General features: G+C 51.7%; 1 protein-coding gene across 1 annotated transcript; it reads right to left on the reverse strand.

The window, feature by feature from the left end:
• Positions 1–13,787: 13,787 nt before the first annotated feature.
• Positions 13,788–46,567, reverse strand: RSPO4 (R-spondin 4). The gene is made up of 5 exons (XM_045810679.2): positions 46,489–46,567; positions 16,894–17,082; positions 16,107–16,247; positions 14,545–14,730; positions 13,788–13,888 (listed from the first exon to the last, which is right to left on the reverse strand). Exons 1-5 carry the CDS (start codon positions 46,565–46,567, stop codon positions 13,788–13,790), a joined length of 696 nt encoding a protein of 231 aa, XP_045666635.2.
• Between the last annotated feature and the right edge of the window lie 24,237 nt (positions 46,568–70,804).

Consider the following 70,804-nt stretch of genomic DNA (forward strand, 5'->3'; position numbering starts at 1 on the left):
GGGACACTGTCACAGTCACCTGCAGGAATCGGGGACCAGTGGGGAAGAGGTGTGGGTCCACAGAGGCAGTAAAGGGAGAGCTTTGGAGTGGGGGTTCTGGACACAATACCCCAGGGTTCGAATCCTGGTATGCCCCTTGCTGGCTGTGTGACTTTGGGCAAGTTACTCAACATCTCTGAGCCTTAGCTGCATTATCGGAAAACCCGAACCAATAGAAACATCTAGCTCAGATGGTGGTTGTGAAGTTTGGATGAGTTAGTGCATACTCTGTGTTTCGAGCAGCGCTGGGCACATTGGTTGTTGAACCTATTAGGGTCCCTATAGTATCGTCTTGAAACCTGGGGGGGGCATGAGAAGATCATCACAGTGATTGTTTATGGAGGGCAGACGGTGCCAAGCGATTTGCATGAACTGGCTTATTTAATCCTTCCCACTGGGAAACCTGAAGCCCAGAGAGGTAAAGGGACTTGACGGCCTGAAACTGGAAACCCACTGCCTGCTGCTCCTGGGAACTTGTTCAGGTCCCAGTGGGGTGGGTGGCTGGAATGAGGGTGGCCCGGCCTGCCTGGGAAATGGGATTTCCAGGGCTGGAGCTGGGCCATAGCACCAGTCCTGATGAGGAACAGATGCACACAGAGTCGGGGGCCCCGCCCACCCCTCCTCTGCAGCCCAGGATGAGGGGCGGCGATAGCTTCCAGATGGGCCTGGCTCTGAGCAACAACTCGAGTGATCCCATCTGGTTCCCCGTGGGGGGGCGCTGCGGGTCTCCCTCGTCCCTGGCTCTCAGCCCCTCCGGTCTTGGCAGATACCCGACAAGGTACCTTGCTTTGGGCCAGGTGACCTGGGGAACGTCCGCGTTGCTCAGAGCCTCAGTTTCCCCATCTGAGAAACCAGCATTCCCCATCAAGCTGGCCCGGCAGAGCAGTTGCATACTGGGAAAGCTGAGGAGGAGCAGGAAAGGATTTCCCAAACTATGGAGGGCTGTGCACATGGAACCGAATCTCCCAGGCCAGCCACCCCTGGAAAAAATGGGGCTTTTTAAGTTGCTTTTACTTTTTTGTTTGTATTTCTTTTCAGACTCTGCCATACATAGCCATAGTACAAAATCTCAAGGGGACAAAAAGGGGCATAATGAAAAGTGAGTCTCTCTCCCACCCCTGTCCGTCAGACTCTCCCCTTCCCTGAGGCAACCCTTGTCACTAATTCCTTGAGAATCTGTCCACAGACGTTTAATGTGCATGTTGGAAACACACATAGGAATTTTTTACCCAGTGATGGCAAACTTCACACCCTATTCTGTACTCTTTTTGTTATTTAATAATACACTTCAGAGATCTTTCTACTTCACTCCATAAAGAGTGCTGCGTTCTTTCTGACGCCCGACCGAGATGAGAGCCAAACATCAGACAACTGCTCAGCATGGACACTGGCCAGTCAGGATGGATGCGAGCGGCCCGTGCTGCTGCCCGGGGCAGGTGGCTCGTGCCAGCTCTATGCCTGCGCGGCGTTTGCATTGCACGGATGTGGCAACATGCACTTCACCAGGCTTCAAGGGATGGCATGGGGCTGTTTCCAATGTTTTCCTTTTTCAATCAGGGTTGCAAGGAATACCCATTTTGCACATTGTAGGAGGATAGAAGGTAGGATGATTTTCTAGAAGTGAAATGGTATTCTACATCCATATGTTAAAAAAATTATTTTAGCTCGTATGTCACACCATACATAAGAATTAACTCGAAATGCACCATAGAGCTAAATGTCAAACCGAAAACCATAAAACATCCAGACAAAACCCTTGGATCAGGCAAAGCTATTTTAGACAAGACACAAAAAGCCTGAACCATGGAAGACACAACAATGATTAAATTTGCCTTAATCGAAATGTAAAACTTCTTCTCTTCTCATGGCACTGTTAAGAAAATGACAAGACAAGCCACGGATCGGGAGAAAATATTTGCAGAAGTCATATCAGATAGAAGACTCGTGTCCAGAATATTTATAAAGAGCTTTCACTACTCGATAAGTAGACAAATGATCCAATAAGGTGAGGGAAAGATTTAAGAAGACACTTCACCAAAAAATAGATACGGCTAATGAGTTCAGGAAAAGATATTTAACGGTGTCAGAAATGCCAATGAAAGCCAAAGTGAGGTGCCGCGGCACACCTCTCAGGATGGCTAAAATGGAAAAACAGCTGATAATACCCAGCATTCGTGCAGGGTGCATGGCAACTGGAGCTTTGAAACAATTTGGCAAAGTCGTAGAAAGTTAAACATGCACTTCCCACATGACCCAGCCGACCCAGCCGTCCCACCCCTGCACAGTTACCCAGTCGAAACGAAAACTGTGTCCACACACAAAAAATCATATACAGATGCTTAGAGTGGCTTTTCTCATAATCACCAAGCACGGTAAACAGTTGTCCAGTAGGTGAATGGATACGTGACGGAATACTAGCTGGACAATAAAAAGGGAGGAACTATTATACACACAAAAATAGCGATGCATCTCAGAGGCGTGGTGTGCGAGGAAAGAAGCCAGACTCAAAAGGCGACACGCTGTAGGATTCCACGTATGGGACTTTCTGGAAAAGGCAAAACCATATGGACAGAGAGCAAACCGGTTGGTGTTTGCTGGGGGCACTGGGGGTGTGGGGGAGACCAAGTGCAAAAGGCTGTGATGGAACTTTTGGGGGTGACGGGAGTGCTCTACAGCGTGATTGTGGGGTCGGTACACAACGGTACAGTTGACCTTAAACAACACAGGCTCGAACTGCGCGGGGCCGCTCGTGCATGTGGGGTTTTTTGGTAAATACAGTACAACCCTATAAATGTATTTTCTCTCCCTTATGATTTGTTAATATTTTATTTTCTCCAGCTTTATTGTAAGAACACGGTATACTATACACAGTGTATATAGATACAAAGCAGGTGTTAACTGTTTACGTTATCCATAAGGCTCTGGTCAGCTGTAGGCTATGAGTAATTAAGGAGATTTTTTTTTACTGCATCAGCATCAGTGCCCTAAATCCCAAGTCGTTCAAGATCAGCTGTATATGTTTGTCAAAACACAATGAGCTTTACCTCTTAAAGGGATGGGTTTTATCTACTGCAGTCAATTATATTTCAGTAAACCTTATATTTAAGAAAACTGTATGTATGTCTGTAAAGATAACTGTTTCTAAAATGCCCCGCAGGGGTAGAGGCTGTATGGGTCCATTTGTCCATCCTCATAGTGTGAGAGTGAGGGTCAGGCTTTGAAGGACCAGTGGGGGACTAGGTGAGACAAGGGGCCTTCCTACTGTGGAAAGGAAAGTACAAGAAACAGCTAAAATGTGCAGGTTAAAACTCAAGCTCCCGCCCCCGAGCTGTGTGACCTCAAGCAAGGGATGGAATCTCTCTGTGCCTCAGTTTTCTCCTCTGTAAAATGGGCACACTGAAGATCCCTTCTCTACAAGGCTATCTTCAGAGTGGACGGCGCCAGGCACAGAGGAAACACTCAGGAAGTGAGAGATTCGGTACCCTCTCGAAGCCTTCCTTCCTTCCCTCTTTCATTCATTCCACGAATATTGATTGGCTGTCTACCACCCACTGGCTTCTCTTCTGAGTGTGTGGGGGATGGCTGTGCTCGAGGCGGGTGTGACCCCTGTGCAGGGTCTGGTTCAGAAGACAAACACAGGTGGGGGGGGCAGACATAAAGAGGTCAAGACTTAGACAAACAAGATCATTTTATTTTAGTCTATGTTTTTCTCTTTTAGGAAGGCAGACTGCCATGCACAGTCAGGAGTGTTGGGAGTCCTGGAAGCTTGACTAGCCTACCTTCTCCTGCAAATGGACCTTGAGAGCTTGTTTGGAGCTTCTGGTAGGGGAGTGCCCCTACTCATATGCCCTTGATGGAAGAATGGTCTTCCTCCATTGGGGAAGGTCGTCCTCTTAGACCCAGCGGTGCAATTTCAGGAGGGACCCATGGGTAGCAGTGAGGGAGGAAGGGGACAACCCTGGTGATCAAAGTGAAGGGGGAACAGAAGGCAAGCTGAGGACAAACAGAAACGGACACCCCGCACCCCCCCCCATGGGACGTATGTGACGTTCCTCAGGCACTCCTGGCTGCCCTAAAGGACAAAGAAATAGTTAACCTATAGATACCACAGTCCTGCAAGACTTAAGTCTCCCTCAGTTTACAAATGTCTTAGCAGTTGACAAGAAAGAAGCATTTCGGGGCACCTGGGTGGCACAGCGGTTAAGCGTCTGCCTTCGGCTCAGGGCGTGATCCTGGCATTATGGGATCGAGCCCCACATCAGGCTCCTCCACTATGAGCCTGCTTCTTCCTCTCCCACTCCCCCTGCTTGTGTTCCCTCGCTCGCTGGCTGTCACTGTCTCTGTTAAATAAATAAATAAAATCTTAAAAAAAAAAGAAAAGAAAGAAAGAAGCATTTCTATCAACCTAGCTTCGGGGAGGGAATGTAGATACAATTAAATGTCCTTATAATCTGCAGCCTCCAGGAAGTTCCCAGCCATCTTCATGTTAACGCCTTGCTAGAGGGAAAAACAACCTTCACTTGACAATGGCAAGGCCTCCGGTATCCTGTGAATCTTCTTTAACATATGAAAGTATTTTCTCAACCTCCTTTTTTCCTTACCTTCCCCCAACCCCATAGCATATAATCGGCCACCCCTCACAACCCGGGGCCGCAGCTCTTTCTGCTCACGGGTCCTGTCCCCGTGCTTTGATAAACCACCATTCTGCACCAAAGACGCCTCAAGAATTCTTTCTTGGTCGTCGGCTCCGGACTCCACCCCACTGAACCTCACCTATATTCCCCGACCTCATCAAAAGGGGTGACAGATGTTGCAGCTGGATGGCCTTCTTATCCAAACAAGATCATTTTAAATCACATTAAGGCTACAAAGAAACATTTAAACAGGCACTAAGCAGAGAATGCCTCGGGGCAGGCACGGGCTATTTAGATAAGATTGTTCAGGAAACCTCTCTGAAAAGGCGACATTTGAACTAAGAAGTAGAGAAGGAAGGGGGTGCCTGGGTAGCTCCATGAGTTAAGCATCTGCCTTCAGCTCAGGTTGGGGACCCTGCTTCTCCCTTTCCCTCTGCTGCTCCCCCCTTTCCCTCTGCTGCTCCCGCTGCTTGTGCTCTCTCTTTCTCCCTCTCTGTCAAACAAACAAATAAATAAAATCTTTTTTAAAAAGAAGAGAAGGAAGAAGCCACATGGAGATCTAGATCTAAAGAGTGAGCATTCTGGGCAGAGGATTCGGGAGAGTAACTACAAAGGCCCTGAGGCCAGAATGAGATTGGTGAGTTTCAGGACCAGATGAGGCCAGTGTAGCTGGAGGGGGCAGGGAGGACAGGTCAGAAGATAGGTCAGAGAAGGAGTAGGGGCTGATTTGATAGGATCTTGTGGCCGGGAGGAGTACGGATTTTATTCTAGGAGTGGAGAAATAACCTAGCTTGCACTAGTCCTGACATAGTGCAAGATGCCCCCAGATCCTTGTTCCTGCTGTGTCCTGGCCTCCTGCTTCCTCCTCTGTGTTCATCAATATTACTGGCACCTTGGCCATCCTGATTTCTCCAGATGCCCCTCTGCCTGCCCTGGCCCATCTAGCAATGAGGCCCACCCTTCCTGAACCCCCTTTACATGGAATCCCAGGTCCTCGCACTGTTCTCTTGCACGTTGTTGGGTTAACAAAGCCACTGCCCTTGACCACAGCTCCCGGAGATCTTGAAGGAACCAGCAAAGTCATCAACTGAGTGGAAAGTGAATGCATTACTGTTGTTGTTAGAGGGGAGGCCCAGGGGGGGTCTCCACCTCCTACCGTCTGGGCCCGATCCTCGGTGGTAGTGATGAGGTTGTGGGATATAGGTGAGGTTCAGTGGGGTGGAGTCCGGAGCCGACGACCAAGAAGGAATTCTTGAGATGTCTTTGGTGCAGAATGGTGGTTTATTAAAGCACGGGGACAGGACCCGTGGGCAGAAAGAGCGGCTGCCCCGGGTTGTGAGGGGTGGCTGATTATATGCTATAGGGCTGGGGGAGGTAAGGAAAAAGGGAGGTTGAGAAAGTACTTTCAGATATTAAGGAAGATTCACAGGATGCCCGAGGCCTTGCCATTGCCACGTTAAGGTTGTTTACCCCTCTAGGAAGGCATTAACATGAAGATAGTCGGGAACTTCCTGGAGGCTGCAGATTATAAGGACGTTTAATTGTATCTACATTTCCTTCCGGGAAGCTAGGTTATTGATAGAAATGCTTTGTTCTTGTAGACCCTAAGACATTTGTAAACTGAGGGAGACTCAAGACTTGCAGGATTGTGGTCTCTATAGGTTAACTATTTCTTTGTCCTTTAGGGCATCCAGGAGTGCCTGAGGAATGTCACATACATCCCATGGTGGGGGGGGGGGTTGCGGGGTGTCAGTTTCTGCTTTGTCCTCAGGAGGATACCAGTGGCTCAGCCACCCTCGCCCTGCATATGTAGCCCAGAGAAATTCTCCCGCAGGCCCAGAAAGGGGCCCTGAGAGGCAGTGATGACTGTGACATAGTTGGAGGGAGGGAGCCCCCTCTAATGCCGGGGTGAGTGAGCCCCAGCGGGCGACCCAGCAACACGACTAGATCTAAGAAACACCAGGGGGATGAGAGGGGGAAGGAGACAGGAGGGACTCTGTGTGGCCCCAAACCATTTCTGTAAATAAAAACGTGCAAACCCAGGGATTCACGCACACGAAAGGACACAGAACGAACTTGTGAGAGTGGGTACCCGGTGGGAAGGGAAAGGGGAGGCACAGGGGACATCAAGAGGGAAATTAAACAAAGCAAGAGAGGGGTTTGCCGGAATTGAGAATGATCAACTCAACTCTTTAGACAGCCACGGTTTAAAAAAAGAGGGGGGGAGAAAAAATGGGGATGGCAGAAGGCAGCCAGGGTAGCGCCTGCGTCCAGTGAGCTAAAGTAAGCAGAGCGCTCGGAGTGATATCTGGCACACAGTAGGGCGTCACAGCTACCAGCCCTGCTACAGTGTTGTCTAGCCTGGTCCCTCTGGCTTCCCGGGAAGTGCTGCCCTCTCCTGGCCAAAAGAGTTATAGCACCCAAGCCATTCCCCAGGGTATCGGACAAACAGTGTGGAAGGAGGGAGGACTGAGTCACACAAGGAAGAAAACTTCTACCAGGAAGAGACAGTGGATCAGGTAACGCTTCCTGGAGGAGGGGCATCTATGCTGTAGGACAGACATGATTTTTTAAAAAAGATTTTATTTATTTGAGAGAGCGAGCGAGCAAGCACACGAGCTCAGGTGGGGAGGAGGGGTACAGAGGCAGAGGGAGAAATAGGCTCTCCGTCCAGGTCTGGATTGAGGACTCTGGGACCATGACCTGAGCCGAAGGCAGACGCTTAACCCGCTGAGCCACCCAGGTGCCCCGGGACAGATATGATTTGGAGTCAAGGAGATTGATGAGCAAACGAAGAGATGAAAGGAGTTATAGTATCACAAGCTACCACTGTGAAGCCCTACTATGTGCCAGGGCTTTTCATACTTCCTACCATGTCATCTTCCACCAGCCCTGGGGATGGGTACTCTTGCGTTTGGCTGCACTTACAGTTGCAGAAACGGAGACTGGGGTGGGGGTGGGGTAAAGTGATGCCACCGCCCCTGTGTTCTATAGCCCCTATTTTGCCGTGGACCGAGGAACCCCGGTGAGCTTGGGCATGATTCACTCCTGCGCATTGGTGTCTGGACCATGTCTCAGCAGAACATCACGCTAGGTTTATGTGGGGAGTGGACATGGAACCTGTGTGAACAGGAAAAAGCTCACTGTGGGACCCTGCACGGGGTCCCTGCTCTTTAGCAGCTAGGAGACCCCACTTGGGGTTAAAAATGGGCCTCCTTCCTCGAGCTCAGGGCTGTGTCTCCAAGATCCTTTCTGAAAAATGGTTCATTTTGGAGTTTATGCAAAGCCATTTGAATCTTTCTTAAGGGTGTTTAAAGTCCCGTTTGCAAAACGTCTCCAAAGTATTTCATTTTTATGTTTTGGACTTGGTAGTATATTCCCACATCTTAATAGGCAAAAGGAGCAAAAGAGGAAAGCAAGTCTCCTTCCACCCGCTCCAGTCGCAGCGCCCACGCAGACTGCACACGGTTCTGCAACTTGCTTTTCTCGATTAATCTTGCATCTTGGCCATTGCTCCGCGTCTGTACTTCAGACACTCCTCAGGACCCTTCTCAGCTGCATGGCCTCCACGGAGCGCTATGCGATTATATCTTAAACGGGTCTCCGACAGAGGTCTAGGGTGTTTCCAGTTTTTTGTGATCACACACAGGCATCAGGGGACAGTTGTGTGCCACCACACTTGTTCTGCACGCGGGTAAGGCTAATAATCAGAGGACAAATCCCTGGAAGTGGCTGGCTGAGCCCGGGGAGGGGTGTATTTTCAATTCGATGCATGTCAACAAGAGAGGGCACCAACTCACCCACAGCCTGGCCTATGGTTTCAAACTCCTGCTCTCTGCCACTCAGGTAGGTCAAACATGGTAGCTCTGTGTGATTTTACTGTCATTTAATTTGAGTGAGGTCCACTGTCTTTCCTGTTGTGTGCATAAGAGCCATTTGGAGCTCCTTTTCCAGATGAAGTATTTTTTGCTGTCCAGGAGCAACCGAGTGGAGGACAGCAGTGGAGCTGCAGGTGTGTCTCTTGCATCATGCTCGTCTCCCTGGGCGGAGTGGGATGTGCCCCACGGGGGCCACGCAGGAAGCGGCCCCCTGGTGGAAGGGTGAGGTTTCAAGTTCCCACTCCTGCTTCCTTTCTCTTGGATTCCTCGTCTATTAAAAGTAGGAATAGTCATAAAATCTACTTCTGAGGGCGGGATGGAAGATGAATTTAAGTTTTTAATGTGAAATGCCCAAATCTGTTCCGGGCTTGGACTTAGTGCTTAAGAAATGGTTGTTGAATGAATAAATGAAATAGAGCTTACAATAAAAACCTTTATTGAGCACTTACTGTGTCTACAAACTCACGTGTGATTAAAACTGAATGAAACCTCACAGGGACACCATGAGAGATACTCTTCTTATCCCCTTTCACAGATGAGGAAACAGGCCCACAGAGCCGTACAGGATTTTGGCCAAGGGCTCAGAGCTGGTCGGTGGTGGAGATGACATTGGTGGCCTTGCTGTGTGGCTCTTCCCTGCCTCTTGCCTGCCCTCCACCCTAGGAGGGCGATGCCATGATCACCCCACATTCCAGTTGTCTCTCGCTGAGAAACTAACCTCCCCAACCTCGGGAACATAAAGCAACACCCATTTTATTATGTGTGTGGGTTCTGAGGACCAAGAGTTCGGACACGGCAGAGTGGGGCCTGAGCTTGGAAGGTTCTGGGCTGGGGCTGGAACAGCCAGGGCGGAGGGAGCCTCTTCCCAGCCTTGGTCTGGCTGGCTGATCTGTGCCACCTTGTGGGTGGTGGGTGGCGGGTGACCGGTTGAATGGATGACTATGGGTGAGGCTGGGAGTTGGAGGGCAAGGTGGGGGAGCAGCAGACCCCAGGGCTGAGTCCTCGGGTCTGGGCGCCTAGGAAGCTTGCAAATTCTGGGCTTGGCATCCCCATCAGCAGCTTCTGCTCCAGGCGTTTGTGCATGCTGTTTCCTGTAGCTGGGATCCCTCCCCACCCATGCCAGTCTTCAGTTTCCAGCCTACCTAGGGTCCTGGAGGAGGTGCTCCCTGAGCCCCCCTTCCCCAACGGACTGTAGATGGATTTGCTGTCCCTCCTCCCAGATCCTCCCCTCCACAGGCGGCCTTCTTGCACCCTTGTAATTGACTTGAGTACAGACCAGAAGCTCCAGAGACAAGGCCTAGGTGTTTATCACCGGCCCCCAGCGTAGTCCCAGGCACACGGCAGCCCCTTTATGCATATTTACTGACTGGGTGATGAGATGAGACTGGTGGATTTTGAATGGCTTTAACGTGAGCCTCAGTTGGTCTTCTGTAAGTGAGCTTACAGAGCTGCCGTGAAGCTGCGGAGGTGAAGGGTGTGACCAGTCCCCCACGCAGGAGGAAGTCAGAAAGATGATGTGGATGGAAGGGAAAAAAGCAAAGGAAATGAGCGACTGCCCCTAAAGCGTCTGGCCGTCTCAATACATTTAAGACATTCTTATTATTAATCATCACGATCATTACTGGTGTTTTGTTATTACAAGAATGCACATTTCCTGAGTCTGATGGACCACACAGCATGGTTTGAAATTTTCCTGTAAGTGAAAATGGGAGAAATAGAACTCCACGAGTCACTGGGGGCCGGGGGCCGGGATGTCTTGGCGGGAGGTCAGGAACTGCTGCAGTCATGGTGATCGGCTATGGGATGTGGGGCTCCTCTCCTCCTCTGAATCCATGTCCCCCTCTGTGCCAGGGAGGGCCTGAGTCCTGGATCCTCACTGCTGTGAATGCCGCTTGGCAGAAGCCACCATCACAACGGTTGTCCTTCAGCCTGAGGCAGGAGGCAGCTCCCCCTGTCATCCACCCCCACTGGCCCTGCAGGGAGAGAAAAGCCACCCGTCCCCCTATTTCTGAAAAGCGCCAGGTTACTAGCCAGGCTGCTGCACTGTTCCTGGTTGGGCAGCGCCCTCTAGGGACAAGAGGTGGGAAGGACATGAGGGACTATGGTGCTCGCTAGGCAGGAATGGAGAGGGAGTGAGCTCCGGGGTGGGGTGCCTGCCTGCGGAGAGGGCCCTGGCGTGGCCCCTGGAGCCGGGGTGGGAGGTGGGGGGAGGATGGAGCAGAAAGCTCTCAGCACACGCCAAGCTGTGTTTTCTCCCTCTAGAATAGCATCTGGCCAGCAACGAACCTCTCTCTGGGCCCTGTCCCTTTTTGGCTGGGTGACCCTGGCCAGTTTCCGAGCCACTCTCTGAGCTTCACCTATAAGAAGCAGTTAGATGGGAGGGTCTCCTTCCCAGTAAGGCCGCCCAATCCTCCAGAGAATGTGGGAGAGGCTGGGATGAGAAAGGATTAGGAGCTGGAAGGGAGGGAACGTCTGAGATCCAAAGTTTAGAGGACGGGTTTAGGCCTAAAATTTATCTCATTTGAAACCATTAAAAAAAAAAGCACAACCTTGTCCACAGCCCTCATTTGGAGACAGAGGACCAGGCCCCTGAGGGAAAGAACGTGGCCAGGGGATTGCAGGATGGGAAGCTTCCACTCCCATCTTGATTGTTTAGGAAGGTGCACTTTAGAACATCCAGCATCCTAGAATTCAAATCTCGCCAGAAAACAGACTAGAGAAGAGAGATACACTTGCAACTCTGTGGAATCAGATTGCTGGGGCTCGCGGTCGGAAGCGGAAAAGCAGCCACCTCAAACTCAGGCCTGAGCGCTGCAGCTGGAAGTCACTGGAGAGAGCCACCTCTCCCTCCACTGAGCTTATCCTGGAAAGAGTAGTTAGCTCTCCCTGTCTGCCCCCCAATTTCTTCACAATCAGGAGGCCTGGGGTAGGATGCTGAAATCTGAATTTTTTAAAAAGCGCCCCAGAGGATGCTGTCGGGCCACCCAGATTTGGGTAACGGATATAATCTAGTCATGTCTCCTTTTCATTCATCAGATTGGGGGGGACTGAGGCCCAGAAAGAAAAAGTGACTTGGCCTAGAGCCCGCGGACAGCTGGTGCCAGGCTAGGACTCGAACCTGGGCCCCCAATGTTGAGGCCACTCTCACCAGTACCCTGGGGTATTCGGATGGCTCCTTGGGACAGTCACACCTCCTGGGTGTCCCTGGCCCCTCAGACATGTCAATCAGAGCACAGATGGGTTCCTGGGGCCACTTCTGTGATTCATGGGGCGAGAGGCCTGGGGGTGGGGAGCACAGCGCTGCTGTCTTCTGCCTGTGGCTAAGCCCCTTTCTTCAGAGGATCCTGGGTGTGGGGGCTGAGGGTCCCTCCTCTTCTTTCAGCACCCCCTGTGTCCCCAACCCTCTCTCCGTCCTCTCAGCCCCGAGCCTTCCAGGGAAAACCACCCCACGTGGTTTAGAATCACTTACTCCAAACTCACCGGCGTCACGGGTTTATAACACCCACCCGATGCCCAAGAAGCACCTGCAAATTTCTTTTTTCTTTTCTCTTTATTAAAAAAAAAAGTCGGGGTCTTGAAACAACCACAATAGAGCATTTCAGAGGCACAAACTTTTGCAGAGGAGAAGCTGTGGTCTGGCCAGGGGAGGAAGGGCTGCAGCTGTCCTCAGAGAGGTGAAGGGGAAGCAGGAAGGTGGGTGGGTTTTGGGGGGGGGGGCATCAAGGGACTGTGCCAGAGAGAGGGAAGCCTGAGGGTGGGCACTTTCTTGGAGTGCGAGGGGTGCTGCTTCATCACCTTGAACCTTTCTTCCAGCCTGCAGAACCCCTCTTCCCCAGGCTACCCCGGGGCCTCTTGGGCCTTGGCCTCTCAATGCTCCTAGCTGTTGGACCGTCTGAGTTCAGGCCAGCCGGTCATGCCAAGGCAAACTGGGAGCACCCCTTCCTGGGGACTCAGGGAGGCCACGGAGGGGTGGCTAGGTACCATGATGGTGGAACGACGGCAGTGAGTGCACACCCACTTCTGAGCTAAGTTGTACTTGAGATTCCCCGATGTTCTTCCCGCCTGGCGCGTGCGGTTGTCACAGTGAAACGCGAGCGCTCAGCGTTCAGTGCTGGTGAGGGGAGGGGAGGAATCTTCCCTTGCTCCTTCTTCATCACCTCCCCAAAGGCTCCCAGAGTTTCCTGTGGATATGCTGCGCTGGGCGGCCAATAAGTAGAAAGCCTAGCACGTGGGTTTCCTGGGTGACCTTGGGCAAGTCCCTTCTTGGGCCTCAGTTTCCCCATGGGTACAAGGGGCAGGAGGCTCCAGGGTGGGGAACAGAGCAGCTTGGATAATCTCAAAATTCCTTTCGGCTTCGATGGCCTCCTCTGGGCTGGGCCCATGGTTCCCCCGGGAAGACAGTCCCGTGGGATGCAGTGCTTGAACCCCCAAAGGACATGGGAGTATGGTCAGCTTGGGAAGAGGGGGCAGGGAACCATGAGGGAGGGCAGTCACCGAGCACTGAGGGCAGACTCTGTGGCCACAGGCAGGCACAGGGCTGGCTGTCCAGCCAGAGGCCCCATCTGTGTCCAGACAGGGCATGGGGATCCCCCCAGATCCTCTTCCAGGGGGTTCCCACGGGAGCCCGAGACCGAGCTGTGGAGATGGCCTCCAGGGTTTGGCCTGAGCAGGGGGCCCTCGCAGCCCTGGGTTCCGGGGTCTCCTCTGAAGCAGAAGCAGGGCCGTCAGGACTCTTGCAGCCTGCCTGGACCATGGCCTGGGCTCCGTGCGTGGAAACCCCTTCTCTGTGAATGTGGGGTCAGGACAAGGTCAGGGAAAAGCCTAGGCAAAGACGTTTGCTTTCTTTAAGCAGTAGAGACAACAGCCGGGAGCCAGGCACAGAGGGTTGGTCTCTCAGAGTGTGTGTGATAGTGCGTGCCTGCGTGCGTGTGCGTGCGTGTGTGTGTGAGAGAGAGAGAGAGGGCAGGACACAGGGAAGAACAGGAAGGAAAGCAGGAGAAAAGGAAAAGAAAGGCAGACAGAAGAGAAAGAAGGGAAAGGACAGGAGGGAGGAGAGACAGAAGGAAGAGCAGGAATAAAGGAGAGAGCAGGAAAGGCAGAAGGACACAGGGAGGAAGAGAAGGGTGGGGAGAGAGGAGGATACAGTCCCAGCAGCGGCAGCAGGAGGGGCGGGGGGGGGGGGGGAGCTGCAGGCTTGGGGTGGGGGGGCTGCAGGCTGCAGGCCTGGGGGGGCTCCTCAGGCCGGCGGGCGGGGCCTCACGTCCAGCGTGTGGTCCGGCCTCCTGTCCTTGCGTGGGCGCCGGTCTCTCCGGCCCTTCTTCTGGCTGGGGTTCCTCTCTGCACCAAGAGCACAGGGCATGGTTTCTGAAGCCAGTGCGGCTGGGGAAAGCCCCTCCGTCCATGTGCTTTTGAACACTTGCCCGACACTGAGCACCCCCAGGCTGCCAGCGTGGGGCCCGCCAAGAGATCAGAGGGCTTACTTGGGCTTTATTGAGAGTTGGGGTCCCCTCTTGGAAAGTTGCCTCTCTGGCCCCCGACCTTAGCTCTCACGTTTGCCCTGACTCATCTAAGTGTCCCAACGTGTGTTGAGTCCAAGTGTGGCCACGTGGGGAAATTTCTTTTATTTCTTTTATATGACTGATTTTTTAAAAAAATGACCTGTGCAAGGGGATTACATTATCCATGAACTTTGGAGTCATAAAGAGGGTGCTCTGAAATCCTTGTTTTAAAAGGGAGGCGGTCATTCTGAAAGGGCAGAGAAGTCCTGATGAAGGCAGGCACATATCCCTCCCGCAGCTGGGACTGACCCTGGCAGGGAAGCCTGCCTTCAAAAGGACACCAGGGAGGGCAGGACTTAACCCACGGGAAGGTATGGCTCATCTTGGACTTTCGGGCTGCCCTACAGGGGCTATTTGGGCAGGTGATCTCCCTAGCCCCCCAGCCCCCCCCCCAGGCCCTGCCTGCTGCAGCCCTGAATGCCGGCTGGTGCTCACCTGCTGGGCAGGGCCTCTGGATGGGACACTTCCTTGACTCAGACAGCACCTGGCAGGTTGCTGCCTCCTCCGGCCCGGCCCGGCTGGCCTCCCGCACCCGGGTCTCCAGGCCCCAGGCCGAGCCACATGTCTTCCCGTTGTGCGTGCAGGGGCTCCAGCTGCCCCAGGGGCCCAGCTCACATTCTTCTGTAGGGTGGAGAGAGGGACAGACAGACAGACAGATCGGGTCAGCTGGCAGGGAGTGTCCTGCAGATCCCAGGGCAGGGTCGGGGGGGCCTGAAGACATCAGCTCTCACAAGGAGCAGAGCGGAGACACTTCACTATCTATTGATGATGATGGGGGCCTGGGAAGAGCGCCGGACTAAAGCATCCCGGGCCAGAGGCAGGAGTGACTGCTGGCTTTAGAGGGGAAGGCTTCCTGGAGGAGGTGACAGAGGAGCTAAAGGGAGAGGAGGCGATCCAGGAAGCAGGGTGCAGGCAGGTGTGCACAGCCCCGGGGGCCTGGGGACCTTGTCTGAGGGAGGGCAGCTAGAGTGGGGGCAGGGGGAAGGCTGCGAGGGGGAGGGCAGGCCAAGAGGCCAGAAGGTCTCCTGGGAGACCCTTAGGGCCAGGACATCCTTTGACCTTGATCATGTGCCTGGGATGGGCTGTGGAAAGCGGAAGCTATGCCTTGCTATTGTGAAGAAAAACGAGGTCATGGGACAAGAAAGTTCTCAGTAGGAAACAATTTTGAAATACATATAAATGTATATATGCTTTCCTGAGTCCCTGAGAGGTAGGCAAAGAACAGGGCAGCTATTAATTCCCCCATTTTGCAGATTAGGCCACTGAGACCTAGAGCAGGTAAGGGGCCTGCTAAGGGAACAGAGAAGGGGCTCCACATCAGAACATGGCAAGTGTTTAAGATCCACTTGGGCCCAGAAACCAGGTCTCCAGACCTGAGAACAGTGGTCCTCCTGCTAGATATGTTCCTTCGCCAAGCAAGGGCTGAGCACCTCTGGTGTGCCTTGTGCTGTGCCAGGCACTAAGCGGCGGTAGGCAGAGACAGACCCGGCTCTGGAGCCCGGAGAGCACCACCCCGAAACGTCAGGCTGGAAGTGCAGCGTGCTAGTGTGGTAGTGGGGGCAGCACAGGCAGCTGCCGGAGCCCAGAAGACGCATGGGTCCCAGGGGCCTGAGGGACCCAGAAGGCTTCCTGGAGGAGGAGACTCCTGACCTGACGCTTGAAGGAGGGGTGGGGAGATTAGCCAGGCTCAGGGAGGGGCAAAAGGGAGACATGAAAAGGATTTGAACCAGGTCTGTCTTATTCTCAAATCAGTGCTCTTCCTGTGAACTCTGGGGCCTCCCTGGGTAATAGCCACAGAGCTGATGTCACTAGTGACAGTGATCATAATAATGGTGCTCACGATGGCTCCAGTGCATTGAGGGTCCCTGTGTGTCCCTGATGTCACCTGTTGGGCCTCCCAGCACCACGTGACATTCTCCTATGGTTCTTCCAGGTCCCCTGACAGCCCTCACCAGCCCCGCAAGGGAAGGAGGCAGGGCGAGGAGGCCCGCACTCACCCTGGCACTCCCGTGTGCTGGGCTGGGCCACGGTGCCCAGCGGGCAGGTGGGCAGACACTTCCCCTTGTACAGGAAAAACCGCCTCTTGCACTGGATGCAGAAGTCCTGGCTGAAGCAGCTCTCACACGTGGCCCCGCATTCTGCAAGAGAGCCGGCATCACCCCTGGTGAGAGGAGCTGCCCAGAAGGGGGCCCTCTGTGCCTGCCTGAGGTGGAAAGGCCTTCGAGCAGCCTGAGCTCTGCAGCACCGGGGTCAGGATTCAGTCTCCTTTGAAGCCCACACCTGTGTGGGAACTGCATTCGAGAACTCCCTTCTTCATCTGCACTGGGGTCAAGATTCCCTTCCTCATTTGAGCCAGAGCTCAGAGAGGGCAAGTGACTTGTCTAAAGTCACACAGCAAATCTGGGCTGTAAGTGAGGACTTCCTGCTGCATTTCCATCAAAGCTCAAATGTGGTCATGACTTCTGTCAGGTCACAATGAAAATTAGAGTTAGGATACCTTTTCCTATTTGAGCTAGGCCCAGAGACGGTGAGTGACATGCCCAAGGCCACACAGTGAACTAGGCTAGATAGAGGTGAAGGGTTTTCTGCTCTATTGTGCTGAGACCAGCGGGGGCACTGACTTGCTTAGGGCTTCTGAGCCAGCCTGAAACCGAGCAAGTATCTGAGAGTCTGGGCTCAGGCACGCGCCACTTGCCCTGCGGCCGTGTTGGGGTGAGAGGTGGGATGTGAGCCAGAGGTCTCGGGAGCCCAGCGCTAGCACAGGACGAGGGAGGAGCCACGTACTTTTGCACCTGTTGACCTCTTGGCCGCGGACGCCGAAGTAGCCGGAGGGACAGTCATGCACGCACTTGCCGTACTGGCGGATGCCTTCCCGGCGGATGAACAGAAAGAGTCTCTGCTGGCAGGTGGAGCAGCCATTTTCCTCTGAGCAGATGACACAGCCGGTGCAGTTGCCCCCCGGACCAGTGCCCACTGCCAGCCAGACCAGGGTGGACGGTGGGGGACAGTGGGAGAGAAAAAGTCAAACCATATATGTGAGCAACTCAGACTGCATCATGGGGCATATTAGCTGAACACATGGCCACCCAGACAAAGCACTACATTTCCCAGACCCCAATCTGGCCAAGGGGGTATAAGCTAGAGCAGTGTGTGCAACTTCTAAGAAGCTGCCTTAAAGGGCAGGGACATGCCCTTCATCATCCCCTAATCCTTCCTGATGGGTGGAATGTGAGCACGATGGCTGGAACACATGCAGCCACTTTGGATCATGAAGTGGGAACCATGTGTTGAGGATGATAGAGAAATAAGAAAAAAGAGCCCGGGTCCCCGAGGAGGGTAGAACCGCTATACCAGCCCTGGTCTGTCCGTGTAGACTTACAGGAGAGAGAAATCACTGTTTCATTTAAATTATTGTTATTTGGAGTTTTCTATAACTCACAGGCAAACTTAACCTTTACGGAAATAGTGTGTGTTTTTCAGTGTGTGTGGGGGGTGGGCTTGCATGTGGGGGTGGGGGAGACCCTCGTCCTCCTGCTTTGTTTCTGAACAAGACTCCCTCCCTCCCGTCACCATTATCAAACGCTCCCAACGTCATCAATATAGCGGGCTGAGGGGAGGAAACTTTTGTTGCCCCAGTGTCAGCAACCAGAACCCAAAGCTGGGAAGAAGGAGGCAGAGAATACCCTAGAAAGAGAGCCTCTCCAAGGCATTGCTGCTATCCTGACCATCACCTGATTAAGCCGACCACTTAGAGAGAGGGGCTCATGGGAGTTCCGAGTTGTCAGCCTGGGGCGGGGGTGGGTGGCTATGGCTTTCCCTCGGTTCCTAATTCCCAAAACCAACCGAGAAGAGAGGCAGGGTGCCCCTTACAGAGACGGGGTGCCTGCAACAAGGCGTGGCCAGCTTCTCATGCCCCAGTTGGGCATTCATTTCTGTTGCAGCCCTGCAGCCCTGCCCCTTCCCGTGCCTCTCTGAGCAGAGAACAGAGGCCAGGAGAGAAAAGGGCAGAGCTGAGAGGAGAGGCAGCAACGGGACACACTGTTGTCGTTCACGGCAAGCACGAGGGGCTTCTCAGCAGCAAGGGACCCTTAGAAGTAGCCGGGTTTCAGGGCTGATGCTGCGGCCTCACCCAAGCAGGCTGGCTGCTGGCAAGTGTCCCAGCAAGAGGCAGCGGGGAAAACCACTGGAGGTAGGAGCTGGGGAGAGTCAGAAAGTGCCCGGGTGTCGTGAAGGACCGAGCAGCTTCTTAGAGGCAACTGGGGACACGTTAAACTGTTCCGCGTTTATACCCCATCAAGGTCAGACCGTTTAATAAACCAGTAACACACCTTGGCTCGCCTGAGCCCACAGCCACCCAGCATAGGACATTCTTGACTCTCCAGCTCTGCCCCCCCACTTTCTATTGGTGCCTTATCTGCCTTTTAGAGAAATTCCCCATTGTGTGAGGACCTGGAGAAGGGCAAATCCTGGTCCCCTTCCCCCCCCAGAACAGAAACCAAGGAAGTCCAGCCCTTCTTCAAGTTGGCGGTGATGGGCAGTGACCAATCAGATACTCATTCCTGTGACCCCAAGTCCTGGGAGTTGGACAAAAAGAGTGAGGGGCTATGTGAGGATGAGGGTCATGGTGAGGTGTGCCCAGACCAGTCTGGGCCTTTTCCGCTTCCCCACCCTCCCGCTCTGGGATGGGTCCCGCCATTTCTCCAAGTCTGATCTCCGGCTGCCTGGATCCTGTGAAGCCCCACATCCGGCTGATCACTCCCGTTGCTGCAGCTTTCACCCGAGAGCCCTGACTGGTCCAGCGGGCTCACGAATGCCCCTGGGAAGAGAAACAGCCACAGAAGAGCAGAGTAAAGGTTGTGTGTTTTCAAAGCTGTAGCCCCACAGGGACCTGAGGGCAAAGAGAGAGAGTGTGATGTCATAACAGGGGTCCCCAGGGCCAGAGAGAGAACATCAGCTGAGAAGAAAACAGAGCCCAGACCTCCCACCCAATGGGAAACAGGTTCAATGTTGATAAGACAGAATTATTATTATGGCAAGGATGAGAGGAAACTTTCCTTTCTGATGGGAGTGTAAATAAACCCTGGAGAAAAATCCAGCAACATCTAGTAAATTTGAGGATGTGCCTTTTCTGATCACAGCGATTTGGCCCGTGGTGTAAGCCCTAGAGCAGGGCTTCTCAAACTCTTGTATCAGCCTCTCCTACAGGTCCCGTTACAACACATAGCGCTGGGTTCCACCCTGAGTGTCCGCGTGTCTGCCTGAGTAGATCTGAGGCGGGGCCGTGCTCTCAGAACCACAGGCACAGAGAAACTCTTGTGTCTGCGCCCAAAGAAACATGAGCAGAGATGTTCGCTGCAGCATCATTTAATAGCAAACAACTATAAACACCTGTCTATCAAAAGAAGAGAGAAGCACTCCGGGGTGCAGTCCCATACCTCAGCCATATACCACATATAGGACCCACGATGCATGACTGAGGCGGAATTGCAGCTGTCCTCACAGATACCTCTCAGAGACAATGCTGACAGCGAAAATGCAAAGTGCACAATGAATCATAGAGGAAGAAGCCATTTGTATAGAGTTCAGAGCCCTGCCAAACGAGACTCTGGGACATATATGATACTAATATTTGTATTAAGAGTAGATGTAAGGGGGGCGCCTGGGTGGCGCAGTCGTTAAGCGTCTGCCTTCGGCTCAGGGCGTGATCCCGGCGTTCTGGGATCGAGCCCCACGTCAGGCTCCTCCGCTATGAGCCTGCTTCTTCCTCTCCCACTCCCCCTGCTTGTGTTCCCTCTCTCGCTGGCTGTCTCTCTCTCTGTCAAATAAATAAATAAAATCTTTAAAAAAAATAAAAAGAGTAGATGTAAGGGACTGATAAACACCGAATTCAGGATGTGGCTCCTCCCAGGCAAGAAGTGGGGAAAGATACGCAAATGTTCATTGTGGTTTTTATTCTTGACTGTAGGTTTGAAATACTTTACAATAAAAATATATTTACAAAAATGTTTAGCTTCTATTGTGTGGGGGGCTTGGGGAAAGGATGGGGGAGGGAAGAGGACTATCTTCTACTCCTATCCCTCCCAGCTTCCTTCCCCAAGCCCTGGCCCATCCTCAAGCTGACATTTGGGGGAAGAGAAGGTGACAGAAGTTCTGAGAGCCGTGGAGACCTGCAGCCATGAGCCCTATGTTAGTTATGCTCCCAGGTCCGTTCTCTCCTAAGTAAGGGAACCCTTAGGTTTAGCCAAAGGCATGGCTTCCAAGAATAAAGACTACATTTCCCAGGCTCCTTTGCAGAGGTATGAGGTGCGGTGCCTAAGTTCTGACCAATCGGCTTCAAGGGGGAGTGTCCCGTGCCACACTCTGGGAATGACCTTTAAAGAAGGGCGGCTCTGTTTTCCTCCCCTTCTTCCTCTGCCTGTGGGATTGCGGACTTCGAAGCCAGAGCCAGGGCAGATGCAGGGGGCAGAGGGACCTGGCAGAAAGGCCGTGGTGCGGCCATGCTAACCCAGGGCTGTCTACCTCAGATTCTTGTATAGGAGAGGGAGGAAAGTGTTGCCCCTCTTGTTTAGGCCAGTGGAACTTTCTGACAGATACTGAAGACTGCATGAGCATGGCTGATGCTGTGGGCTCTTCAGCCTCGCAGGTGGGCACAGGGTGACGTCAGTGGAGACCAGGGTAACTCTCCTCAGTGCCTTGGTGCTATGTAATCCTGCTGGACCTGAGATGCGGCCCCACAACAAAGGGCAAAGGGACCCTCACCTGGCTTGAGGTGATCTCTGCCACCCGGCGGAATAGGAGTTCAAAGTAGAAATTAGATTCAGTTAGAGAAAAACAGAATAACATACCCTGCAACTGAGTGTGTGGACAGAGACTCACAGCCGGCACGAGTGACCTTGCCCACTTGGCAGATGAGCAGACAAGCTCAGGGAGGTGAGAGGCACTCCCAGGGTCCGGCAGCATGCATGGAGGCGGGGACCCCGTCAGCCAGCCTCCACTGCCCACGTGGAGCATTCGTTCAGGGCTCCTGTGTGTCAAGCCGAGCCTGGGGCGGCGGGGATGAGCCGTGCATGGCCCCCGCCATCATGGGACCTCACAGCCGGTGGGAGGGCTGAAGCCCACAGGAGTGGCTGAATGGTAACGTAGACGGGACAAAGCAAACTCTTTCTAACGGGTCTCTGGCAAGAGCTTAGGAATCATTCAGCCCAACCCCTGCGGTTGCTCTGGGGATCCTGAGACCACAGGGGTGGAACCTTCCCCAAGGTCAGGTGGCCAAACGGCAATGAGAGCTGCAGCATTATTTGTAGAGTGACATTTCAACAATGCTGAAGACAGAAGAATCTGATAAGGAGCCTCCTCTGACCTTGGATGGGGTGTGTGTGTGTGTGTGTGTGTGTGTGTGTGTGTGTACACATTGTGCATGCAGGGGATGGATCTCAACTGACTTCTTTCAAACTTAGGTGTTTGAAGAGGTAGCTTTGCCTCCTTTCGCGTCCTTGTTCCTGGTGGTGGGCTAGGGTGCCCTCTAGTGCCTCTATATTGTAATGGCACCTCTAACTTTCAATTCTGATGGCTTCACTCTGGCTTTTCATCATCACATCTCTGTAACTTGTTGGAAAGAGCAATGCTATTTCTCTCCTCCCTAAGGTCATGGGTGTAGAGACTTGAGTGATAATTCTACGAATAATAAGTGATGACCACGAGAGTTTGTACAATGCTGCTTTAGAAAGATCCAAACGTAGGGGCGCCTGGGTGGCTCAATTGGTTAAGTGTCTGCCTTCTGGGGCGCCTGGGTGGCACAGAGGTTAAGCATCTGCCTTCGGCTCAGGGCGTGATCCCGGCGTTATGGGATCAAGCCCCACATCAGGCTCCTCCGCTATGAGCCTGCTTCTTCCTCTCCCACTCCCCCTGCTTGTGTTCCCTCTCTCGCTGGCTGTCTCTGTCTCTGTCTCTGTCAAATAAATAAATAAAATCTTAAAAAAAAAAAAAAAAGTGTCTGCCTTCTGCTCAAGTCATGATCCCAGGGTCTTGGGATCAAGTCCTGCAGCAGGGTCCCTGCTCAGTGGGGAGTCTGCTTCTCCCTCTGCTTCTCCCCCACCCCCTCCAGCTTGTGCTCTCTCTCATTTACTCTCTCTCTCAAATAAATAAAATCCTAAGAAAAATAGAAAGATTCAAACATGATAGTTCTTAAACTTGACTGTGCGTAAGAATCCCCAGGGAGTCTTGTAAGGTGTCTCGTTCGGGCCCAGGAATGTACGTTATAATAAGCCCAAAATAAACGTAATAGGGATTTTGGATGCGTCTTCCCTGCTCACCATCTCCTTTTCCTGACAACCAGACCTGGCAACCATGCTTGAATTGCATGACCCTGTCCTTTGGCCAATGGACAAGTGGCCAGTGGACAGACTGAACTAGGGACTGATGGCTCTTCCTGCCTGGTCAATTAGACCGTCTGTCTTGAGAATTTTAACTTCGGGCCAGCAGTCACTGGTCTGGGTTGGCCTCTTGATCTAAGGACATTTGCAGGAGGGCAGGGTAGTGCCCATGTGTGAGAAGCTTCGGTGGGCACTAGCATCTGTGGCCCCTCTCTCTGCTAACAGAGACCCCATCCGTCTGCACTCTCTGACTTCGAGGTTCATGTGGAGTCTCTCCAGCCAGATGCACTTCACCCCAGGTCCTCTTGACTATAGTGGTTGGTTCAGACATAGGCACACGTCTCAACAAGATCTAGTCTTGAGATTTCTGGGGGGGGAGTGGTTAACAGGTGTGTGTGTGTGCACACACATATGCACGTACATGAATTTTCTTTTCCACTCCATTTGGATTAGGAAGATGTAAACGAGAGCTGGTGGGGACCACATGACAGAAGGGTGTCCGGAGAATGGAGGCCACAAAGCAGCAGCATTGCTAAGAGATTGTGTGTGCACCTGGATTCACCCTTGGGAGGGTCCTTAAATTCTCTTCTTTTCTCAAGCCACTTTGGGTTAGGTTTTCTGTCACTAACAACCAGAGACTCCTGACTAATACACAGAAGCAGAGAGAGAAAGAAACACATCATATGCAGAGAGAATAAAGCAACCAGAAACCTCATGGGCCCCAAAAGGCAAAGTTTCTGACCATCATAAGCCCAGGTTCCAGTTCCCTCAAGGCCAAGGGACCTGGAGCCCCAGCCACCCAGCCTGCCTACCATGGTTCCCAATGGGCCTTGGGTTTTAGGGAACATGCTTTGAAAGCCCCTCGCTTCTTTTATACCTCAGCTGTCTCCTGGCCTTCAACACTGGCCTCTCCCAGCTCAGGTGCACATTTCTAAATGAAAGCATTCGAGCTCTACCTGCAACCCCCTGGGTTTTCAGGGGGCATCAGAGGGGATGGCACCCCATGTGATTTCCTTTATCAATTGTCTCCCATGATCACAACCATCCTCCCCCACTCAAAATACCAGGCCCCAAATGCATGACCCTGTTTTACTCCAGCGGTTGGATGGGTTTGGAATGACATCTGAGTCACTTTGTCTTTCCCCAAGCAAATGACAGCGGAATGGATCACATCAGGCTTGGCAGTTTCCAAAGGGACGCAGGCTTATAGCAACTCTGAATGCATGCGCTAGCCCGGGGTTGAGCGATCCGTTCATCCATCCATCCATCCATGCACCCAACCAATAGTACTCTGCGACGGGCTCTATGGTTATGTGCTTTGGGGAGCAGCTGTGTGATCATGGGCAAAGTGCTTTAGCTCTCTGAGCTCACTCTAGTGTAAAAGGGGGTGATAAGGCTTATCTTGCAGGGTTGTTGTAATTAAAAGAGGCGGTTCCTGGAAAACTCTTGGCTTTGAGCCCGGCCCAAAGCAGGCCCCCCCATACGCTGGATACACTGTGGCTATTGTTGTCACATTGAAGCGATGACCTGTTCTGTGCCTTCAGAAATCTAAGGACATGTGTTATGGTGCAGGTGCCCAGGTTCCAACCCTGGCTCCACCACGCATGGAGTGACCTTGGACCAGTACCCTCATCTCCGTGGGCCTCAGTTTCCCCATCTGAAAACCTGTGGTAGCAATTCCTACCCTCGTGGGCCTTGATAGGAGGTGTGTGCAAACAAAACAGCGAGTGCCTGGCACATAGTATGTGCTTCTTTATCAGTATAAGGTCAAGTTCCTTTCCTGCTCCCTCACTGTCATGGCCCATGGTGGGATGTCAGGCCCCACTTGGACCCTCTTCTCTTTCACAGGTGAGCAAACAGAGACCAGAGGTGCTCCTGGTCAGCAGGGCCCAGGGAGATGGTCTTCAGGGCCGCCATGAGAAGAAGTATTGGTCTTGGGTGAAGGGTGGGTTTATCCTTTCTGTTGGGATCAGGGAATGACCTGTGTCTTCCAACAAGGGTTCCCAACCTCTGGGTGACCCACAGCCTGAGAACAACCCCAGGCACCTCATAGCAATAGGAGTCAACAGCTCAACGTTTGCGAGGGATCTCTGTATTTTTTCCATTTGGGGATTTCAAGTGGATTCAAGGGTCATCTCTGCTATATCATGCCTCCCACCCACCTTCAGCCTGCAGAGCTTTCTGAAGGGGGTCAAAAGGCAGAAGGTGACATCTAAGACCCCGAAGATTACATGTTCTCCCAGACAGGTTCACGTCCTCAGCAGCCCACAGCGAGTCTGTCTCCGAAAAATCTGTAATACCCAAGTTGAGAAATCCAGCCCCACACTTAAAACAAAACAAAACAAAACAAAACAAAACAAAACAAAACAAAACAAAACAAGAAACAAACAAAAGAACCCTAATTTGGATAGATGGCTAACATTAAAAAAAACAGATTTCACATAAAAAGCTGGAATTTGGACCTCTCTGGAAAAAATCCGAGTATCTACCAACGCTGGGCCTGCATTCCCATAAGGCAATAATTGATTGAAGTTACACAGCCGGGCACAGGCTCGCCAGGCTGCCCCACCATTCCCTCTAATGATCCCCGGCACTGAGGGCAAAGGTCAGCTGGCCTGTATTATCATCTTTGAGCCTCCGTTTATCTCACACCCATCTCACTCACTGGTGTTAGGAGGCAATGTAGAGCAGGGGTTCTCAAACATGGGGGGCATGCATCCGATTCACCTTGGACTTGTTAAAACACAGCTGGCTGGGTCTCCCCCATGGGCTGGTGATTTGGTGGGTTTGGGCCGGGTTTGAGAACGCGCACTGCTAACAGGTTCCCAGGGGCTGCTTGTGCTGGTGGTCCTGGGACCACACTCGAAGACTGGAGTCGGATTAAGAGCCAGACTATGTGGGTTCAAATCCCAGTTCTGCACCTTATCCTTGCCCATATGACCTTGAACTCGTGCCTTAACCTCTCTGGGCTTCTGTTTTCCCACCTGTAAAACAAGCGTCATACTGGCTGACCTTCCAGGGGACCTTGTGAGGACCCCAGCAGGCCTGACACCGACGAGGGCTCAGGATCATTCCTACTGCCACCTGCCACGCGTCTGGGGGAGTCTGTGATTTGGGACTTGCTTGGGCAATCAGTGCAGAACTTTTTATTTTGATGTCAACATTTTTGGGGGGTGGAGTTTCTTCCTAATTGGGGTGTGCCCAGGGAAGTGCGCCTAGCATGAGAACATCGTGTGTCATGGTTGACTGAGGATTTAACACAGCTGTCCCCGAAGGCCTCCCTGGGGGGTGCGAAGGATGGGGATGGAGAGAGACTGCTGCCCCTTGCCCCAAGGCCATGCGACCTGAGGAGGGCCAGTCCCTGCCCTGAGTCCTGCTCTGTCCCTGGGAAGGATCCAGAACCATGGTGGAAGTGAGGGGGCTTGCAGAGAGCGCTGGGCAGTGTGTCCTCTCATCCTCGCCTGGCAGTGGGGGACACATGTCACTGATGACCAAAGGAAATAAACAACATCTGGGCTCCCGCCTGTCCACTCAGGCCACCACATATGGGAGGCAGTCACTGCCACTAAGCTAGCCCGCGGCACATCCCTGACTGGGGGGCAGATTGCACCATCCCCAGCAAGGAATGGGCCCTGGAGAGGACTCCCAGCCTGTAGTCTTCCACGGGGTGCAGGGCTAAAGGTCTCCAGCCCCCTGGCCTCTTCTCAGTACCCAGGGGGGATCCTAGAGGGCCTCACATTCAGCAGAATGTTGGGGTGGTCTTGGTTTTGGAGGCTGACAAACCACCACTTCCTGGTTGGGTGAGCTTAGGCAAGCGGTTTCACTACTCTGAACCTCAGTCTCCTCTTCTGCAAAATGGGGACAATAGCAGCAACCAGCTCCCAGACACTTGTCTGAAATGACATGAGCTCATCCATGCAAAGTGCTTAGCACAACCCATGGCAGACAAACGGACACTATTTATTATTCTATTTCTGTGAGAGACATGGGAGGCGCCCCAAGTTGCTCCGTCGAGGGCCGGGGCACAGTTTGGAGTGCTCTCCTTCAAGTTTCCATAGCTTTGCACTTTGTCCTCAGCGAACTGCAGCTGGGGTGGGAGGGCCAGGTTCACACATTGCAAAGGAAGTTGATGATGTCCCTTTTCCACCCCTGCCGGGTGAGCCCCAGGAGGGCAGGGAAAAACCACAGCGCCCCACGCAGACGAGTCAGCACCTTGCTTTCGCTCATCCTAATCATCCTGACAAATACTGCCCCTCCCAGCCTCAGTCTTCCCAGAGCCGCTCACCATCCCACGTGGAGATGCTGCAAAATTCACTGGAGAACTACCGTCATACCCATTCCAGAGAGCAGACAACTGAGGCCCAGGGCAGTGCTGCTGCTTGCCCAACGCACGTAGTAGGAGGCGCAGCAGACAGTCAGCCCCGGGCGGGGTGACTCCAGAAGCCGAAAGCTTCACCTCGAGGCCACGCTGTCTCCCAGGTGCCAGTGTACCCCCTGCCTCCCTCAGTCCTCCACGCTGAACAACACTGCCCCCCGGCCCCCTACTAGGGCCTTGCCAAGTTCCCAGTGCTGTGCTTAGGCCACTGCCTCCTTCCACGTCCATTTGACCTTGACTGAGACAGGAAGTTGGCACGGCTGCCCAGTACAGGCCGTCCGGGGACTGAGCCCGCCTCTTCGGCAGGTGTCCTTCATTCTCCCCTCTGCTGAGCTCAGCCCCGGCATGTGGAGCAGGTTAGCACGTGTGCCTTCACCCCGGGGAGCGAACACCTGTCTCCATTGTTCTTCCTTCAGGTCCCTTCCAAACTCTCTCTGAGGGATTTTCCTGGTGCCCCCACCAGGGCTTCGGGAGGCGGGAAAGGGCCCGGCCCCGCTCCAGGCACTGATCTGGATCCAGAAGGAATGCTTTACAGACCCTGGGGGGAAGGCAGGATGGGGGGTGGTGGGGAGCCAGGGTTCACACCCATACCTGCTCTTTCCCAGCCCGTGGTGATCCTTTGATTTCAATCCACTTAGAATCGCCTGGCGCTGCTTATGAAAAGCAGAGGCGCCACTGCCTCTCCATACGTGGGGTTGGTTGAAAGCTTATGGCCGTGTGCCCGGGGCGGCACACGGAGTGCCCAGGGCTCTTGGGTGCAAAGGTAGATTTTGATACTAAAGTTCTGGGGTGGGGTCTGAGATTCGGCTTTTCTACAAAGCTCCCCCGGGAGGCTGATGATGGCTGGTCCCTGATCTCATTTTCAGAAGCAAGGAGGTTGGCGTTGTTATTACTCCTCGTTATACAGGTGAGCCGACTGAGGCTCAAAGGTCAACCCCTGGACAGAGCGGAGCTAGACAGATTCCCCAGACAGCACCTTGCCCTAGGGGCCTGATGATGCATGAGAGGCCGGGGTAATATTTGCAAGGGCAACCCGGCTCCTCTTACCACTCATGGGAGGGCCTTTCCAAGTAGCCCAAGTTGGGGACAGTCCCAAGTTCAGCAAGGCAGGAAGGGGAGGGACTGGGTTTGTTTGTGCCTGAGTGTGCATGCTGCTGGGACAGTGGTGGGTGTGGGCAGGCAGGGGAAACCCACCTCAAAAGGTTTCTAGTGCTCAGGGTTGAAGCATGAAGTCCCTGCCCTGTGTTGCCCCTGCCTGGCCCTCCTGCTAGGTTCAGAGCAGGCTGCTTGTGCCTGGCACACATACCCCCCTCACCAAACCAAATCTCTGCTTCCCTTTCCCCTAACGAGCCACCCTGCCCCCCACGGAGGCATTCTGCTCTCCATTAACCACTCATCAAGGGTGGTCACACTTGTGTTCCCCGTGGGAGCCCCGCGGGTACAGGGGAAAGCCACATTACTGACCCTCAGAAAAATCATCATTTTTTGTAAAAAAGGATTGCTATTGGATCTCTCATCATTCAGCAAGCCACATGGGGGGTAGGAGCAGCCAGCGGAGACTGGGACCAGGTGGCTCCTCTGGGACCCATCTCCCCAGAGCTCAGCTCCCTGTTATCCATGAACATAGATCACCATGCAGCCGTCCCGAGTGTAAAACTGTCAGGAAATCAGTCTGCCTATAGCATTGGCCCCAAACTGTCTTGCATGTGAAAGTGGCATCCTGCTGTCAATTATGTGAGATCGTGTAAGAAACTGTCTTGCCTTGTCGTACACGTGCAACGGTCACAAAATCGTCAAGCAGGTGCAGTTGCCATTCTTTTGAAAAAAAATATTGAGAAAACAGTTCCTTTTCTCTTTCAGCTACAGGCACAGGCTTGCCATGTGAACGTCCCTGACAGTTTGCTGCGACGCTTGGAGCCTCCGTTTCTTCTGTACGTACCTCACAGGGATAGTGTGAGGACCAAATGCATTGTGCTCAGAACAGTGCGGAGCAGGTGCTCGAGACACCTCAAGCCCCTCCCATGAACGGCGCCTCCCAGCGGCAGGTGTGATTCTCGCTTGCGCATGGCCATAGCCCTAGCGCCGGCAGGGTAGGTGCCAGGTACACAGCAGGTGCTCAGTGAGGGCTTGTTGGCTGGGGTGGACTCAGACAGGTTCTGGCTCCTCCCAGTGCTGGCTCTCTGGGGTTTGCTGTGTTACCTTGGGCAGGTCTCGTTCTTCTCTGATCCTCTCTAAACCCACTTGGCTGCTATGAAGTGGCCTGAGACCTGCGTACAAAGTACCTGGGAGTGCTGGGGCTCCATCAACCCCAGCTGCTAATTCCCATTCCCTCTCCTGGGGCGCTTAGGATTCCCCATTGCTCTTTATTTGTGGAGGCCTCTCCCGGCTCTTTGGGAGGCTCTAAAACTTCAGCTCTGGCTGAGTAAGAGGGCGTTTGCCGCAGTTAGGACCCTGGTGGGACGTGTCCAGCCAATCTGGAGACCCAGTGCCACATGCCGTGGGAGGGGGGCCATGCCCTGGGGAGGATGTGAATGCCAGCATTCCAGGGAAGGGAGGGGAAGCTTTCATTTTGTTATTATTTAAATTCAATTAGCCTACATATAGTACACCATTCGTTTCAGATGTAGGGGAAACTTTCTAAGAGGAACTGGAAAGCCCGGATTCTGAAGATTAATCTGAGAAAGGTCCCAGGTTTGACAGTTCTACAAGCAACCTCCTTTCCTTTGTCCTGCGGAAGTCCTGTGGGTGACAGAGTGCAGGGCTGGGGACCAGGACGGTGGTATCTGTCTCGGCTTGGACTCAGACTCCTTGTATGATCTTGGCAGAGTTCCTCATCGCCCCATCCCTCAGTTTCCCCAGCAGAAATATAAAGGATTGGTCTTGATAGAGGGCTTTTAAGATATTTTCAGGCAAGGAAGGCTTCTTTTTCCCGTAATGAGATGGGATATGGGCGCTGAGTTCATAAGGCGGGTAAGGTTGGAGCTGCTTTGCTGAAACCTGGCTGGGTGTGAGGGTGAGGATCTTGAGTCCGATCCTTTTGGTTCCCGTCACCCACTTCTGGAGGCAGCATCCCCCCCCCCCGGGGGGGGGGGCTGGGATCATCTCTAAGGACCGTCCAAGCCCCGAAGTCCCACAGTGCCAATGGCGGGGGTGGGGGGACGTGGCAGAGCAGTTAGCTGCACTGGCTGGAGACAAAGACTGGGTTCAAACCTCCACCTGACCTCTCTGAGCCTCAGTTTTCCCATCTGTAAAATGGGGATTCTAACTGTCTTCTTATGTTGCTGTGACGGTCCAGTAAGTTGGTGTGTGAGACGGTTGGAACAGGGTGTAGCAGACCGTAGGTGACTCACAGTGGGGTATCTGTGAGTGGTGTGCGGCTCCGACAGGGCCAGACTGTCGCAACAATCCTATGAGGTGCTATTATCTCCTGTTACAGACAAAGAAGTTAAGGCACAGAGAGGGTAAGTAAGTTGCCAGGATCCCACAGCTGATCAGTGGCAAGCTGAGATTTAAAGCCAGGTAGTCTTAGGAACTGGTGGTTTTTATAAATATTAGGGACAATCTAACCCTCAGAACAGGCCCAACATAAACACCCTCCTCACCTCATAAAATTAAGCCCAAGAAAGCTTTGGGTATACGATCAGTGCTCAGCACAGAGAAATCCTGGGGCCCCACTGCCAGTAAGCATCAGGGAAGGGGACCAGGCCTAAAAGTCAGGGCTGGTCTTCATGCCAGACCCTGTCCGTGTTCCAGGGACAGCATCAGCTCCTCTTAGCCAGCACCCTGGGGACCAGGAAGTTCCGAGGGGTGACAGGGTCAAGAATCCAGTTGGGCCTCCAGGCATGGGTTAAGCGTCATCACTGACCCAATGCTGGGTCTGGCCTCTTCCCACAGCCTCCCTTCCCCTCTCAAATCCTAGCAGAAGGGACAGAACCCCAGATGTGGACTCTTGTCTCAGACCTTTGGGCCCTAGGGCAAGTTCCTCCCTGTCTCTGAGCCTCAGTTTCTCCATCTGTCAAAACTCTTTGTGCATAAGGGTCCAATATTCATTTATCCGTCCTCCCACCAGGCAGGTATTTCTTGAATACCTGCAATGTACCAGGCCTTTCCTAGACTCCAGGAACATAAGGGTGAAAACAAGAAACAAAAAACCCCCTCTTGTTTGCTTTTATTTGATTTATTACACAAAATTAAAAGACAAATCACAGACCCGTTGAAAGATTTTGGAAAGATGCACAATATGATTCTAGACTGGCAGGTAAATTTCCCAGGCTATCTGTCTTTTTCAGCCCTCCTCCCAGCGCCACGCACAGTGCTGGGTACGCCGGGTGCTCTGTAAGTGTTTGTTGAATGAATGAATGAACAGGACTTATCTTGCTGCTCCAAAACTGGTGACAAAGGGTGGAAACAGTCTCTGAGTCCTCCCCATTCCTGCCACCGTGTTCTAAAGAGAGCTGCCTCCTGAGTGTGAAATTGGGGCCTGACACCTGCCCCAGGGCTTAGTAGGGGGGGGGCAACTACCTTTGCACTCCCCCGCCACCTCCCCAGCCTGTGTAAATGGATTTCTTTTTTCTTTTCTTTTCTTTCTTTCTTTCTTTTTTTTTTTTTTAGAGATTTCATTTATTTATTTGACAGCGAGAGAGACAGAGAGAGAGAGGGAACACAAGCAGGGGGAGTGCGAGAGGGAGAAGCAGGCTTCCCGCCGAGCAGGAGGCCTGATGCGGGGCTCGATCCCAGGACCCTGGGATCGTGACCTGAACCGAAGGCAGATGCTTAACAACTGTGCTACCCAGGCACCCCTGTAAATGGATTTCTGAAGAGGATCCCCAAAAACTGTCCCACAGGAGCTGGGGCAGGGCTGGATGCTTCCCCACCTCCCTAAACCCAGCTGGGGTGGCAAGAGAATCACTCATCGTTTAGCAGGGACCTGAAGACCATGGAAATGACATTTCATTCCCTGATGGATACACATTTACTGACTCCCCATGTGTACTGGGGAGAACAGCGAATGAGTGAGAGCTGGCGAAGGGGCAGGAGCAGGCCTGGGGAAGCCTGCACTGATACCATTTGTCCAATTCTCTGCCAAAGGGACTGAAGAAGACAGTTGATCTCGATCCGAGCTGTAGATTCCCAACCCAAGGAGGCAAGAGGCTGTGGGGGCACCAAGGGGTGGTGAGGGAGCTAGGAAGATAGGAAAAAGGAGAGCCCATGCTCCTTCCCCGATAAATCACACTCCTGCCTCAGTGACGACACCTGAGGGGTCGGGGAGCATAAGGGAGGCATAGGAACATTTGGACCTGACCCCCTGCCCTGCTGCTCACTGGTGATGGGGCCCCCAGTTTATTCAGTGCGGAGTGCTGCAAGGCCACAGCAGCACCAGAGAAGTAAGAGACTGTTGTCCCTGTCCCCATCCCTTTTTCTGCTCCCCAACATGCAAGGGAGGGAGAGAGCATGACACATCTCTCCACAGGGCAGATAATGGAGTCAGGAGCCAAGTCAGGGATGGGAAAGAAGAGAGCTTGGAATTAGATCTATGTGTTTAAAATTTAGCACTGGGCTGGGTTTTTTAATGCCAGAAAGCTTAGAGATCTGTCCAAATAATTAAGGAGTAGGTTTTAGAGATATAACAGAGAATAAGAGAGAGGGAGAAAAAAAGCACATGTCATGTTTGCAACCCTCTGTTACATATTCAGTCTCATCATGAAGCCACTTACACACAGTAGGCCAAGGGTTGTCATTCTTAATATACAAAGAGCTCCTAGAAATCAATAAGAAAAACAGGAACAACCCAAGGTGGGAGAACGGGTAAAGATATTACAAGTAATTCAAAGAAGAAAGACAAATGGGCCGGACACCACAGGAAGAGCTGTCCTACCTCACTAATCATTTTCAAAATGAAGATTAAAATAAGAAGGAAATATTACTTGTGACCTATGGGATACAGAAACTGTGTAAGACTGAAGTCATCCAGACCCCCCTTTTGAGAAGGGAATTGGGTAGTGTCTATTAAAGTTTAGAATTTGTAGGATGAGGGTAGTGATGTCATTTTAAAGATGGTGCCCTGATGCCCAGAGAGAGGCAGGTACCGTTTAGAGCCCCCCAGGTGGTCACCAGAGGGCAGGGCTGGAACCCTGGTTACTGGAGAGCTGCCATTGGCCCTTTATCTCCAGCCAGCTGGTCCTGTCCCTTTGGCCTTGTGTACCATCTGGCCCCTGGCACCTGACTTGGAAGGCTAGGCCTCCTCTGCCTGCCGCTGCCCCGGGGCTGAGGATGGCTGGGGCTGGCTGTTGCAGGGGACGCCCCTTCCCCATCAGTTCTGCTCAGTAGTGAGGTGCACAGGGTGGAGGTGGGAGCCCAAGGTTTGCGATCAGACAGGCCTGCTCTCAACTCCAGGTCCCACTTACCCGCTGGGACAACTATTTAACCTCAGTTTGCTCACTTATAAAATGGAGACAAACACCCACTCACTGGAAAACTTGTTCCTTCCTATCGCGGGCCTCTCTGTGCCAGGCACTGTTCTAGGCACTGGGGACACATCAGCGAACAAGAGGGTCCTTCCCCTCCGGAAGTCTGCTTCCTTTTTTTTTTTTTTTTAAATTATATTATGTTAGTCACCATACAGTACATCCCTAGTTTTTGATGTAAAGTTCCATGAATTCATTACTGTGTATAACACCCAGTGCACCATGCAATACGTGCCCTCCTTAATACCCATCACAGAAGTCTGCTTCCTGAAGGAGAGAGCGATTATTTGCGGTAGTGACAGGAAGTGAATGAAAGTCAAGAGAGTGATGGGACGAGGTTCTGGGCCAAGAACGGCCTGGCTGAGACATACAAGAGAAGTATTCTTGGCCCCGGGACCAGGAAGCACGGAGGTCCAGAGGCCAGAAAGAGCTTGCTATGGAAGAGGGCAGTGGCAGGGCAGAGAGAGCCGTGGCAGGTGAAGTCGGGAGCCCCGGGTTGTGGGCTTGGAAGCGGTTTGCATGGTCCTGGATCTTCCTAGAAGCAGGTGAGGGTCTGCCGGTGCTCCAGCAGGTGCTGAGGGGGAGGGGGCAGGGGGCAAGAGTGGGAGCCAGCCGGGGTGAGGCTGGCGGTTTTCCAGGTGTTCTGGACGAGGCTGGTGGCCGTGGAAGGAGGCAGGGGGGACAGGCACGCTCTGCCGTGGGCTCCAACGAGAATTACAAGGTAAGTGGCCCAGTCCTGGTGTGGCACGTGGTTGGTGCTTACAGATCCGTTACCCAGCCTTAGATCTAAGGAGACCTGATCTGAGAATCCCAAACTGCGTCTACACCACAGCCTCCTCCGTAAATGCCCAAATCGCTTTTGCGTCCCCTTGCCATCACTTCTGGTTGGGCCTCCTTGCCCTGCTGTCACTCTTGACTTCCACAGGCCGCCAGGACCAGGTCCCCGTCCTGGGTCCCCTCTGGCTGTGAAGCAGCCTCGCCGCTCAGTTGTGCTCCCTGCCACTGCTGCACACGCCCTACACTCCAGATGCCGCAAACCCCGAGGCCCCGACACGGTGGCTTCCTAAGTCAGGCTCCAAGTTGAGAAAAGGTGGTGAGTCACAGTGACATCTGCCCAGGCCCAAACCCCCACCCCAGACCAGCTGTCCGGCAGCGGGAAATGGGGAGGGGGGGGAAGTGCCAGGCAGGTGGGAGCCCAGGTCACACACCCGTGGGTTTGGGATCCCAGCTTTGCCACCTTGACCCGAGAAGGCCCCTTGGCCTTTCTGAGCCTCAGTGTCTCGTCTGCAAAATAGAATGATGCTCTCCAAGGGTTGTCCGGAGGGTAAAGGCGGGTAATAACCCACAGAACACCTGGCCGTGTGCCCAGCGTATATGCCAAAAGCACTCACCAAACGGGAGCCAGACTTAGGCTTATGCTCTGCCCTGGGCTTAGCTAACCCAGTGCTGGCACAGTGAAAAGGAGCTCTTTGGAGCCCCCAGCCTGGATTCCAACCCAGACTCTGTGAGGGCTGTGGGAACCTGGGTAACTGACTTCCTCCATCTGGGTCTACTTTCCCCTTCTGTAAAATGGGTACCAAGCTCCCAAGGTTGCAATGCACACAAGGCACCTGGCCCATACTAGGTGCTCAATAAATGGTAGGATGCCAGGCGGGAGGGACTGAATGGAAGAAGGGGAAACAGGCACAGCATGTGTGGCGGTAGCAGGAGCACAGGGAAAATGGGGACACTGATGATCTTGGCTCTAAACCTCTCATGGCACCGAGGCATCGTCTCCACCAAACTGAAACCCAGGTGGTCAGAGGCGTCTGGGCTTGCACAGGCCAGAAAATTTAACATCCACTGTCAGTGGGCCTCGGTTTCCTTATCTGCAAAATGGAACCCTCCTTCTTCCCCAGTTAAAATCAGAACAAAGGTCTGGAACCAAGATGAGCAGCGCGGAGCCAGAGAAGCTGGTCACTATGAGCTCTGGCAGGTCCTCGAAGGGACCAGGACTGCAACTGCGCAGAGCCCTGCTAATGCTGGCTGAGGAACCCCTGCCACCGTGGCCCTTGTGTTAGATCGTCTCAAACGCACCACGGCTCTACAAGGCTGGGGTTACACATTCCCCATTTTCACGGAGGAGGAAACAGGCTCAGAGAGATGGTGTGCTCAACCCATGAACTCACGAGAAGTTGGGTGGATGCAAACCAGAGTCCAAGCTCCAAACTGCTGGGGGTCCTGCCTCCCGGATGGCCTGTTGGCCACTGCCTGCGGACTCCTGCCCTGTGGCTCTCCAAAAGCAGAGGAAAGCCCTTGAAAGCCATATGTCTCTCAAGGCCCAAGGTCAGCCCAAGGGGGCCCTGAGCTGTTTGTGAGGACAGACAGGAGGAGGACTGACTCCAAGCAGAAGGGATGATCTTCAGTGAAGTCAGCTTTGCACACAAATGTCCTGAGTGCTTGTATTCTTTCTTCTTCTGGTGGTGGAGGTGGTGTATGGTGTGGATACAGGAGAATAAGACGATCCACGAACTCTGGCCCTTTAGCCAAAGCAGCTCTGGGAGAATGGCAGCCTCGGACTAGGGCTGCTCGGCCCAAGGGGAGGACTCTGAGCCCCCTCGGGATGCCCTTCAAGCCAACGTCACTGTCTCCAGGGGCAGGGGCTCCAGCTGCCTCTCTCCTACTCGTATGTTAAAACCCACTCTGGTGGGCCCACCACTTCCATTAGTCCGGGGCCCCCAAGGACGGGGTTGGTCCGGCTAACAGCATGTGCCAGCTGGAATGCAGTGACTAAGAGGACATTCAGGGACAAGGGTGAACGGAGAAGCATCACCTGCATTTGACACTTCCAGAAATGTGCTTGGGAGGGGCTGAGGCCTGCTGTACCAGGACCGTCAGCATCGTCAAGGAAGCAGGGCTCACAGAAAGGGTGGTCCACTGAAGGGATGGAGAATCAGGGGCTCACACCCTTCTAACGAGACCTTCTTATTAGCACACTTTCTTTCTCTTTTTTTAAAGATTTTATTTTTAAGTCATCTCTGTGCCCAATGTAGGGCTCGAACTCATAACCCCGAGATCAACCCCGAGATCAAGAGTCACACACTCCAACAACCCTGCCCTCCTGGAGCCCCTTATAAGTACATTTTCTAAGATCAAAAAACCCAGACCACAAGGCAGAAGAAAACCCTCTCCCCCAAAAAACTCATACGGGATTTGACCACGTGAACATTATCATAAGTAATGATTTCTATTCTCCAAATGACATAAAAAGTTAACAGATGGGTGTCAGACTGAAGAAAAATATTCTCAATGTCAAAACCGACAGGGGGCCAGTATGTAGGCAACACAAAGAAGTCCTATAAATTGACAAGAAAAATTCAGGAAACACAATAAAAAAGTGGACAAAATAAAAATAAAATATAATAAAAATAAAAAAAAATAAATGAAAATAAGCGGAATGAAAATCAAATAAAAATAATTAAAATTGACAAAATGTAAAATAAATAACCTTTTAAAACTAAAACAATAAAATAAAAATAATTTAAAAAAACAAAATGCAAGGGGCTCCTGGGTGGCGCAGTCGTTAAGCGTCTGCCTTTGACTCAGGGCATGATCCCAGCGTTCTGGGATCGAGCCCCACGTCAGGCTCCTCTGGTAGGAGCCTGCTTCTTCCTCTCCCACTCCCCCTGCTTGTGTTCCCTCTCTCGCTGGCTGTCTCTGTCAAATAAATAAATAAAATCTTAAAAAAAAAAAAAGGAAAAGAAAAAATGTAAGAGTAAAATTAAAAACGAATTTATAATGTAAATTTAAACACATTAAAATTAATTTTAATTACAATTAAACATTAAAACTACTAATAATGAAAACTTTAAAAATAAAAATTTAAATGTTTACATAAAATAAAAAAGAACAATTTTTAAATAAGTGAAATAAATTTAAGAATCAAATAAAAGGCTGGCAATCCATAACAATTTAAAGAAGAAAGAAAGAAAAAGAAAATACAAAACAAGAGCAGGATTTTGTACGACTGGTGCTGATAATGTGCTATGAATTAAGGAGTCTGATTGACTCAAATGCCTGCCAGAAGGGGGACCGGGGAGGAGGAGGAAGGAAAAGCATGTCCAAGAGACAGCATCTGACCGCGTTTTTCCAGGCTCTGTGGGCAAAGGGTAGGACGTCAGGCCCCACGACAGCCTCATCCACAAATAGCCATCACATCATTTATACATTTATAATGCGCCAGCACCACGCACGTAAAGCACACACATCCTTCCATCCTCGCCGCTGTCCTCTGAGGTCCGGGTTCCTAGAGGAGTGAACAGAGGCTCAGAGAGAGCGGTCATGTGTCACAGCCACACAGCATTTAGGACCACTCCACCCACTGAATCTGGGCTCTTTAGAGTGACCTTCTTTTGACAAGTTAGGTCTCCTGAGGACTTCCAAGCACAGGCAGGGACGAGTCGGACATCAGGCTGGAATGTTCTGGACCCTAGCAAGAGCCAGCCTCCCCCGGTGCATGACGGTTACCGCCATTAATTGAACACCTCCTCTCTCTCAGGTGGGTTACATGCATCCTCTTGAGCCTGAAGACCATATGAGGTAGATGCTATGACTGTCCCCACGGTACCGACAGATGACACTGGGATTGGCAAGTGGAATATTTGCACGCAAGCATGGCAGTTCCAGAGGCGGGAGCCGAGCCCAAATCCCACCCTCCCCGCCTGGCACTGGAACTCTCAAGAGCACCCCTCGTATTTGCTAGAAATGTCCTATTTCCAAGTTAGCCAATAGAGGCACAGAAGGGAGAGATGACCTGCCCAAGGTCACTCAGCTAGTGAGCGGCAGAGCCCACGGCCTTCGTGACAGCCCACTGGCCTCCCACTGCTTATCTGGGACTTGCTAGCGACAGCCGTGCCCACTTGCCAACACCAGAGAAGGCTCCGGAAGGGCAGCCTTGACATTCCTCCTCTGCGAGTCCCCACCCCTGCGGATGTGGGCACTGCTGTCGGGCTTCAGGGAAAGTGGAGGCTTCTGGCACAAGGGAGTGGTTTTCCCCATGTGGTCTGGGTCCCCCAGGCTTGGGAATGCCTTTCTTTTGAGCTGGTGAAACAGAACCCCCACCACAATGGCGCCCTGGAGCCCCCACCTTGGACCGCAGAGCAGGGGCCCTATGAATCACGTGGCATGACTCCAAGAAATCAGCCCAGGGCAGGCGGCGGTGGCCTGGCCTGAGGCAGCCGTGCCCAAGAGGAGGGCCTCACCCATCCGCGATGGGAACCAGACCGTTCCCTGTGGGACCTGGAAGGATCCCCGAGGTTGGGGCTGAAGGCATGTGTCCTAATAGCACTGCCTGCTGCACAGGCCAAGAAAGGAGGCTCCGGCCCATGGAGACCTGGAGGCATATCCCAACTTCTCCCTGTCCTGGCTCTGTGCCCTTGGCAAGTCAATTGCCCTCTCTGAGCTTGGGGCCTCCTCTGTAAGGCCATTCTGCGGCTGAATTGGGAGAAGGCCTGATGGGGTGGTTATGTACCCCAGCTTTGGAATTAATTGTCTGGGTTTAAATCCTGCTTTTGCCAAACTTGCTCTGCCAAGCTATTGGACTGAAGTATATGAAATTGCTAATAGTAGGCTGTTGTGGACCTATAAAAATGGCAATTTCATATAGTTTAACTAATGCCCCTCGCTCTTAAATCAGTTTCCTCCTCTGTAAAATATGGATAATAGTCCTCACAGCAACCTCTGAGGATTAAATAAGGCTGGGAGGCAACTGAGCTCAGTAGAGCTCGGGCTCTGGGACCAGGCAGGATTTGAACCTCAGCTGTGTGACCTTGGGTAGGCTACCGAACCTCTCTGTGCCTCAGTCTTCTCATCCGTAGAACAGGGATAATAATAGGACCCGCCTCATAGGTTTATTAAGAAAATTTAACCAGTTCATCTGTGTAAAGTATTTAGAACAGTGCCTGATATTGTTAAAATAAAATAAAATAATACAGGTAACAGCATCTGGCATAGACTCAACGTTCAACCGTAAAACCAAATCAGAAACAGACTTTTAAAAACCTTTGATGCCAGTGAAAGTTTAGTATTTTTAAAGAAAAAAATACATGATTTTAGGAACGTACACGTGTGGAAATGCAGGTGAGGAGCGTGTTCCTGGGTATCCACGGCATCTGGGGACTTCTGTGTCCGGCCAGGGCCCACAGCCCGCCGTGCTAAGGGAAGCACGGGGCCTCAAGGCTGTGATGGCTCTGGTCTGGCCCAGGCCTCAGCCAGCGCCCTCTCATGGAAGCCCACAGCCAAGCCATGGAGCCTGTGTGGCACACAGGTCACTCCAGGGGCCCATTTGAGGCTCCCAAGCCCGGCCTGGTCTCTCGTTATTAAGAACCCTCTGAGAGCTACGAATGTCCTCTTCACTCCATCCCTCTTGTCTGACGTTTATCCTGGACGTGGGAGAAAGGCACAGCAGACCCAGCACAGCCGCGTCATACAGGGAACCTGAGGCTCTCGGGGGCCCAATACCAGGACTTTCAGGCTCTGGAGCTGGCTACCTTCCTCTATCTCTCCAAAGCCGCCCTCCCTCCCTCCCCAGTCTCGGCTGCACCCTCACTTCCACCCATGGCCGGGTGCCAGGTGCTGGGCACCGGGGGCTTGAGCCCCCCTTTGCATAAGTATTGGTCTCAAAGGTCTTAATTGGCCTTTTCAGCTCTAGCATTCCACTATTCTATAAAAAAGGAAAGTGGGACCCTTCCACAAACTGTAAAGTGCTGTGTGAATCAGGGGGCGGGGTCACGGCATTGGATGGGATTTCCAGAGAAGTCTGTGAGGCAGAATTTGCTCCTGTGGGTCTGGAATCTGGAAGACCCAGGCCACACATCCATTTTCTATGTGGCCTGGGACAAACCAGGTCCCCTCTCTGAACCAGCTTTCCTCTTCTAGAAGGGCAAGGGGGAGCGACCTCATCTGGCCAGCAGGATCAGTGAGAAAGGCCCACACGATGTCTGGCACCCACCGGCTGCCCAGGGGTGTCTGATGCAGGAGGGTATTAGGGCTCTGACCGATCGCCCCATCTTTTGGGGCTAAAACCCCGTGTCTTGAGAAGTACGTGGCCACCAGATTCAGGGCCATCAGAAATAGGCACACGACTCGCAAAATGTGTCAGGGGTACGTGCTGCTCATTGAGGCAACTTGGTGTAGCCCGTGCAGCTCTGGGTTCACATGCCTCCTGCCCTAGGACCCCCGGGGCCTTAGTCTCCCCGGCGGTGATACAGGGACCTCCTAGAAGCTTCTCTGAGAGATTTATAGGGACCGTATTGGGCTCAACTGATCCAGCAGCCTCCACGCCTCCTTGACAGTGGTAAAAAATCTAGTTTTATATCCTTTCACACACAGCACGCCGAATACACACGAGTACAAACACACTCACACACTCTCACACATACCCAACTATGTGCACACACATGAGCACGCATACTCACTTGCTCAAACACACACTCACATACATGTGTACATGGAAACGCATCTCTCAAAATGATATATAATCCGAATACCTGTAACACATTCTGATATTTTCTAAAAAGGAGGTTCGTTAACTCTAGCCTATGGGCCAAATCCGGCCCTCGGCCTTTCTGTATGGCCTGAGCTGAGAACGGTTTGTTTATTTATTTATTTATTTATTTATTATTTTTTAAAGATTTTATTTATTTATGTGACAGAGAGACAGCCAGCGAGAGAGGGAACACAGCAGGGGAGTGGGAGAGGAAGAAGCAGGCTCCCAGCAGAGGAGCCTGACGTGGGGCTCGATCCCAGAACGCCGGGATCACGCCCTGAGCCGAAGGCAGCCGCTTAATGACTGCGCCCCCCAGGCGCCCTGAGCTGAGAACGGTTTACAGCAACAGCAACAAAGAAGAGTGTGGGACAGGTCATAGGTGGACTGCAAAGCCGGAAATATTTACTATCTGGCTCTCTACAAAAAAAAGTTTCCTGACCCCTCTCCCCCATTTTATTCTATCCTATACTGTCGTGTTCTGTTCCATGGCATTGTACCCCTCTTCATTCAAAATTGCTGGCTGTACTTACTAAATTTAGTTCCCTAATCTGCTGATGGGTTGCAAACCTCAGTTTGAAAACTGCGTTCATGCAAGCGTCGGTTTTTTTACTAGATGGAAAAATGGACAAATAAACAGTGAACTGATAGACGGACACAAAGACACGGGAGAACAAAATGGATAAGGTCACCTTAGCCAAGCAACGTCCCCTCGTTGAGTGTCAGATTGCTCAGCGGAGGCCGGGAACGCCCCTGACCTGCCACTGAAGGCCGCACTGAGGGGCAGTGCGGTCCTGTCCGCGTCAGTCTTTCTGATGGGTTGTCACTGACATCTCAAGGACACACCGAGCCCTCTGACAGCAGGGACAATGGAGCGCATCTCTACCGTGCTTGTCAACATCTAGTCCGGAGCCTGACCTAGAGGAGGGGCTCAATGAATATTTCTTTGTGATAAAGGTGGCATCCAAGGCCCCTCCGTGACTCGACTCTCACCCTGTCCACAATCGGACCTCTATTTCCTCTGGCCACACAGCCCCTTCGGCTTTTTCCACCTGACCAGACCCTCCCTTCCTCTTGCTGGAGTCCCCAGTCCCGTCCCTGCTGCCACGGCTGCCTGACAAAATCCCTGTGATAAGGCTCGTCTCAGATGCCTCCGCCTTGCAGCCCCTGGCAAGTCATCAACAGGACCCACGTGTACTTCTCTGCACAGGATTTGAAGCCTCCAAAACTCTGGGGCCACGGCCCCGATGTCGGGAGTTCCTGGGCAGGTCACTGGCCCTTTCTGAGCCTCAGTTCCCTTGTCTGGGAAATGGGTGTCCGCCAGGCAGTGCCATAGTGAGGATTCCCGCTGTGCAGAGCTCCTGGCACGTGGCCAGCCCACACTAAGTGGCCTCAAGGCACTCCTTTGGCGATGGGGTGGGGGCTGGGTAGTTTCCATCCCTGGAGAGGGAGGTGGGTTCCCCCAAGAGTGAGGGTGTGTGAGGTGAAAGCAGCATCTCTGTTGAGCCCAGGTTTGGCTCCAGAACTGGCTGCAGAGGGAGAGGGCGTGGGAGCAGAGACAAGTTTACTGAGTGCCTACTATGTGCCAAACATACTGCTTTCCTTTTCTCAACCAGCCATCTTTTAGGAAGAGACCCAGGCCCAGAGGGATAAAGATGACTAGAATGACTTGCCCGAGGTAGCATTCTACTGACACACGGTGCCTTTCCTGAGCCCTCCAGGTGCGGTTAACACCCCTCACCCCATCCTTTAGCAGTTGGTTCCCCTTCCAGAGCTGCCCCTGACGTGCGTCTTTAGCCGGTGTCACCTGGAGGCCAGCACTGAGGGGGACGCACCTTGTTCTGGGCCTGCCCGGCCCTGACTCAGCCCGGGAGACAAGAAACCTGGGTCTTTCCCCATCTCGGCCACTGCCTCGGGCACCTGCTTGCCGGGTTTCGGCTTCCCTGCTACACGCAGGGGACAGTGCTGCCTGCCCAGCGCTCCACGTGGGACTTTGCCATTTACAGAGAATGTTCATACTCACCCCCCCCCCCAAGGGAGGCGCTGCCACAGTCTTTTTACAGATGCAGAAAAAGAGGCTTACAGAGGGGACAAGGGCAGAAGTGAGATTCAACCCACACGAAACCCCCTTTTCTCCCTGGTCCAGAGAACACCCTAGCCTGCTGTAAAATGGGAGGGAGAAGTAGTAGAATCTTTATAAAGCACCTACTGTGTGCTTCCAGACACCTTCTCTCTGGGACTGTTGCCAAAGGGATAGGTACAGCTGTTCCCATTTCACAGCTGTGGAGCCGAAGACTGGAGAACGCATGTGACCTGTCCAAGGTCATACGTCCGGGGCGGAGGGCTCAGGATTTGAACCTTATCTGAATTCCAGAGCTGAACTCCCCAAATTCCCTCTGCCCCTTGCTGCCTCGGGTCTAGAAGGATCTGAAATCACCATGTGAACGTGGGAGACTCTAGCCTCCAGCAGGACTTGAATGTAAGGGAAGTCCATCACAGCCCGTCTTCTCGTTGCCTAAATGAAGCTCCATATCGGGGTTGGGGGGTGCAGGCCAGAGCTCCCTCACGCTCCCTGACGGTCCCATTGCCGGGATAGCCCATCATGTCTCAAGAGAAACGTTTCCATCTGGTTCTGATTCGTTTACACTTAATTAATCAACATGTTGTTTTGTAAGAGATATTTGAGATCCAAGAACCTTCCTCAAGCCTTTTCTTTCATTCTTTCTTGTCTTAGAAACAGAAAAATTGGGGTAAAAAAAAAAAGAAACAGAAAAATTGGGTTTCATCAGAAAACAGTGACGCCAGAGCTTGAGGAAGCATGGGTCTGCGGGTGCCAAGCCCCGAGGGCGGCAGCTCAGCCTGGGCCGCTGCTGGGCCTTGCAGAGCAGGCCGAAGACTGAGGCCCAGGGCTCGGGCATGGAGGGGAGGCTGGGAAAGTGAGGGAAGGGGCATCCCTCCACCCTGGCAGCTGCTCAAGGGCAGGCCCCGGGTCTGTACACCTTGGCATCTCCAAGTTTCCCAGCACACAGCCTGGCACAGAGGCTGCCTGTAGCGGTTGTCAAATGAACAAGTGAAGACATGGATGCATGAAGCATGGCCACTGCCTAGCTGCCTTCAGGACACATTCTCCTTCTAAAGTGACAGCAGAATGTCAAAGCCGGTAAGACCCTCAAGGATGTCATGTGGAGTTTTCCAAGCAGCCGTCTCATGAAAAATGACCCTCTGCTGCACAATTAGTTTGGGAAAGGACCTGCTGTCTGGCCCCACCACTTCACCATAAATGCTCTGATAAGTCCTGCGGCCAACAAATCTGCTTAACTCAGCATCTCCCAAACCTATTTGGCCAGGACTCCTATGACCACTTTGCAGAATATGCTACAGGAAGGGTTTTCCTACCCCTCCACTCCCACCCTGAGGCCAGTGGGGAAACTGAGGCTGTTGGCAGGAGCAGGGGAGTCCGCTGCCCGGGGTGCAAAGGGGTCCAGGGTGGGACTGAAATCCAAGGCTCTCTCCATTGCACCTGACTGATAAGTGGAGCTACAAACCTCTCTCTGGAGTTGCTGGATGGGGCATGTTTATGTCCCATACACAAGACATCAACTATTGTGGAGAGGGGCGCTGAGAGCCCCCTTGCCAAACTGGGGCAGTGTCGGGAGCAGCCTTGCCCAAGCTCCTCACTGAGCAACTGCGGATGGGGAAAGGAATTGGAAGTTTTCTTTTCCTTTAATCTGTGTGTGTGCGCGCGCGTGTGTGCGTGCGCACATCTTAAAGATCTCCCCAACCAGCTCCTCTTCAGATGGGGACGGAGGCTCTGGGAAGGGAAAGCCAACCCAGCTCAGGAGCCATCCTGACAGATGGAGTGGGAGTCCAGCCTGCATTGCTACTCACCCGTGGGGCAACGTTGGACAGATCAGTTTCCCTCTCTGAATCCTCATCCAGATCATAAGCATCCCCCCGCCCCCAACCCCACGAGACTGTTGTGAGTAGCCAGGGGCCCCACGCACAGGAAATGAAGATGCCTGGTACCTACAAGTGCCCAGTAGGAGCCCGTGTACTTGGCTACTCACTAAACATACACACTAATTCAGTCTTGCCCACATCTGCCTTGGGAGCCGGATACATCGGATATTATTCCCCCCCCTTTCTTTTAAAGAGGAGTCAATGAGGAGAAGGTTTGTATTTTTATTTCTTTGGTCCATTTTAAAACTGAGAAAAATCTTAGAGGTTTTCTAAAAGACCATCAGATGGGTAAAGCCAGGCTCAGAGAGGCAAAGTGACTTTCCCAAGGTCACTCAGCTGGTCACTGGGGAAGCTGGGATTTGAAGTCAGGCAGGCTGATTCCAGAGCCCATGGACTCAGGCGCTATACAAGGGCCATCCACAGAACATCCCCATGAAGTCACAAACTTGCACCGGCTCACCTGAAGCCCACCCACTGCTCGGACCCCTGGGTCCCTCCAACCAGTCACGCCAGGGGTTGGAGCCCTTTGGGCCAGTCACCCCCACCCAATCCCCCCTCTGCATCCTCCCATAGCCCCTCTCTGCTTCCTGCTCCACCCCAGGAGTGACTGTCCATGCAGGGCTTTTCACTCAAATGGACTAGATGCCCCTAGAGGGCAGACGCTCTTACTCCCATGTAGCCTCGTTCAGACCTAACACGACAGCTGGAAAGAAAGAAGACACTGGGTCTTCCACTCACCTGCTGGACAACTTAGCAAAGTTACCTAACCTGACCGAGCCTTGGCACCCAGCTTTATCAAACGGGAAGAGTGCTGTCATGAGGACGCGGTGGGGATTCCCTTAACGAGGGACAACCCTGGCACAGTGGCCAGTATTCCAAAGTTGGCTCTCAGACTGACACCAGCTCGGGAGACTTTCCCCCCTGCTTGCCCTCCTCAGTCCCACGGGCTCTGCCGACCCCCACTCTGCAGCGACAGCCTCAAACCCACCTCTTGAGGACATTCTGACTCTCACAGTGAGCGGCTGTGACATAGGACCCTGAGGGTGCAAGGGGCTCCTCTGTGCCCCAGGTACATTTATAGTCTGAAACTTGGTTTACCTTCTGAGTACTCCCAGGAGGTCAAGATGGAAAAACTGGGGGGCTCTGGTACTTCTTCTAGGTCTCCCTGAATTCACAAGGCTCATGCCCTTGCCAGAGGGGGGCCCACTAAGGAATACCGCCTTCCCGAAGGTGACACGGTAAGTCAGGGTCAATGATGGGGCTGAGACTGGGCCATCTGGACTCCCAGCCCGGCGCTGTATATGTCGTCTCCCGGCTCAGCATGAATACTTGGCATGGCTTCTAAGCCACTAATTCTGTCCCCTAGTCCCAGAGTCCTCTGGCCTGGCACCTTGGGCTTCCTGTCTCTGCACAGAGCCACTCTTCTTCTCAGCAATGCTGCCGCTCTAGGGAGTGGGTCATGAGAGAGCCCTACCAGCCCCTTCCTTCCTTGGAGAGCCTCCTTGGGCCAGCTTCCTAGACAGGTGCCCGCGGAGCCTCAGTCTCCCCGTCTGTAAAGTGGGCCTGACGGCTGTCTGGACGAGTTAGTGGCCCAGGGTGCCGGGGCACCATGCAGATGTCCCAAGGGCCATCCCCCTGTCTGCCCTGCTGTGCGTGCCCTGCCACCCAGCCCGCTGCCCCTCGTACCTTGCTTCTTCCTTCTGTTCAGGGGGAGCATGTCCACGGCGTGCGCGACGAGCAGCAACAGGCAGAGTGGCGCCCGCATCTGGGCAGCCTGGTCGGGGCGGGCGCGCGGGGGGCTCCCCGGGAGGCCCGATGGCTGCTCCGGGCGCGCGGGCGCATCCGCGGGGCGCGGGCTCGGTCCCGCCGCCAGGGACGCGCCGTCCGCCCAGGGGCCGGCCGCCAGGTCGACTGAGGGCGTCGGCGGAGCGGGGACACTGCCCCTGCGGGGAGGAGCCGGCGCGCGGGGCGGCGCGTTAACCCGCCCGGGCGGCGCGCGCGGCGGGAGGCGGGGGTCGCCCCGTGGGGGTCCGGAGGTCGGTCGGTCCGGCCGTCCGCGGTCTGGCGTCGTTCCGCCCCCTGCACTGCCGCACTCACAGACCCGCCGCCCGCCCACCAGACGCAGGTACAGACGTGCGACCGCCAAGTGACCCCCATCCTGGTGCTCTCGGCACCTCCCGACCCCCACTCCCCGCCTGCCTCCGATTTTCCCCCTTCTACTCGGTGGCTCCTGGCTCCTGCGCCTGGCCCTTCAGGGCCACTCTGGCACGTCCTCTTGCCCTCTCTCGGTTTCACCGTCCCCTACTCTGCGGCCTGACCGTCTGGTGTGCGCCCTTCCTGCTCTGCCTCCTTTTTTCAACAGAGTCCTGCGTCCTCTCTGGCCACGGACCCTGCATATTTCCTGCGCAGCCTGCGGGGAGCCCCTCATCTTTGATTCCAAGTGACCGGCACCTCATAAATTCACTTGCGAAGAGGCCGAAGAGGCCGGGGACCTGGACTCTGTTTCCTCCAACCTTATCTACTGGATGGGGAGCAGCTGGGGCCGTTTTAACCCTTTCGCAGCCAGATCCCTCTGCCTACCCAGCAGACCTCCTGTTGCCCTCCCCACCACAAACAATACCAGTAATAATAATGGGAGCTATCAGTTTTGAGGCCTGTGTGCTTGGGGTTGTGCTAAGCACTTTACACATAATATGATCTTCAAAGCCACCCAGTGGGGGCTCTATTCTGATTAGCCCCATTTTACCGGGAGGAAAGAAGCTCAGAGAGGCCAGTGACTTACCCAAGGCCACACACAGCAGGTCAGTGTCCTGTGTGCGTCCGGCACCTGCCCTCTGGGCCACTACTCAGGACACAGAGGAGCCTAGCTTGGACAGCCTGTTGCTGAACAACTGTCCTCTCTTTTTCCTGTGTGTGGCTTGTCTCCTTCAGCCCCTTCTCTCCATCCTCAGTGAGTCCCCAGTGCAATGGGGACGTTTGAAGGCACGTCGAGGGGAAGGAGACACACAGGGAGGCACCTCTGACCTGACCATTCTTTTGTAGGGTTCCACGAACACACCAGCAGACAGAATTCTGGCATCTTTGTGGAGTGTCGGAGCCAGTCCACCCAAATGGCTCCATTTCACAGATGGGGTCACTGAGGCCTCAGGATTATGGGTTCTTAGTTCAGGCCACCCAGCAAGTCTAGGACAAGAGCGGGAAGGGTGTCCAGAGCTTCCAGCATGGATCCCCTCTCTCTCTGCCTACAAAGCCCTCTTGTTCTGACCCCTTTGATCTCAGTTTCCCCATCATCCCACCCCTCACACCTTTGATCCCGGAGATCTCAATGCATTGCAGTATTTGACAGACACCTCCAGGCCCTCCACACCTCTGAGCCTTTCATGTGTGGTCTCTCCATGGAATATTGGCCTACATCCCATCCCCCTTCTTCGCTGACTCATTCAGGACCCGGCCCTGGATATGCTCCTCATCCAGGAAGCCTTCCTGGATTCTCAGGCCAGGTTCAGTGCCTCCTCTGGGCTCCCACAATCTCTTTATCACAGCTGGGCACTAGGTGTTAACTATTGATGTCTCTGTCCCTCTCTCTACGTTGTCAACTCTTTGAGGCCAGAGATGAAGTCATATCTGGGTCCCTGGAGCTCTAGCCCACGCTGGACACAGAGCGGGAGCCCAGCATGTTTGTAGGATGAATGAATGAATGTGTTCTCTGGATCCAGGAGTCTCTGGGTTTATACATGGAATTCAGGTACTCAGAGAAATGAGGTGACCCTGGGAGATCTGGAGGAGGAAGTTGGAAAGTCAGCCCCTATCCAACCACCCCCAGTCTTGAAGTCTCCAGAGCCCAGAGCAGGACTGCCCCCAGGTGAGCAGGCCTGGGGAAGAGCAATGTGCATGGGGGGCTGTGCCGAGGCCGTGGCTACCAGACAGACACACAGCTCGGCAGGCTCTAGCCTCTCAGCCCTTCTCTTCCCACTCCTTCTGCTCCATCTGCCCAGCCTTCTCCTGTTTCTCAGACTCTGTCGTGTGCCCTCAGCGGGGCTTTTTGCTGTTCTCGCCGTCTGGAAAATCCTTCCTGAGGTATCTCTTCAGGGCCTGTCTCCGCTCAAGGTTACCTCCTCTGACCACTCCAGATAAAGCGGAACACCCATTTCCTTTAACCCCTTACTTTGCTTTATTCCCATAGTACCAAGTACATAGTCCAGTTCGTGTTTGCAATTTGTTTGTTTGTAAGTTCCATGAGGGCAGGAATCTTCTATTTTATCTGTGTGCCTAGCATACAAAGTGCTTAATATCTGTGGACTGAATAAAAGAATGGACGAATGAGGGCTCACTCATCCGCTGATTCACTGTAGGACCTCAAGCACCTGTTATCTTGGGCTCAGTTTCCCCATCTGTTCAGTGGCACGGATGGGATTTTGTGTTTTCTGAGGGTCTTACAATCTTTTCAGAATCCGTTATTTCCGGGATTCTGTGAGCCAGAACTCAGACCTCTGCCCGGCTCTGAGATGCACAGAGGGTCTGGGGGTCTCTGTAGCTATAGGGGGCTGTCTGGGAATCCTAGCCTGCCATCTGGTCACCCTCCCCCAACATAAGCACCCAGAGAGGACATCGAGGCCAGGGGTGCTGATGGCATCCCAGGAGATGTGCACACCAGGGGCATCAGTCACAAATAGATGAAGAATGGTATAATGGCCACAACACATTACAGTCGTATCGGGTATTCCAGATCAGCAAATCCTTCCCCTCCATGGACATCCGGGTCTCAGGTTCCTTCCAGCTTGTGCTCTGCTCTCTCACTACACGGCTTAAAGATTGCTGTAGAAGGGGCAAGGCATGGAAATCACCTACGAGAGGTACAGATGTCCTCCCACCGGCCAGAATTCAGTCACATAGTCACACCTACCTGCAAGGGTGGCTGGGAAACGTAGTCTAGCCGTGTGCTCAGGAAGAAAGCCCAAAAGTTTGGTGAACATTGGGCCATTCTATCACACTGGACCACTCTCATTCTTGCCTTAATGGTACAGTAGTCCTTGCCTGTGTTGGTTCTGACCCCTAAAGGTCTTTTTCCTAAGAAGCTGGAGGACCTGGATTTTCTTCCAGGTGAAGTCCAAAATTTTTCTCGGGCCGCAAGGGCTACAGGATGGCCCCTGCTAGAGTGACCAGTTGTCCCAGTTTGCCAGGGATTGAAGAGTTTCCTGGGATGCAGTTTCATCTCACGTACGGCTTTGTGTAACCACCACCACAGCAAGATACTTAACTGTACAGGCACAAAACTCCCTTGCTATCCCTTTATGACTGCACCCACTCCCTCCCCTACATCTTAACCCCTAACAACCACCACTCTGTTCCCCATTTCCACAATTATGTTGTGTTCTATTATATAATAGAATCATGTAGTATGTGTCCTTTTGAGTTTGGCTTTCTTTATCCAGCATAATTTCTTGAGGTTTGTCCAAGTTGTTGCATGGTTAACAGTTGTGTTTTAGGGGCACCTGGGTGGCTCAGTCTGTTAAGTGTCTGCCTTCGGCTCAGGTCAGGATCCCAGGTTCCTGGGATAGAACCCCACATTGGGTTCTGGGCTCTGTTCTCCTTTGCCTGCCACTCCCTCTACTTGTGTGCTCTCTCTCTCTCCCTCTCTCAAGTAAATAAATATATAAAAGCTTAAAAAAAAAAACCAGTTGCATTTTACTGCTGAGTAGTAGTCCATGGTCTGAATGTACTAGAGTTTCTTGAGCCATTCTTTGAAAGACATTTAGATCATTTCCAGTTTGGGGTTACTAAGTGCAGAGCTACTACAGGCACTTGTGTACAAGTTTCTGTATCTCCTCTTTAGCCAAATGTCTGTGCATGTCTTTTGCACATTTTTATTGGAATTTTTTAGTTCTACTGTTGCATTTGCAAGTTCTTTATTCCACGCAGACGTCCTTTATTTATTTATTTATTTTTGGATATGAGATTTGCTAGTATTTTCTCCTAGTCTGTAATTTGTCCCTTCATCCTCTTTCTAGCATCTTTCACAGAACAAAGGTATTTAATTTTGATAAGGTTCACTTGATCAATTTTTCCTTTTATGGATCATACTTTTGGTGTCAAGTCTAAGAACATTTGCCTAGTCTCAAGTCTCAACGATTTTCTTCTATTTTTTTTCTAGAAGTTATATCACTTTACGTTCAAGTTCATGATCCATTTTGAATTAATTTTTGCATAAAGAATGAGGTTTACGTCAAGGTTCATTTTTTGCCTGTGGATGTTCAAATGCTCCAGTCTGATTTGTTGAAAAGGCTGTCCTACCTGCACTGAATTGCTTTTGCTCCTTTGTCAAAAATTAATTGGGCATATTTCTGTGAATCTATTTCTGGGTTATCTATTCTGTTCTGCAGACTATGTGTTGTTCTGTCTGCCAATACCTCACTGTCCTGATTACTGAAATCTTGAAGTTGGGTAGTCTGATCTCATCCACCTTATTCTTCCTCAAAATTGTTTTAGCCATTCTAGTTCTTTGCCTTTTGATATAAATTTTGTAATAATTTTGTCTACACCTACAAAAAGTCTTACTGAGAATTTGATCAGAATTGCATTAAACATGTATATCAATTTGGGGAGAATTAACATCTTGACTATATTGAGTCTTCCAATCCATGAATATGGTATATCTCTCCATTTATTTAAGTCTTCTTTGATTTGTTTAAGAATTAATGTTTTGCCATTTTCAATTCCTAAAAAGTTTTATTTGCTTCACACCTAAGAATTTTTCTTTCCTTTTCCAAAAGAATTGTAAATTATATTGTATTTTCAATTTTGTTGCCCCACGTGTTCACCCTTAGTATATTGAAATACAACTGATTTTTATGTATTTAGCTTGTATCCTGCCACCTTCATAGGAGTATTTTTGCATATTTCTAGGGTTTTCCAACAAAGATAATATGTCACCTGCAAATAGGGACAGTATTCTTTCTTTCTTTCTTTCTTTCTTTCTTTCTTTCTTTCTTTCTTTCTTTCTTTCTCTCTCTCTTTCTTTCTTTCTTTCTTTCTGTTCCTTTTATTTACTTTTCCTGCTTTATTGCATTAGCTAGGACTCCTAGCACTGTACTGAATAAGAGTTATGGGAGCAGACATCCTTGCCTTGTTCTCAATCTTAGTAGGAAAGCATTCAGTCTTTTATCATTAAGTATGATGTTGGCTGTAGGTTTTTTGGGGGATGCTCTTAACAAGTTGAGGAAGTTCCTCCCTATTGCTATTTTTCTGAGTTTTCAATCAGGATGGTTGTCGAATTTCCTCAAAAAAAATTTTTTTGCATGTATTATTGATACAATCATGTGATTTTTCTTCTTTAGCCTGTTGCTGTAATGCACTGATGGATTTTTGAATATTGAACTAGACTTCCCTCCCTGGAATAAACCCCATTTGGCCATGGTATAGGATTGTTTTTATATTTTGCTGAATTCTATTTGATAACATTTTATTAGGACTTTCACATCTATATTCATGAAAGACATTGACCTGTGTATAATTTTTGTACTGTCCTTGTCTGGTTTTAGTATCAAGCTAACACTAACCCCAGTAGCACCAGAAGAACAAACCAGACCAGAATAGAAATGCAAGGGTTTCTATGGTCATTGCAAATGGTTATTGCAACTCCAGTCTCCAAAAGTAGATGAGAACCCACATACTAACACCTAAAAAGTGAGACTGCCTGCTAAAATAAAAGATGTAAATAGGGCCTAAAGTTTCCTAGTATATTAGCCCCAATTTCCAAGATACATAGAAAATTACCTGTTGTACTGAGAACCAGAAAACCACAGTTTGAATGAGAAAAGACAATCCACTAATGCTAAAACCAGGATGATGCAGATGTTGGGCTCATCTGACAAGGACTTTAAAGCAGCCATCCAGAAAGTGCTTTGGCAAGAAATTACAAATTCTTTTGAAATGAATGAAAACATAGAAAATCTCAGCAAAGAAATAGAAGTTATTTTAAAAAGAGCCAAATAGAAAGTATAAAACTGAACAATGCAATAACTGGGATTAAAAAAAAAAAACCTTGCTGATGGACTCAGTGGTAGAGAGGAGATAACCAATGATGGACAATGAGCCCAGCTTCCTCCTTCAACAGGTAGGATAGCCTGAGGTGTGTCCTGAGACTATTTCCCGGAACTTCCCCGCAGGGTTGAGCTCCAGATGTCCCCAGTGGTACCTTCCTTGATGTCCCACTCTTCATGGGCTGGCCTCCCATCCCGGTTCACAATTTATTCTCAGCCCCACGTTTCCGAGGATCAGTTCCCAAATAAACTTCTTGAACTCCAATCTTTGTCTCGGTGTCTGCTTCACAGCCACCCCAAACCACGAGAGTATCCTGTCATGACCTTGCATGGGGTAGTGCGGGTAAAAACAATGTCTAATCCAGGATACGTTCTCCCTAACAGTTTTCATTATCTGTACTCAGTTTCATCTCCTACAAAAGGCAGGCATTGAATCCTCCACCTTCCCCCCCGAACTTCAGCTTATTCTCCTGTTAAAGCACAACTTCTGCCTCATTCCTTCTTCATTCTTCACCTCTTCTGGGTTTTCCCAAGGGAGGGCAAGTGGCCTCCTCCCTGGGTTGTTCAGGCAAACAAAGGAGCTGCTTTAGGCCAGCCGCCCCTCCCTCGCCAACCCCAGTGGAACCAGAGCCTCTGTGGTGGGTTGGGTTGTTGTTTTTAATACCAGTGTGAAATAAATTGAAAAATTACCCATAAAATACAGGTTTTCGGCAGCTGGCCTGAAATTTCTTTCCATAAACAAACAAGTTTAAAGAAATGCCTTAATGCCACCCGCCAACTCCTCCCCCAGCCTTTTATGTCCCCTTCTGGGAGTGGGGTCTGCTCAGAGACAGCTTCCTGGGGAAAGGCAGCCGCTGGGGGCCACGGGTCATTGCTCGGCCTGCCCCTGACTTGCACCTCTGACCCCTGTCTGTCTGCTCCAGGAAGAATCCCCCAGACTCGTTCCCCCACCCCCAGTGCCTACACTCAGCATGGACTTGGGAGCCACGTAGCCTAGGTTCGAATCAGAGATTTTCTACATATTAAGCGTGACTTGAAGCAAATTACTTAACCTATCTCTGCCTCAGTTTCCCCATCTGAAAATAGGGATAAAGTCAGTACCTACTTCATAGGATTGTTTGAAGATTAAATCAAATATACATGAAGCTCTGAGAACAGTGCCTAAGACAAGGCCATGCTGTGTAACTGTTAGCTATTATTAGTTTTATAGGGCGGAAGAGAAACTAGGATAGAAGGTGGAGTAGGAGGCTTAGTGACATTTGGACTTTTCCACGATCAGCCTTCTTTGGGGTTTCTGCCCAACACCCTGCAGTTTGCAAAGCTTGCTGACATCCGCTATTTTGTTTGGCCTGACATTTAACTCTGGAAGTATTCAGGATGGAGGTTATAATTATCCCCAGCTCACAGAAGAGGAAACTGAGGCCTAGAAGGTAAACTGACTCACCTGTGGTCTCAGGACTTTCTTTTTTGGGGGGTTTGAAGACCCAAGATGAATCCTGGTCCTGGTCACACATCGAACCCTGACTCTCATCGTAGACTGAGTCCTGGTCCTTCATCACACACTGAAACTTGACCCTAATCCTAGACCAAATATGATCCTGTTCCTAGGTGGGGTTCTGACCCCATTCTTGATCATGGCCTGAGCCCCAGACTAGCCATATCTTGGTTTCAGTCAGACCCTGAATGTCGTTTCCTGCTAGGCCTTGACTCTAGTTTCAGACTGAACCCTGGTCCTGAGCTTAGACTGAGCCCTGACCCTGTGAGAGACTGAGCCCTGATCTTTGTTATAGACTGAGTCATACTCCTGGTTCCATACTGACCCATGATACTGGTTTCGTACTGAGCCCTAGCTCTAGCTCTGGCCCCACATGGAGCCCTCAGTGGCGTCTCTAACCTGGAATTCCACCTGTAGCCCCAACCTGGATCTGCCATCTGCACCCAACTCCCCATCTCCCCCCGCCTCCCGTCCATTACCCAGGAAACAACGGAGCACCCTTAGTAGAAGGCCCAGGCTTCGGAGCAGAATTTACAACCCATTACAGAAGCAAGACTCTCATCTCTTATGTTTGCAAAGCCCCCAGCCCCGTCCAGGGGTCAGCCTCAAAGACCCATGTCCTCCTGACACCAGACCTCTGAGGAGTTCTGTTGTTCGGGTGGTTTTCAGTTTTGATTATTTAATACAGTCATTTCTGGTTTTACATTTGCAGCCCTGGCCCCCTGGGATAAGGTTTTTCTCCTCCCTGCGGCTGGAGCTGTAGCACTCTTTCAAACAAAGGAAAAAAATTTTAAACAGTAAAGTTATTTCCAAAATACGTCCACAATCAAGTTGATCTCTCAGTCATCGGCTGGGGGAGAGAAGGGAAGGACAAAGAGAAGGTTTTTGTAACGAAGTTCCAGCAGGTCTCCGGTGGGCTGGGGGCAGGAGTGTGGGGCGAGCCTTGGCTCTTGGTCGACACAGAGGTGGCTGTGGGGCGGGGAGATAGAGAACAGAATGCAGAAAGGTGGAGGAGAAAAGCCAAGATCTGGGCCTCCAGACGTTCCCACTCTGGAAGGAGCCTCTTACTTGCTATGCGCCCTTAACTCCGAGCCTCCCTTTGCTTGCTTATGAACTGGAGGCAATGCCGCTCGCCCCAGGAGGACTCCAGAGATCCAAAGAGCCGGGGACTGCAGAGCAGCCAGCCCGAGTCTGACACTGAGCAGTGCGCATAGTCGCATTTGCTGCCCTTGTGATGACGTGTCCGCATTGTGCGTCCGCTGAGAGCCAGTAGAGGCCAGTGGCACATGGAGGCCAGAGTCAACCTGCCTGGGTTCGGGTCTCATTCTTTTTTTTTTTTTTTTTAAGATTTTATTTATTTATTTGACAGAGAGACAGCCAGCGAGAGAGGGAACACAAGCAGGGGGAGTGGGAGAGGAAGAAGCAGGCTCACAGCGGAGGAGCCTGATCTGGGGCTCGATCCCACAACGCCGGGACCACGCCCTGAGCCGAAGGCAGACGCCCAACCGCTGTGCCACCCAGGCGCCCCTCGGGTCTCATTCTACTACTTACCGCCTATGTGACCTTGGGCAAGTTGCTGAACGCCTCCGAGCCTGTTTCCTCACGTGTAAAACGGATTAAATGAGTTCCCACATGCAAAGCACTTAGAGCTGGGCCTGGCCCAGAGTAAGTGCCTAATACGTGCGTGCAGTGATCACCTGTTCAAAAAACACTTCCTGCGTTCCGGCCACGTGCAGTTGCAGTGTTAGAAAATTTACGTCACATGAAGAGCAGTGAGGGACCCTCGACCCCCAAATTTTCTTGCCACATATCCCCCATGTTGATTCTGAGCATTAGCAGTTGACAGCGGATGAACTGATGGATTCGTCGTGACCAAGCACGAACCGTGGGCCAGGGAGCAGTGAGAGGTAAAGACACGAGGCCCGTGTGGCCTGGTGGGGAGACAGAGAAAAAGCAGAAATCACAGCCAAGTCGGCGGGACTTACTTCTCAAATCCAGGCACGGGGGAGGGGTTGCAGGAGCTCAGACGAGGTGCTGGAAAGGTGCCTGTAGGAGCCGATGTCTGAGCTGAGTCCTGAGCAGCTCGCAGGACTTAAACATTCACTCGTCGAACACAGATTTACTGAGGGCTGGTTCACAGGCCCAGGACTCAACCAACAATACGACAGGGTCCAGATCCGGCCCTCCTGGAGCTTCCGGCCCGGGGGGCCATAACCACGTACACATGGAACGTGACATTGGTGGTGGTGAGTGCCGTGAAGACAGCTGGAGTTGGACCAGGGCGGGGCGGGGAAGGCTGCTCTGGGAGGGGACACGGAAGAGACCTGGTTGTGGTGAGGGAGCGGGCTGTGTGGAGATCTGGGTAGAGCATTCCAGGCAGCGGGAACAGCAGATGCAAAGGGCAGGAGGCTGGAATGAACTCGGGGCCAAGGCAGTGAAGGGAGGCCGAGAGGCTGGAGCAGAGGGAGCGAGAGGTGTGTGGGAAGGGGAGCAGAGCAGTCGCAGGGGTGCTGGGGTTGTGGGCAGGGCCTTGTCCGAGTGTCTTCCGTGAAGATGGGAAGGGGTGGCTGGGAAAGGCAGATGCCAGAAAGCTGGGCCCAGAGCAGATGGGGAGGAGTCCTGTTCGTCCAAGGAAAGGTGCCAGAGTTTCCAACCTTCTCTGAAAGACATCGGTGGCCACCAAAGGGCACTGGACAGGAGAGGGACAAGAAGGGACCCTGGCATTAGAAAGCCTAGAGTTCTGGGTCCTTTCACACTCTCTCCTTTAATCCTCACAACAACCCATTTCCCAAGTGGGGAAAAGGAGGCCCGAGGACACAGATCCGAGAGGACACAGATCTGACTGCATCCAGCTTGCCTGCTCTCTCTGCCTCCCAGTCCAAGGGCCCTCCTGACGCACGGCCTCCCGCAGCCCACCGAGTCCTTAGCCATCTTACTTCCAGCGGCTCAGCCAGCACTGGACCAAGGAGGAAGTGATAGGCACCGCCACTCGGGTCTTCCTCAGCCCCTGAATCCCAGGCCCAGTCCCCCTTTACCCTGTGGCTTCCATTACCCACTCCAAACCCCCTCGACTTACCAGTTCAGTTCCCGAAAGATCCTGGCCAAGGTACTCACTTCCAAGCCTCCCCCTTGATGCTTCTCTGACTCCTTCAGTGGCTGCCCTGCGTGTACGAGCTCGGCATTCACCATTCAGGTATTTGCTGGCCAGAACCCAGAAACTACGGCCTCCAGGGGGCTGGGAGTGCTGGTGAGTCCATGCCCCGAGGAACAGTTCTCCACCAGGGGTGCTGCGAGTGGGTTCGTAAGCCCCAGCCCCTGGCCATCTGTAAAATGGGGTTTGTGGTCTTGCTGACTGTGCCCCTGGAAGCCGGGGCCTGGTCTACACAGGCTGGGCCTCTCGCCCCGGGCCCTGTGCCGGCCTCAGTGATTAGCTGTGAGTTTGATGACGTCCCTGCCCTCCTGGAGGGGACAGTCTGGCTGGCCGGGGGTCGGGGAGGAAGGCAGATGATGGGTTGGTTATGGGAAATGCCATGGGGGGTGAGAAGCCACACTCGCTTGGGTGGCTAGATTCTGTGTAAGAACAGAGAGCTGGGACAGGAACGATTTCAGTGAGGTGCCAGTGAAGCTCTCTCCCTCAGCTGCCCAGACGTGAGTGGTGCTGCTGGTGGAGAGTCTCCATGGTACCGACTCATTTCACGTGGTAGATCCATGGCTCCCTGGGGGCTGCCTGAGATAGCCCCCAACACATCCATATTCCAGCCCCTGTGATCGGGACATGGCCATGTCCAGTCCCAAGGGAGGCTGGGAGATATAATATTCCACAGGCAGCCACGTGCTTGGCTAAAACACAGGGGAAATGTTATGACCCAAGAAAAGGAGAGATCGGATGTGGGGATGCCTGGTGGCCCTTGCCTCAGGTGTCAGCCACTGGCCCCCACTTCCTGTTCTCTGCATGTTCCTAATTGGTCCTTGTTGGTGGGAGGTGGAAGGAGGGATGGCTGCTCATGGTCTTGAGCGAGCCTGAACCCCACCTGTGAGCCCCCACACGCTCCCGCAGGGGCCCAGCCCCCCTCCCCGGGTCCCCGCGCTCCATCGGCCTGCCATCTGTCCTGTCTTCTCTTCCATCTTTGCTCCAACCTTTGTTCTACTTCTCCCTTCTCACGAAATATCTCAGAAGCTCTGCCCACGCCTGTGGTGGCTGTGTTCTCGCTGTCTTCTGTCTCCACCCCATCTGGAAGCTTGGCCTCTCTAGCGCCTGCTCCTAGGTGTAGCTTAGCCGTCTTCTCCCCAACCTGTGCCCCTGCTGGACCCTTCCAGATGTTCTCTGGGACACTTCACACCCACTGGAAACACACAACGTGGGCTCTGCGTTCAGGCAGAACAGGAGCAAGGTCACGTCACCTCTCCGGGTCTCCGTTACTCCATCTGTAAAATGGGGTTAAGAACGTCCACTAACTAATTACACAAATCCTTACTTGCAGCCGCACCTCACCAGGCATTTTCATAAATCCACATAGATGCATCTGGAAGGCGGATAACAAAGCAAATAACGGCACCACTAAGTGCCTGACAGTCCAGGCTAAGCCCTTGACAGGCGTCGGCTCAGAATGCTGCCCTCCCCAATCCATTTGCACTCTTTCTTCCTCGTCTGCACATTCTTCTTGCCCTTCCCCCTCCTTGCTGCACACCTTGTTGCATTTCTGAGTCCCTTTGGCCTGTGTTCTCCTTCCATCTGTGATCTGACGGCTCCATGGAGGTCCTGCGGGCACCTCAAGCCCAGGGTGTCTAGGGCCGGACTCAGCCTCTTCCCCTCCCGGCTTCTCCACTCTGGGAGGCGCCCATCCACCCGCTCACTGGGTCTGTGGAGCCAAGCTGGCCTTCAGTCCCCCTTCTCCAGCTCAGCCCCAGCAGTAGGGCCCCAGTGCCTGCAGCCACTTCCCTGTGTCTCAGGCTCTGAGTCCGCCTCCTGCCCTCTGTGCGCGTCCAGCCCCGGGCACTCAAGCACTCTTCCTAACACGTAACTTGGTATGTGTCACCCTACCTACAGCACTTGATGTCATTGCTCCCTCGGTACTCGCCTTTCCATGCCCAAGGAGCCTCCTGCAAACACCTGCAGCTCTCCACCGAGGCCAGACGTGCTGGGGAATTAACAGAGCCAAGCGCCTCCAGCCAGTGACCAATGGGAGTTGTTGGCTACATGCCCAGCTTCCCGCCCTCCATTGGGATACCGCTGAGGTGTGTTCTGCACTGTCTCCCGGGGGTCCCCAGTTGAGATCCAGTTGGGATGGAGCCACCACAGCCCATGTCAGCAACCTGCTTGATTAGGCATCATTTTGGCTGTCTTTCCTTCCAGGCCACGCTTCCCCGTGTTTCCCTGAATCACCCCCCAAATTAATCACTTGCTTGATTCCTCATCTGTGTCTGCTTTGTGGGGAACTCAAACCAAAATGCCCCCTCTTCTGTTTAAAATAAAACATAAATCTTCAGCTTACTCTAGTGTCTTCATCGTATCTCTGGGTCATAGAATTTTATGAAAGTCACAGCTTCTCTCCCCAGAGCCCATCATTAAGGCCCATTTGCTTCTGTTTGAGAGGCCCTGGTCTCCAAGATGACAGCCGAAGCCCTTACCAGGCAATCAAGGCCCACATGTACCACCTTTCCGCTGTGTGCCTGCCCTTCCATCCTTTGTTCATGCTGTTCCCACTGGTGTAAAATGATTGTCCTTTTGCTTAATGTTCATCTGAGTTATACCTACCATTCGAGGGACAGCTCAAGTCCTCCTGCTTCAGGAAGCCTTCCGGATCACATTAATCCTTGGAGTGTTTCCACAGCCCCAGGAGTTGGCTCCCTGCTTGTGGCACAAATACTGTCTTGAGTTTTACTTAGTTTGTTCTTCCAGGAAACAGTTCGGTTAGCATTTTCTTTGTGCATGGGTCTGAGAGCTGGGAGAGGTGGAGACATGGAGGTGAGTTAACACAGAGCCTGCCCTGAGGTCCAAGCTATCCAATGGAGAAGATGTACGGGAGATGGGGTTGGTGTTCCAGACAAGACCATCAACTTGACGAAGAAAGGAACTATTTTTATACACTATGAGAAAGACATGAATCATTTATGTTAGCGGCTTAAAACAGGGATTGGCGAACCACGGACCCAATCAGGTCCAACATTTGTTTTTTTTTTTTGTTTGTTTGTTTGTTTTTTAAAGATTTTATTTATTTATTCAACAGAGATAGAGACAGCCAGCGAGAGAGGGAACACAAGCAGGGGGAGTGGGAGAGGAAGAAGCAGGCTCATAGCGGAGGAGCCCGATGTGGGGCTCGATCCCATAACGCTGGGATCACGCCCTGAGCCGAAGGCAGACGCATAACCGCTGTGCCACCCAGGCACCCCCCATCATTTGTTTTTATAAATAAAGTTTTACTGGAACACGGTCACATTTATTTATGTGGCAATGTTGTGCTACGATGACAGGGTAGTTTTGACAGAGACCACATGATCCGCAAAGACTAAAATATTTGCTATCTGAACTTTTATAGAAAAAGTTCACTGACCCCTGGCATATGACATAATTATGTATCATCTCATACAGCTTCTGGGGGCCAGGAACTTGGGAACGGCTTAGCCGGGTGGTGGTGCCTTGGAGTCCCTCAGGACGTGGCAGTGCAGACGTTGGCTGGGACTGTACACACCCCAGGGTCGGGTTGGGAGCAGAGGACCTACCGCCAAGGTGGCTCACTCACATGGCCAGAGAGCTAGTGCTGGCCGCTGGCTGGGATCTCGGTTCTTCTCCACAAGGTTGCTTGAGTCCCCTCACAGTGTGGCGGCTGGTTTCCTGTCCTATCAGTGCTCTTTATACAGAGCCTCATCGAATCCACACAACAGAGCCTCACTGAATCCTCACAACATCCTTGAGGGACAGAAATGACTGCTATCTACATTTCTCAGATGGGGAAATCAGAGCTCAGAGAGAGGAAGCAACTTGCCTGAGTCAGAGACACACCTACCTAGCACTTGACCCCCGGTCCTTCTGTTTCCAAAGCCCTGTTCCTAACTACTGGGCTGCCTCTCTGAATCATCACACAGTTTCAGTGAATGATCTGTGGCTGGGGAGCCAGGATCATTTTGGCTTGATGTAGATCTCCCCTGCCCGGGGGAAGTGGTCCCATCCTCTCTCCAGTTACCAGATCCATGTACCCTCTCTATCAAGAGAGTCACTGATCCTATCCAGCCTCCCTTCCCAATATTTTTGCCCACCCACCTCTCCTCTTTTCTGGTCCCACTGTTTCTGTCTTATCACAGCTGTCTGGTCTCCCACTTGAAGACAAAGTCAGAGGAAGCAATGCTTCCTGCTCATGTCCCTTGACTTTACCTGGCTGGTGTACCCCCAGCTCTCCTCTGGCCATCCTCTTGGAATACCAAGATGTAAAGAATGACCCTAGAGATATAGGAAGGCCCCACATGTATGCCAAAGCACCACAAATGGTACTTCCTGGTCAAGTTCTATCCCTGATACTCAATAAGATTATCAATAATAATAACAACAATAATAATATAATCTCCTTTGTTCAGTCCTTCACACTCACAAACATCTGAATCTTGGTATCAGGTGAACTGCTTGAGTTCCTGCTTGGTCTTTGCTAACACGTCAGGCCATGTCTTTTACTTTGGCTTCAACCTCCTCATTTCAGGGTTGTTGAGGGGGTTAAATGCATTTGGCATTGCACTTTGTACATAGTAATTGCTAGACACCTGATGCAAAGAGAAAGTTTGTGTATTTTGCAGATGTGGCAACAGAGGATCAGAGAGTATGAGTAAGTCTGCTGAGGTCACATGGGGAGTGGGGAGAGGATTGGAACAAAATCCCAGATCTGTCTGATTCCAAGTCCAGTTGCTCTCTTTAATCTGTCCACTGACCCTGCAGCTCATTGACCCACTGAATCATAGCACATCCTTCTATCCATCCATTGACCCATCAACCCATCCTTTCATCCTTCCATCTACCCTTCTTCCCATCCACCAACCCATCATTTTCCCATCCACCTATCTTCTCACCTATCATCCACCTATCAACCCATTGACCCATTGATCCATAGACCTACTCTCCCAACCATCCATTGACCCATCAATTTATTATCCCACCCTCCTGTCCACCCTTTTTCCCATCTACCCACCCACAATCTTCCCATCCATCTATCTCCCTCCCTATCCACCATCTGCCTATCAACCCATTGACCCATTGACCTATTGACCCATCCTCTCATTCTATCTATTCATCCATCCTCCTATACGCCCATCCATCCATCCATCCATCCTCCAATCCATCCTCCAATCCATCTGTCTTCCCATCCTCCTATTCACCCATCCACCCATCTACCCATTTATTCGATTGTTACTAAAAGCCTGTCATCCATCCATCACTATTCCAGGGAATGAGATACAACTTTGAGCCAGATCACATCTTGCCCTCATGGAGCTCACATTCTGGCTGTGAGGGGCAGACAACAAACAAATAAATAAATACATACTATACATGAGATGTAAGTGCTACAAAGAGAAATAGAATAGAGGAGCAATGTTGGGAATACTCCGGGCAAGATGGTAGTCAAGGAAGTCCTCTTTGACAAGATGACATTTAAGCAGAACCCTGAAGGAAGTAAGGGAGCAAGCCCTGTGACGACTTGGGAGAAGAGCATTCCAGGCAGAGGGAACAGCTGTGCAAAGTCCCTGAGGATCAGCAAGGAGGCTGGTGGGGAAGATGGGGAGGCAAGATGAAGAGGCCAGGTAGAGCTAGATAGCATCAGGCCCTATTGGTCATCATAGCTGGATTTTATTTCAAGTGAGCTGACCAACAGAATCTCCCCAATAATGGGGTGATTTCTTCTCTTCCAAAGAGGGGACCACAGAGTTCCAGGCAGCAGTACTTCCTGACCCTCCCTTTATCAACTGCCCAGCCCAGTGGCTTTCGTGAGCGCAATCAAAGCTGGTGCCAGGGGTGGGGCTCAGGAGGCTGAGATCTGCGTGTTGGCTTCCATGGAAAATGAGTCTGTCCTTTGTTAGGTAAAGAAAGGGAGGGGCCAGCCATTACTAAACACCATTCATATACTTTAGCCCGTCCCATCTTCACGACTTTCTAAAGCTGGCTTCCTCAGCTCCATTTTACAGAAGAGGAATCTGAGGCTCAGCGTGGTCACGAGCTTGCTGGAGGACACATGACCAGGAGGCAGCCCCAGATTGGCCCTGCCTTTTCACGCTACTCAATTAAATCTCTCAACAGATTCTTTGAGTTGCTGTTGAGTGCTGGACTCAGAGTGAGAGACACTTGTAGTCTCACGGTCAATTCCGGAAGGACCCACCTGGCGCAGCTCACAATTCCACTGGTTGGCGGGGGACAGAGGTTCTGAGAAGGTTCATTCTTTTTTTTTTTTTTAAGACTTTTTATTTATTTATTCGACAGAGATAGAGACAGCCAGCGAGAGAGGGGACACAAGCAGGGGGAGTGGGAGAGGAAGAAGCAGGCTCATAGCGGAGGAGCCTGATGTGGGGCTCGATCCCATAATGCCGGGATCACGCCCTGAGCCGAAGGCAGACGCTTAACCTCTGTGCCGCCCAGGCGCCCCAAGGTTCATTCTTTTTAGTCACCTAACTTAAAGAAGATGAAGCTGGGGTATTCAAACTCAGCTTATTCTACCGCAACTCTGCAGGGAAGGAAAGGGAAAGAGCCCATATTTGTCTCCACGATTTTAGTGGCTTGACTTGGGGCTTGACAACAAATGTGTTCTCAGACTGTTGGCTGTAAAACAGAGCAACTTACCCCCCAGATTGTCACTGTGTTTTGTGGGATGGAGCCTAGGACTTTGCTGTGTGCACTTTGGGTCAATAACTGCTCCAAACAAGCATATCTGGTAAAAGTGGGAATTTATTAAATTCATCAACAGGCTTCTTAATAGATTGATCAATCGATTTCTATGTCTCTACTATACAAAGGGTTTGAGGCATCTTAGGAAGGAAGGCAAATGTAGAAACTGGTCATCTTCTGTCTTCTGACATTCCATTCATGGGGAGCATTAAGAAATGCACAAAAAAAAAAAAAAATCCAGCTACACCATAGCTGGAGAACAAATTTTTGGTATGGAAGCAATTCTAAGGCTAGTCTCCTCAGAGTACATTCCAAATGCTTTTCCTATTTTCAGATTTAATTAGGAGACGTTCTGTTGTGTGACTCATCACTTAATAATGGGGGGTGGTTTATTAGGGAATGGGCGGAAAGAAGACAGGACAGTTGGACAATTCAGATCCGGCTTCTGCAAGTCTCTCACTGGCTGTGTGATCTTGGGAGGCCACGTGGCCTCTCTGAGCACCAGTTTCCTTGTCTGTAAATTAATATTTACCTGGCAGAGATTTGGGGAGGTCTAAACACATAACAACTTGCCACATATTCGCTGCCTTCTCTTCCTTTGTCTCTTCTCACTTAGTCTCCTAAACAACCTCGGGGACCATAGTAGGAGTGTTGTTTGCTTTCTCCAGCATGAACTCGAGCCTTCGAGAAGCCATTCAGCCACCTCTCTGAATTGGCATTTCAGGTCAAATCTGGTGCACCTTCTTACACTGGCATATTTTTGTCTCTTCCCATGGAGCTGAGCATGCAGTCGTTACTATAAAAATGTCTTCGGGTCGTGTGGCAAGTTCAGAAGAGGGCGGCCTCTCCTGAGTTGGGGGCTCCAAGGACGAAGTGCTAGGATTTGGTTAGGAGGCAAGAAAGGGGCATTCAGGAGGTGGCAACAGCACAGGCCAGCGTATGCAGTCAGGACTGATATGAAAGATGCTGTGCTTGGCAATGACCATGGCATATTAGCCCCCAAAGCCACCGAGAGCTGAGGAGCAGAGGGAAAAAAGACGAGTTTCCATTAAATCAAGACCAATCACTCATGGGCTAATTTATTCCTGGGGGGAGCATCTCTTTCCTCTTCCGTGGGGAGATCTGTTTCCCTGGGACAAAAGGCATTGGTCCGTGCAGACTTTGTTTTCCCCCTTCCTCCACCTCTGGGGAACTTTCTCCAACTCCAGCCTAGTGGAGCTCCAGTCAAGATGCCTGTCACTCTGGCTACAAGAGAAGGGCTTTCCAGGTGGGGCCGGTTGGAATCTTTTCTTTCCGTGGAGGCTCTAGGGGAGGGTGTCCTTCTTCAGGCTCTCCGAACTCAGCCTTGGAGCTGCTGGTGTCATATTTATGCCACATGGAGTGAAGCTGTCTGAAGCAGGAAGCGATGATGCCACCAAATAGAGACAGAGAGAAGCAAAGCCGAGTGTGGAGGGAGGCCTGTCATTATTGTCTCTGCGCCTGAATCCAGCCATGCCTGCAGCCCATTGGATTGGTCCTTTATGTGAATCAATATATTCCCTTTGCTTGATTTACGGGATTTCTGTCATAGGCAACTGAAAGAATTCTGATTATTACAGTTGGCAAGTCAGACAAGGCTCCTCTTCAGAAACATAGCTGGGAAGGAGCACAGACATGGAGAAGCTGAGTGAGTCTGGCCTTCTCTGATGACTCAGTGCAGCCTCGGGTTAAGTGGCTGGCCCTCTCTGGGCCTCAGTTTCGTCATCTGTGAAATGGGCTGCTCTGAGCAGGAAATAAAGTCATTTGTTTATGCCTCACCTGGAAGCCCATGTTTTCCTGGAAGAAAAATCTGAAATAAATTTTCTGTGGTTCTCCATCATTAATTAGGACTTTTTAAAACACCATGAGCAAAGGCAAAAGATAAGTAACAGGCTGGAGAAAACAGTTGCAACACATACGTCAGAAGATTAGGATACATAATAAATTGAAATCTCCTATAAGTCAATAAGAAAAAGACAAAGCACTCCAGCATAAAGTGGGCAAAAGAGAATCTCATTACCTGACCTATTTATGTATTTACGTGTTTATCTGTTTAGAGCTGTTGCCTGACCAGACCGCTAGTTCTATGAGGGTAAGAACTATCTCTTGTTCACTGCCGAAGCCCCAGGACAGGGAAGGTGCTGGATAAATATTTATCACACCTATGAGTGAGTGAAAAAATGATGTAAATAGGTGCAGCATTCTTTGGTAGGTGATCTGGCAACATTCATTAGAATTTTAAGTGCACATTTCAAGTGCACCAAATTCTTTAGAATTTTAAGTGCACCAGGGATTCAGAAATTTCTCCTTTGGCCTCTTGTTCAATAGAAATAGACAAATTCCCAAAGGCCTGGGTAGAAGGGTGTTCCTTACCGCATTGTTCAAGTGGCAAAAGTTGGAAATAACCTACCCGCCCAACAGCACTGCCCTGATGAAGTAAGCTATGGTTTATCCTCACTACTGAATACTCTGGGCACTTCTTCTTCTTCTTCTTTGTTTTTAGATTTTATTTATTTATTTGACAGAGAGAGAGACAACCAGTGAGAGAGGGAACACAGGCAGGGGGAGTGGGAGAGGAAGAAGCAGGCTCCCAGCAGAGCATGGAGCCCAATGTGGGGCTCGATCCCAGGACCTTGAGATCACACCCTGAGCCGAAGGCAGACGCTTAACGACTGAGCCACCCAGGTGCCCCTACTCTGTGCACTTCTTAAAAAGAACAAGATCAGATCTCTGATAATGATATGGTCCGATCGCTGAGACATATTACTAAAAGGAAATAACCAGGCACAGAAAAACAGTGTATAATGTCCATGGGAAAACCACAAACTCTAGCTAGCTATCATCTGTCTATCATTCCATCCATTTATCATCTATCGATCTATCAATATAAACAAATAGAAAAATATGTGGAAGGAAGCACCAGACTTAACAGTGGTGGTTCCCGAAGGAGAGAACAAAATGGGGTGGTGCGGCAAGAGCTCGTTTACTTGGAAATTGTATTTGTACCTGGATCGTCTGTGTGCCTGGATCTGGCATAACACACATTTAATATGCACACAGAGGGGCACCTGGGCGGCTCAGGCGGTTAAGTGTCTGACTCTTGCTTTTGGCTCAGGTCATGATCTCAGGGTCCTGAGATCGAGCCCCACCTCCGGCTCAGGGTCAGTGTAGAGTCTGCCCAGGATTCTCTCTCCCTCTGCCCCTCCTCCCTGCTCTCTCTCTTAAAATAATACCTTCTCTTGGAAAATAGTTGAAATGTATCAATAAACAAGTAAATAAATCTTTGAAAAAAATGAAATGCACACGGATAAGTGTGAAAGTTGATAAATATTTCACAAACTGTGCTCACCATCTCTGTTATCAGCACTCGGATGAAGAAAGAGAATGTGGCCAGGCCAGCATCCCAGGAGCCCTGACTGCTATTCTCTCAAGGCTAGCGATCACTCTTCTTCTATCCCCTTTAGTGTCTTAAGTGCGTTTTACCAGTTTTTGAACTTTATATAAAAAGGTTCATAAGGTGGATACAATTTTGTGTTTGGCTGTTTCATGAAAGGCTCTGTTTCTGTGTTTCATTGTTTTTACTTGTTTATTGATACGTTTCAACTATTTTCCAAGAGACTGTATCACTTGTATTCTACATATGTGAGTTGGAGCATTGCAATTTATTAATTCAAATGAATCAACACAGAGAGTGTGTGCTCACCAGGTACCACCAGGAGTTTCACAGGTAAGACCAGAGAACAGAACAGGATTGCTGAGCACATTGCGGGCTGAGCTTTCAGACTCCTCACCCCAGACCGGGCGGCAGGAGTCCTGGAACCTGTTGTGCGGGGTTTCTTTGCACTTTGGCTGAGGCTCTCATGGGAGCTGGAGGTTTGGCAGATGGTGCTCATTTTCCATGATAACAGTGGCTTCCATGTGCTGAGCCCCACCTTGCCAGGCGTTTGCAGGCACCAGCTCCCAGCTCCGGCTTGCACGGCGGCCCAGGCAGGAGACGTGACTTGGGCCTTGGGGGCTGAGCTCAGGTCTGTCTCTGTTTTAGATTCAGAGCCAGTATTTTACAATTTGGTGGTGAAAGGGGCAGCCAAGAAAAAGATGAAAGCGTGCAAGGCAAGACACATGTGACTGCACCGAGATCCACACCCAGGAGGCGTGAGCGGGAGAGAACGGGATGGTGGGGGGTGGGAGCTCGGGGAGGCTGATCCCAAATGCAGAAGAGCGATCTGCACACTATGGGGGTGGGGGTGGGGTGCACCTGGGCATCAGGAGCTCTGGGGGCTCATCCTAGACCTCCCGGACCTCTGTGTCCTCCTCTGGGGTGAGGGGGCCAAAGTCTCCACCTTGGGTCAGTGGGAGACGGATTGTACGGCATAGTTTCTGCTGTCGTCTGTATTATTTTTATGTATTTCCAATAGTGTGCCGGCCCAACAGGTGTTAGCTGACAATCGCTTCAAATTCTTCTTAAGATTTCTTTCTTCTTTCTTTTTCTTTCTCTCCCTCCCTCCCTTCTTTCCTCCTTCTTTCCTTCCTTCCTTCCTTCCTTCCTTCCTTCCTTCCTTCCTTCCTTCCTCTTCCCTCTCCCTTTCTCCTACTTCCTCCTTCTCCTCTTTCTCCTTCTTTTGTCTTCCTTTCTGAGCGGATACTAGACATATGTTGCACACACACAAACAGGACAAAAGTGTATCCTGGGGAAAAGAATGCTCCGTCCCATCTGTCCCCAGACACCCAGCTCCCCTTCCCGGAAGCTGCTAGTGTTTTCGGTTTCTTCCTCGTGTTTCCACTCAGCACGAGCATACGCACGTGCATCCTCTCCTCCCCTTTTGTCTTTTCCAAATGATAGCACAGGATGAAGTGTTCTGCACTCACTTCTGCAACACGTCTTGGACATCATTCTCCATCAGTACTTGGAGAGCTGCCCCTTTCTTTTCCACGGCTGCATGAATTCCTGCTTGAGATGTGCCGGCCGCTGATTTCACTGGTGCCCTGCTAACGCATGTTTATGTTGTTTCCTGCCGTTTGCTGTCACCACAAAGCTGCAATGCCTGTCCTTATGCCGATGTCATTTGCAAATATGTCATGTGCAGAGTAAACTCCTAGAAGTGGAATTGGGGCGGGGGGGGCAGAGGGGATGTGTGTTTGTACCTGGGTAGATATTGCCAAATGGCCCGACACTCTAACTGGTGCGGCAGAGTGCCTGCCCCCACCGGCCGGCCAGCCGATACCTTCCATCTGATCTGCAGTCTATATTCCAGTTTTGCCAACTGTCCTGACAATATCCTTTATAGAATGTTTTTCCCAGTGCAGGACGCAGCTCGGGGTCACATACTGCATCAGGTGTTGTCCCTCTCTATCCTCCTTTAATCCGGAACAGTTCCCGACCTTTTTTTGTCCTTCGTGACATTGCCATTTTTGAGGAACATAGTTAGTTATGTTGTTGTGTGGAATGTCATATCCCTCTATTCGGGTTTGTGCAACGTCTCTTCATAATTAGACTCAGGTTATGCTTTTTTGCCAGCAATACCCCGGGAGTGATGCTGTCTGTGTCCTTCTCGGTGCACTGCATCAGAAGTCACACGAGGTCAACTTGTCCCTTCGTGTTAACTATGATCACTTGGTTAAGGTGGCATCCAGTTTCTCCTCTATCAAGTCATTACTTTTCCTTTTGTAATTAATTTCTAATTTTTAGGGATATACCTTAATATCTTTATTAAATATCTGTCCTTGTCAAACCCGTTGTACATTTAAAATCTGAATTTCTTAATTGGGAGTGATGGGAGGCATTTGCTCCTGTGTTTAAGAGCCGTTGGGTTTTCTCTTTACTGAATTTTAATAATGATTTTCTTTTCTTAAATTTGGAAGTTAATTTTTTTTTAACTGAATGCTTTAAGCTTAGCTCTGTAGCTCTTGATCCATGATGATAATAATGATTTTGTATAAATCCTCCTTTCTCTTGCATCTCCAAGGAAGTTTCCTTCCCCAAATTTATCTGGTCTCAGACCCAGGGACGGGCTTGGTCTGCCTTCCCTGGTGGCAGCCAGAAGACCCCCCCCCCCATTCTTTGCTTCAGGAGAGGGCAGAGAAATGCCTCTTGCTCTTCGCGGAAGGGTCCAGCTGTCGGTAGAGGTGGCCTAGACCAAGATTATAGCCTTCCCTGAGAGCCAGCCCTAGTCGTCCAGCTGTTGCCCCTAACCATCGCCCTGTCCCCAGCTTGGGAGAGGCCCATTACATCCTCTGGGTGCTGAACTGGAGACCCAACCCCTCTCCCCAAGTCGTGCTGGCTTCAGGCTCCCGGTGCTGCCCCTACCACTCCAGACTGTTCTATAATGCCTTTCCCACCCGGCCCAAACCCTCCAAACCTGGGGCATGGAGCAGCCTTTAAAGAGGAGAATTTCCGAAGTGTTTTAGTTACAGATCTCTGCTCAAATAAAATCCTACTCAGAACCCTAGCCCATTCGACATTCCAAGGTGGAGTTGAAAACCCCCGTGGGTTCTATGTTTCCCACTCTGCTAGAATTCCTAGGGCTGTGTACCAATTGCCATTAAGTCTAGACAATTGTTAATTAAATAAATCACCCATAGCCAATACGTATAGAA

This window comes from Ursus americanus, chromosome 22 (genome assembly GCF_024610735.1).
Source record: "Ursus americanus isolate L20-20 chromosome 22, mUrsAme1.1.p, whole genome shotgun sequence".
Taxonomy (NCBI): Eukaryota; Metazoa; Chordata; class Mammalia; order Carnivora; family Ursidae; genus Ursus; species Ursus americanus.

Bases quoted from the DNA above. Each gene is read 5' to 3' on its own strand.
- RSPO4 (XM_045810679.2), bottom strand. From the start codon at position 46,567: ATGCGGGCGCCACTCTGCCTGTTGCTGCTCGTCGCGCACGCCGTGGAC. The intron at 16,248-16,893 runs GTACGTGGCTCC...GCTCTCTTGCAG, and splicing joins AGAGGTCAACAGGTGCAAAA to AATGCGGGGCCACGTGTGAG. The intron at 13,889-14,544 runs GTGAGCACCAGC...CTCTTGGTGCAG, and splicing joins CCAGAGGCCCTGCCCAGCAG to AGAGGAACCCCAGCCAGAAG.